This window comes from Vicia villosa, linkage group LG5, assembly GCF_029867415.1.
Source record: "Vicia villosa cultivar HV-30 ecotype Madison, WI linkage group LG5, Vvil1.0, whole genome shotgun sequence".
Taxonomy (NCBI): Eukaryota; Viridiplantae; Streptophyta; class Magnoliopsida; order Fabales; family Fabaceae; genus Vicia; species Vicia villosa.
The window spans coordinates 140457245-140529333 of NC_081184.1; the positions used below are offsets into that span (position 1 = coordinate 140457245).

Below are 72089 nucleotides of genomic sequence, written 5' to 3' on the forward strand. Positions count from 1 at the left end.
CACAGCCCAAATTAACTTGCTATTGAAGTAACAAATATATGATGAGAATTAGAAATTGTGTTGAACAACTCTCTCTTCTATTTTGTTGCATTTGTAATTCAATCCCCCCATAACAATAACGCTTCGAAGGAATCCTTGAAGAAGATAATAATTGAGCATAGAAGAACGCCTTAACACGAAATCCAATGAACTCAAATGAAACAACAATCTCAGACACCATGCATAAGTAGCTCTAATCTCTTGATGCACACGGAGATATAGACCTTAAGCCTTCGAACTTGGTACGTCTTGAGATATAGTACCCCTGTACCCTTTGAATGAATATGAGAGCCTCAAAGCGGTATAGGAACCCTAATTCTTCACAATCCTTAATCCCAATGCCCGATTTATTGATTAATGATGCATGAGTTATGTTAGATGACCTAATGAGAGGTATGTACATGAGATTATGAAATGCATAAGCCTAAGCCAGATAAAATTGAAAGGGTAGGACAAATTTGGGGTATGACAAGTTCATATGAAGGAAAACACACAACCGAAACACATACAGCAAGAAGAGAAAAAATCAAAAGAAACATGTTAGTCCCACATTCAAGGAATTGAAAACTATGCTATAATTCTGAGTCCCACATTCAAGAAATTGAAAAAACACCTTGCAAGCTATAATTCTGAGTCCCACATCTAAGAACTCATATTGATTGCCCAATCATTGCTGTATAAATAGTCAGCTCCACCCACTCAGAAAGCGACACCTAGAAAGCACGATCACATATCTTCGTCATTGTTTCGCTTGCAAACTTTGAGAGAAGAGGTGCTAAGCCTAAAGTTCAAACACGCCATTTCACCCCACAAATCATTCTTCACCATCTTCAAATTCATCTTCCTCCCTCTTCTTCTTCACCTTCAAACCACCATTCTTCACAATCTTCAACTCTCTGCAAACTCATCATCACGTTCATCCTCGAACCAGGCTTCAATCATCCAACCTGCAACTTCCACACGCATCCTCAACGCTTCTGCATCTTCATCATTTCCACTTGACAACACACACAAAAATTTCAGAAATCCGAAAAAGGCACAAAGCGGAAAGAAGAAGAAGAAGAGGTATACGCAAGATTGAAAGAAATCAACATTACCTGAAGTGAAGGCGTCCACGCGTTCATTCCCCCGAGTCGAAGCCGTCAAAGGAGCGCCGGACTGACTCCGGTAGGTAAACGCAAATTAACTTCTCCTTTTTCGTCTCTCGCTGCTTTCTTGATATTGTGACGTAGCATTAAGCTCCATGAACGATAACCCCATGGTTTTGATTTAGTATTTGTGATTATCGGTGTTTATCTGGTTTTCTCCTCGGTTAGGGTTCGTGATTAGAGAGAGATGTGGTGAGTTTCAGAGAGAAGTGAGGTCGAAAATGAGAAGAGGGATGTGAGAGTAGCGTTTTCCCTCTAGAAATTTAAGGTTTCGCCGCCCTCTGCCGCCTCCGGCACGGCGGGGGGCGATTCCCGGCGAAGGAGGGATGATAACGAGAGAAGCGAATCTGGGAGTGGGGAGTTGAAACGTCGCTCGATTGACCCTAAGTTCCTCTCTATTACTTTTATTCATTTTAGTTGTTTTTATTTTTTTATTGATGTTTACTGAACAAAAATGTGAATCAAACATAGGTTTTGGGCCCCTTTGCTTAACATACCCCCGTCAGGCCCAAGCTATCAACATCTTTTGATAAACAAAATTCTGCAAACACTACAAAAAACCACCCTCTCGGGCCAGCCTTGGGCCTGCGCCAGTTTACTGGCTACACCTTCATTTTCAACCTACACCCCCCCTGTTTCTATTTTTTTACCACTAGAATCTAGATCTTAATTAGTTTTTTTTTACTACTTTCTTTCAGACATTAAAATAGCTAATCTTCTACCATCATTTTAGTGCTTAATACACATATTTTGTCATATAAAAAAAAATGTTCATAAAAAATAGTAATTGTAGGCTATTTCTTTTAGTTTTTTTACTTGTTGCGATTCAATTTCTTTCACAAAAAATCATATAAAAAATGATAGTACTTTTAATTCACTTTTGTGCTATATTTTGACTTGTTCTTTTTCATGTCATTTTCAATATGCTACTTACCGCTTTATTTTTCATGCTTCTTTTAAATCCTAACCTTAGGTAGAAACCATGATAATAATAAGTAGAATTCCCCATTCATATTAGGCTAGTTTTCTTAGGCTAGTTCTTTTTCTTTTCAACTTTAATCCATTTAAAAATACTTGAATAAACTCCCATAAAAAATACCAAGAAAACTCATAAAAAAATGACTAATAAATACTTTGACTAATAAAAAGGGAATGGAAGCTTGTAACCTCCCTTGCTTAAGGGATGTTCGAGTGCTTGGAGCTCCCTTGCTTAAGGGTTCCATTCAGGCGTAAGTTCCCAACCTCTAAAAAACACAAACCAAAGAGTAACTCGAGTTTCCCTTGCTTAAGGGATTTCCTCGAAACACTCAAACTCTCTCTCTCTTCTCTCGCTTTCTTAAGGGCACCGTTATTTCCGCTCCATTGCATCCTAGGCTGTCCCCTTGTGCAAGAGCGCGAACGTTAACGCCGCCCAACTAAAAAACACAAAAACAAACAGAAACTATGGAGCCGAACTACGGCGCTCTGATTCCTGAAAAGGATACGTAGGCATCAAGTCGCGGGGCTTGAACGAGCACACTTGTAAATAATTCCTTCTTTTCCCCGTATTTCCTTTGCATTCATTCGCATGTAGACATAGACATTAGACACACCCTTTAGATAGAAACAAACATAGGTGGATACCATCGAGTACGATGGGCGTGAGGGGTGCTAATACCTTCCCCTTGCGTAACCGACTCCCGTACCTTGATTCTCTGGTCGCAAGACCCTGTTCCTTCCTTTGTTAGGTTTCCTGGTATTCCTTTCCCTTATGGGATAAATATATTGGTGGCGACTCTGTTCATTTTTCGCGAGCGTGCGACAATCAAATGTCGTGTTTGTCAAGAAAACCTCAAGGAAGTGAAATATGTGTGTTGATTACACCGATCTTAATCAGGCATTTCCTAAAGATTCATACCCGCTCCCCAACATAGATAAGGTAATGGATAGTTCAGTCAACTACAAACTATTACCGTTCATGGATTCATACTCCGACTACAACCATATACCTATGTACTAGGCATATAGAGATAATCCGTCCTTCGTGGCCGAATGAGCCAACTATAAATACAACATCATGCCTTTCAGCCTGAAGGATGTGGGGGAAACACATCAGAGAATGATGAATAAAATCTTGATGGAAGAAATAGGTAAAAAAATAGAAGTTTACATTGACGTCATGATCGTTAAGTCTGACAGCGAAGAATTACAGGACGAACATCTGATCGGTGTGTTCCATGGGATCTAACAATACAATGAGACTCAACCTAAAGAAGTGCACCTCCAGGATCAAAATTTATAAATTCATAGACTTCTACCTAACAAAGAGGCATAAATGCAAATTAGAATAAGTGTGAGATATTCATCAAGACAGGAACACCAACAACGAAAAAAGAAGTGATGAAACTGAGTAAAGATCCACTCCATTTCTTAAACTCCATTTCTTTTCCATTACTATAGTTTTGTGTGTATATTACACGTATTTCTAAGACATGTGACACATATTTACTATTTATTTAATTTTATGCACATAAAACTATAGTAATGGACCCTTCATTTCTTTTTAGAAAATGGAGTGGATCCTTACTCGATGAAACTACCTGGGATATTGATCGTCTTAAACATATTTATATCCAGTTTTCCCTACACACATTATTGTTTTACAAGTTACTAAAGAAAGAAGTTCACTTCAAGTGGACCGCAAAGTGCGTACCAAGTGTTCATGAGTAAGTAGTTTTGACAAACTATAATGACTAATTATTGTAGTTTTATAATCTTTCTTTCAAAAATATGTCACAACCTTTCTTCCCAAAAAGGAAGCGATACAACTTATAACACTTGAAGCACATTGTTGTCAAATGTTATTCTCAGTTAGTAGCCTAAATACATTCAATCTTACTTCACAGTACATGAAACATAAAAAATACAGAACAATAACCAAATCTAAAAAGAAAACAAAAGTAAAAAGAAAATTATGAAATTTTGATGTGTATGTAGAGCAAAGATATCCCTATTCCCAGGATTCGAAAACATAATCGTATGATAATCATCTAAGTTCCTCCTTGGTACAGGTTGTATTAAAAACAATTATAGCAAACAGAAAACTTTGAATTGTCAGGATCAGAAAATAAGTATATAGCAAACACTACGCCATCTAAACAATATCAAGTAGCAACTAAATGATTCATGAAGGCTGCCAAAAACAAAAGAAACTTGTTCATACAGGGATAGACACACATATAAGTGGCAGAGAATATGATTTCTACACTACAACTTAGAATCCAAAACATACTCCGAGATGGTCGCTAAAAAGATCATGTACCAAATGCTTGATGAATCAAACAGCTTGATGAATCTCATGGACCTCAGATGAAGAGGTCATGTACCACATGCTTGTCAAATCAAACAAATTCAGTAAAGTCGATCAAACTGATATTTACAGTCACTTATCTAACATCTTACAAAGGTTCGCAAAGAAGGCATTATAACCTATAGGCAATACGAGAACTCTTCACTGCCCATTATCTTGAAGTGGAGAGTCGGTGTTAAGTTGGTTCTTGTCCTTCTCATCTTTATTCATTGATTTATCTATCATCCTAGGGGCAGAAAAATTAACACTATCAATTGACATTGCAAAATCAATCATATGACAAAAGTTTATGACACGTATACATAAACATACAATAACTGAATAGGAAAGAATCAAAACTGACTTAAATATAGATGCCTATATCTTCATTCTTGAATGATTTCTACTTGATTAAATTGCACAGGGGTTCCTAATTATCTAATATGTCATCTCATTCTGAAATATCACAAATTGGAAATCTTCACGTGGAAACAACAAATGGCCTAAAAAATTAAGTAATAGAAACTCAAAGGGGATCTATCAAAATGTATGCAGGGATTGGGCTTTGGCCCTCCAGCTTACCAAAAAAAAAATGTATGCAAGGACTGTTACCTTTTTAGGAGACAGATGATGATTGGGAGGTGCAGCTGTGGCAGACTCAGCGACAGAAGAAGGAGCAGCATCAGAAGCAGGTGCAGCTGTGGCAGGCTCAGCGACAGAAGAAGGAGCAGCATCAGAAGCAGGTGCAGCGGAGGGGGAGGCAGGAATGGATTGCGAACGGTATTTGATAATCTTTGTACCCTTTAAAGAATCTGCAACCTGTTTAGTAACAACCGATCACAAACTCCTGTTATGGTTGTTTCATTTAAAATTGCCTAAGCTCAGATTCTTATAAAAATTACCACACTCAGCTCCCATATGTTTTTTAGATAACTACCTGCTTCAGATTAAAATAAGTCGAGAAATCTGTTGTGATTTTAACTTCTGTAGATGGCAAGTTTTGTCGCAAGAAGTCAACTATTTCATCAGGTATGGGATGTGATTTCAAACGTGCTTTAAATGCCCGTCTTAACTTGGCATCAGCTTTCTTTAACATGGCTTCTTTCACTAATTGTAGCAGTCCATCACGAAGAGGTATCAATTCTACTTCCAATGACTTCAACTTACACAGCGAAAAGAGCTTTACCACCAATAAATCGGGATCTAAGGAGAGAATCTGAGAATCGAAAGTGAATTAAAATCAGTTTTATGCAAGTCAATTAAATTTTAACAAAAAAAGCCTGAAACTTGAGGAAGGACCTGAAGAATAGGAGAAGTGACCGTCAATGATTCTACATTGGAAAGGAGCATCAGCCAGTTGAGTGGAGAGGAAACATCCCCCAATGAAGCTGGATCATCATTTGTATTAATATTTACTTTTTTAACAGAAGAAAGTCCACTCCCACTTATTTCCTGAATAAGGTTTCCGATAAAACTAAAGGTACAAAGTATTGGAGTAGAAAGCTCGATTTTGACACAGTCAAATGAATTATGCATAGTTAAATTGACAAGCATCTCACTTGATATTTTGAGTAATTTTGCATTTCTTATCTTACAGCTATGAAGGGCCAAACTATTCAACTTGGTAAAGGTGGAGAAGGGCTCAGCAGAAAAGGCAAAATTTGTAAGATCTAAGTTGGTCAATAAAGGCAAATTCAAAGAATCTGGAAATAATGTTGTTGTAAAATGACCAATACCAAGTGAAAGCTTAAGAGATGTAAGAGCTTTACAAGAAGAAACACAGCTGAGAATGCGAGGAATATTATGGGAGCAAGCATAGTTTGTAAGGAGTTGAGGCTCAATATCACCGTGAAGGTAAAGATCAAGAGCGTGAAGTGAAGACGAGGTATCACGAAGAGTCAAAATGTTAGAGACGAATGAGGCAAATTTTTTGACAGTGGTAAATCTTGAAGAATGCAAGATAAGAGTTGGAATACATTTCCAGAGATGTTTCCATCTCGTGGATAATACACAAGACTGAACAACATGTTTGGTATTCAAGAATGATAAAATATGAAGGATAACAGAGTCTGGTAAATTACTCAGCCTGTCTTTATTTTCATTCTCACTGTGGCTTCTTTTCTTCATCTTTTCTTGATCTGTGCTTTCTTTGAGCCTCGTTTTCTGTTCGTTAAGCCTAAAATGAAGGAAAAATGAAATTATACTCTAAACAAGAAGCCATAAAACAAGATTTGTTCGATTGCAAATGGAAACAATTGGGGTAAACCTAGAAAGTATATTGAAGAATGTAACAAAATACCTCCCCGCCGCCGTTGTTGAGTTGTGAGTTCTCCGATGGACTGGAACGCTGCAGCAAGGAATCACAAAAAATGGATTTAAATTTGAGCGAGGGAAAAGCTTGATGCCAACGGAACCTGATCCTCTAATGTTGAAGCTGGAAAGGGAAGGGTCTTTCACCAATTCTATGCCTTTAGATCAATCCGGCGTTTTAGAAAGAGCCACGCGGGTTTCAATCATTTTTTGATAAATAGAAATTAAATATGGATTTGGTTTTCTCTTATATTAAATTTAATCTTTCATTTTATTTATTTTTATTTAAATAACAGAGAAAGGGCCAAATTTAATCTTTCACCTTGTGGTTACATTTTTTTAAATTATTTTGAAATTTATAAATCCCTTACCTAACCTTATGTTACATGAAATGGTCTCTTTTTGTTAGTTTTCAAAAAAAAAGTTAAGTTTTGCTTTGTTGGACCTTTAGTATCTAACATAGAATTTATTTATCTAACGTGGGATGTTTGATCCTGATTATTGGAGGCATTTTAAATTTTTTGACAAGTTAAAAGAGTTAGCTTATCCAAATATAAATAAGCTTTAGTATTACGATGAAGTTATTGTTAATGACATTGTTATGTTGGAAGATGACCAAGGAAGTAAGAGGATGAAAACAATTCCAATGATGAATGTGGCATGTCATTTATATGTTGCTCATCCTCTTTCACAACCTTACATTATTGAGGAACTCATAATTTCACTAAAATACCTAATTCGGATCGTGTTTGAAGATGTTGTGGATGAAGGAGTCAACTTGAATGAGAATGTGGGTGATGAGAGGCCATTGTAATGGAAAAGAATATGGGTAATAAGGAAACCAATGTGATGGAAGAGAATATGGGTGACAAGGGGCCACTTTGTTTGAAATGAATGTGGATGATGAAGGGACCACTTGTCAACAATTCTTGACTTGATACTTTTTTCATTATTATTTCTCGTATATATAAAGGTTACAGGGCTATATCGGTAATTACACTAAATAATTACATTTAAACTAATTCCTATTCACATCCCCCCTCAAATTGATGCTGCTTGTCAACGAGCATCAATTTGCTAACAAGAAACTGATGACGTGGACGCGGAACAACCTTGGTAAGAATATATGCAATCTGCAACTGAGTACTGACATGAGGAAGTGATATTATTCTGTCATCATAAGCGTCACGGATTGAGTGACAATCAACTTCAATATGTTTAATGCGTTCATGAAAAACAGGATTCGCAACAATTTGGATGGCACTTGTATTGTCAGCATAAAGGGAAGTTGACTCTATTTGAGGAAATCCAAGTTCAGCCAAAAGACCACAAAGCCAAATTTTTTCAGAACAAGCAGCAGACATGGCACGATACTCAGATTCAGTAGAAGATTTAGAGACTCTCGCTTGTTTCTTACTTTTCCATGAGATCAATGAAGGAGTCAACTTGAATGAGAATGTGGGTGATGAGAGGCCATTGTAATGGAAAAGAATACGGGTAATAAGGAAACTAATGTGATGGAAGAGAATATGGGTGACAAGGGGCCACTTTGTTTGAAATGAATGTGGGTGATAAAGGGACCACTATGATGGAAGAGAGTGTGGGTAATGAGAGGACCCGTGTGATGGAAGAGAATATGGGTGATAAGGGGACCATTGTGATATAAGAGACTGTGGATGATGAGGGGACCACTGAGGGAATAAACTGTAACTAGAAAGAAGTTGAAGGAGTTAACAGTAACCTAATATATATGGAAGTGGAAGGACCACTGAGGGATTAAACTGTAACAAGGAAGAAGTTGAGGGACTTAACTTTAACCAAGGAGATATGGAAGTGGATGGGATCACTAAGGGGCTAAACTGTAACTAAGAAGACAGTGCTTTGAATGTCAAATTTGAAGACTCAAAAAATGATATAGGAATTGATGGAGAGATAACACTTGATGATGAGAAAGTAGCATGTGAAAACCAAGTGAAAAGAAAGGGAAAAGACAAGGTAAAATGAAAAGGGAAAGGAAAAGGAAAAGGCAAGGGGAAATCCAAATGTGAATGGAGTGGTTCTTGATGTGGTGTTTTCGCAAGTACATGGAGCGTATTAGACTATTAGAGTAATATAAAAGATTGTCGAACCCACAGAGACCTAATTGTCAATCTATCATTTTCTATTGTTACAGTGTTTATTTAAGGCAGTCGATAGAAGATTTGGAATAACCATGACAAAATAAAATAACAAACTTTAGATAAATCCAGGGATATAATACTAGAATACGGCTCTCATCGATCATCAATACTCTTATCATTTCTAATTAGGATTACTTACGAGGAAATATTTTTTATCTTGAAAAGAATTAATTAAACAGGAACTATCGCTTTCGCGTATTTAGAACCGGATTTTACTCTCTAAATTATATTCTCTGCTTTCACGTGCTAGACGTGATATGCATTAAAGTAGCAAAACTTATTTTAAGAAATAGTATTCTTTACTCAGTCGAAAAGTAGTTATGATTGAAATATTTTACTTAAAAGGGTTCCCAGCTTTCGCTCGGATAATCAGATCCTAAATCTATGAACGCGTCCGCTAATAATTTTAAAATCACTTTATGGAAACATTAAACTCTCCTAACTAAATAATAAAGTGATTTCGCAATATTTATTAACAAAACATAAACTCATTTTAGTCCTAAGTACCAGACATATTTCGATCTTACCCGCTATGTTCACGGTCTTATTTTTGTAGTAACCGATCAAATTAAGTACAAAAAGTTGTGTTAAAACCAAAAAATCTCTCAATTGTAATCCTAAAGAAACAACAATTAGAGTATCTTCTAATCGACGATCCTCACATTTCAGCACTAATAAATTAGCTGAACATACATACAGTATATGTAAAAGCGTTTAATCGAAATACGGAAGTAGACATATTAAGCGATTCAATAAAAATAAAGAACATTCAATGAAATTTAATTAAGTGCGGGAAAGTAAAGCAAGGAAATAAGCGTGCAAGATAAATAGACAAGGCGAAAAAACGTAAATAATAATGTAATAAAAGCCTACTCCAAACGGAGTCTTGAATTTGGTACAACGGAAATAAAATTTGAAGGAATGTAAATGACGGAAATAACTTCAAATGAATGTAAATGTGGCAAGATAAAAAACTTCAAAGTAAAGAACTTCAAACTCAATGACAACAACGATGCAATAGCTCTCTGATGCGAAGAACTAGAGTTTTTTGAATGTAACTTTATGCCTAAGTTGTACTAAGTTTGGATGGCTTGAAAAGTGAAATGTTACTCATATTTATAATGTTCTAAAAACCTAAAATGTCAAATGGTGGTTGCTGACTTTGTGTGAGAGAAGATAGGGAGGAGTGAAGGAAGTGGGAGACCAGGCCAAGCCTATTTTTCAACTATTTACAAAATACAAAGGATGGTGAATGCCATCCCCTTGTGGGGAATGACACCTTCTCAAAGTGGGAAAACTTGGTCTTTTTTATCGTTAGGACATGGGACACATCATTCGCCTCTTGGCTTCCTCCATAGTGAACGCCATGTTGAACACCGTGAGTACAAATTACTTCTTTTTCTCATTTTTCATCCAATTTGCTTCGTTTCTTCGTGTATGGCTCTCATATGGTCAAGTACTAGAAAAACTGGAGAAAAAAATAGCAACATAACAACACAAATAAAGATAAAATAACGATAAAACATGTGCAATTCGAATCAAATATTTGGTGCATTTTTGTGTTATTAGTTATCTTAATGATATGATTGAAGGTGAGGTCTTAACGGAAAAATTTATAAGATTAACTGACATTGAGGAGTATGATAGTGATGAGTTACCTAATGAGTATCACAGTGAAGATTATGAGATTATAAAGGATGGCTTTGTAACATTTAAGCTTCCTAAAGGAATGAAAGACTACAAGTGGGAAGTGGGTACTTGTTTTGTAACAAAGGATGAATTTAAAGAGGGAATAATAGCATATGCTATACATTCGGGAATGAACCTAATATTTAAGAAAAATGATTAAAAAAAAAAAGATGCGAGTGATATACAAGAAAGGTTGTCCATGGGAAGCATAGTGTGCAAATATTGAAAATGAAGAGACTTGGAAATTAAGGAAAATAGTGGACAAAAATACATGTAGTAGGGACTAAAAGGATAAGTTCCTTGTTTTCAAATGGTTAGAGGTTTTAACTCTGTATTTGTAACTGCAAGGGCTAAGCCAATTGTCACTAAGCTTGAAAAAATAAGAGTGTTTCTTATACAGATATGAGACTCAAATAGGCAGAATATTATCAAATATGAAGCTACAATTCTACTAAATATCAAAAAGAGGATGGCAAAAGAATCACAAGAGACAAACCATTGGGTTGTGAGGTAACATGATTATATTTTTTCTTTATGCATGCAATATCTCTCTTGTGGCTGGCTTATGAGTCAAGGTAACGAAAGAGTCATGAAAAGTAATGACTTAACACCTCGGTTTTTAAAACACCGAGGTAAAGGTTTATCATGATTCATGACATAGGTTCGAATCCCGGTTTCTGTACTTTTATTATTTAAAAAAACTTGCGCCTTTCTTATCTCGTTTCATCATAAAAGTCGAGGGGTAATTATACAATTTTTAAAAAATAATCTCGTTACACTGTTTTCCATAATATTACATTTTTTAAAATGAAACTCGTTATAGTGTTTACAATTAATATTACATTAATTATCCATAAAAATCATTGGATCTTCAATTCCTTGATATTCTAGACAAGATCAAATACTAGAAAACTCTTTCATGTAGGATCTTGCATGTATTTGTTTCTGGTAAAAAAAGGGTAAGATAATTAAAATCTATATTAAAAATATAATAGAACAAACCTTGAACCCATATGATTTTCTGCTATTGCAATCCATCGAAGAGAACTTTTTCAAGTTTCCTTAGGTTTCATATGTTTCATTTAAATTTCCAATATCGTAAGAGAACTTTTACAATGGACGTCCCTTAGATTTCAGACAGATCATTAATGGTGGATTCTTGAGCATTGATAACCTTTAAATGGACAAAAAAATATTTGTTTTAGACCGTTGAATAAAAATATGAAGAAAAAAATATTTAACTATCATCTTAGTTTTTAAAACAGCCGAGGGGTTAAAGTAAAATAATTTTTTTAAATGGTTATATTGTTTATCGAGAATATCAAAAATATATTGTATGAAAGAAATATTCGCATAATATCATATTGCTTACCCAGAATATTAAAATAACAGCATGAACAAATGTCTCATACAATATTCGTTGCATACAATTAATGTATTTTTTAATATTCTGGGTAAACAATGTAACCACTTTGTAAAAAAAATTATTTTACTCTAACCCCTCGATTTTTAAACAAAATCGAGGGGCTATAGTATTTTTTAAAATTGTTACATTATTTACCCAAAATATCAAAAATACATTGTATGCAACAAATTTTTGTAAAATATCAAGATTGTTTACCCATAATATAAAAAATGCAGCATGTCTAGGTCTTATACAAAGTGGTAGAGATCTGTCTTGAATGTCAGACATGCCTTCACCAAGATTGAATGTCGATGCTATGATTATCACTGCTTTCACTAGCGTATACAATTTGCATACTGGGAATGCATCCAACTTTTAATCAGGTGTTTGTTCTAAACATTGGAAAATCTTTTTTCAGCACTTGCAATCCATTAGTAAAGACTTTTAAGAATAAATCATAGTTTTTCAAAACCTTCAAAAACAATAACAAAAACAACATCAACACCATTGTTTGAGTTGGATTGCAAAAGCTGAAAAATATTTTATTCTAGGTAGATGAACATTTTTTCCAGTTTTGCAATCCATCCTAAAAATTGATGCATTCGACAGTAGAGCGGCTACATATAAGATAGTATTAGGGTAAAATTTGTTCAGCAAGTATTTATAGTAAAATCCGATTATTTTATCCCTCGGTTTATCAAAGAAATCAAAGGGTTAAATTATTTATTTTACAGTTATTATATGACTAATTATTGTTGTTTTATAAACTTTCTTTCAAAAATATCTTACAACCTCTCTTCCCAAAAAGGAAGCGATACAACTGATAACACTTGAAGCACATTGTTGTCGAATGTTATTCTCAGTTAGTAGCTTAAATACATTCAATCTTACTTCACAGTACATGAAACATAAAAAGTACAGAACAATAACCAAATCTAAAAAGAAAATTATGAAAATCTGATGTGTATGTAGAGCAAAGATACCCCTATTCCCAGGATTCGAAAACATAATCGTATGATAATCATCTAAGTTCCTCCTTGGTACAGGTTGTATTAAAAACAATTATAGCAAACAGAAAACTTTGAATTGTCAGGATCAGAAAATAAGTATCTAGCAAACACTACGCCATCTAAATAATATCAAGTAGCAACTAAATGATTCATGAAGGCTGCCAAAAACAAAAGAAACTTGTTCATACAGGGATAAACACACATATAAGTGGCAGAGAATATGATTTGTACACTACAACTTAGTATCCAAAACATACTCCGAGATGGTCGCTAAAAATGTATATTACAATATGGCGTCAAAACTGGAAACTAACAGCTTGATAAATCTCATGGACCTCAAATGAAGAGGTCATGTACCAAATGCTTGTCAAATCAAACAATACATTTCAGTAAAGTCGATCAAACTAATATTTTCAGTCACTTATCTAACATCTTACAACAAAGGTTCACAAAGAAGGCATTGTAACCTGTAGGCAATATGAGAACTCTTCACTGCCCATTATCTTGAAGTGGAGAGTCGGTGTTATGTTGGTTCTTCTCCTCCTCATCTTTATTGGATGATTTATCATCCTAGGGGCAGAAAAATTAACACTATCAATTGACATTGCAAAATCAATCATATGTCACGTATACATAAACATAAAATAACTGAATAGGAAAGAATCAAAACTGACTTAAATATAGATGCCTATGTCTTCATTCTTGAATGATTTCTACTTGATTAAATTGCATACTAGGGTTCCTAATTATCTAATATGTCATCTCATTTTGTAATATCACAAAGTGGAAATCTCCACGTGGAAACAACAAATGGCCTCAAAAATTTAGTATTAGAAACTCAAAGGGAACTGTTACATTTTTAGGGAGACAGATGAAGATTGGGAGGTGCAGCTGTGGCAGGCTCGGCGACGGAAGAAGGAGCAGCATCAGAAGCAGGTGTGGAAGAGGGGGAGGCAGGAGCCGAGAATTGCGAACTGTATTTGATAATCTTTGTACCCTTTATAGATTCTGCAACCTGTTTAGTAACAACCAATCACAAACTCTTGTTATGGTTGTTTCAGTTAAAATTGTCTAAGCTCAGATTCATAAAAAAATTACCACACTCAGCTCCCATATGCTTTTTAAATAACTACCTGCTTCAGATTAAAACAAGTCGGGAAATATGTTGTGATGGTAACTTCTGTAGACGGCAAGTTTTGTCGCAAGAAGTCAACTATTTCATCAGGTATGGGATGTGATTTCAAACGTGCTTTAAATTCCCTTCTTAAATTAGCAACTTCTTTAGGTGACTTAGCATCAGCTTTCTTTAACATGGCTTCTTTCATTAATTGTAGCGGTCCATCACAAAGAGGTATCAATTCCACTTCCAATGACTTCCACTTACACAGCGAAAAGAGCTTTACCTCCAAAAAATCAGGATCTAAGGAGAGAATCTAAGAATCGAAAGTGAATTAAAATCAGTTTTATGCAAGTCAATTAAATTTTAACAAAAAAAGCCTGAAACTTGAGGAAGGACCTGAAGAATAGGAGAAGTGACCGTCAATGATTCTACATTGGAAAGGAGCATCAGCCAGTTGAATGGAGAGAAAGCATCCCCCAATGAAGCTGGATAATCATTTGAATCAATATTTACTTTTTTAACAGAAGAAAGTCCACTCCCAAGTATTTCCTGAATAAGGTTTCCCATAAAACTAAAGGTACAAAGATTTGGAGTAGAAAGCTCGATTTTGACACAGTCAAATGAATTATAATGCATAGTTAAATTGACAAGCATCTCACTTGATATTCTGAGTAATTTTGCATCGCTTATCTTACAGCTATGAAGGGCCAAACTATTCAACTTGGTAAAGGTGGAGAAGGGCTCAGCAGAAAAGGCAAAATTTGTAAGATCTAAGTTGGTCAATAAAGGCAAATTCAAAGAATCTGGAAATAATGTTGTAAAATGACCAATACCTCTAGGATAAAGTGAAAGCTTAAGAGATGTACGAGCTTGACAATAAGAAACACAGCTGAGAATGCGAGGAATGTCACCGTTGACAGAGATTCCTAATCCCCAGAGATGGGTATTATGAGAGCAAACATGGTTTAAAATCTTTTGAAGGAGATGAGGCTCAATTTCACCGCGACGGTAAAGATCAAGAGCGTGAAGTGAATACGAGGTATCACGAAGAGTCAAAATGTTAGACACAAATGAGGCAAATTTTTTGACAGTGGTAAATCTTGAAGAATGCAAGATAAGAGTTGGAATACATTTCCAGAGATGTTTCCATCTGGTGGACAAAACGCAAGTTTGAACAACATGTTTGGGTATTCAAAAATGATAAAATGTAAAGGATAATAGAGTCTGGTAAATCACTCAGCCTGTCTTCATTTTCATTCTCACTATGGCTTATTTTCTTCATCTTTTCTTGAACCGTGCTTTCTTTGAGCCTCGTTTTCTGTTCGTCAAGCCTAAAAAGAAGGAAAAATGAAATTATACTCTAAAGAAGAAGCCATAAAGCAAAATTTGTTCAATTGCAAATGGAAACAATTGGTTGGAGAATGTAACAAAATACCTTGCCGCCGCCGCCGTCGTTGAGTGGTGAGTTCTCCGATGGACTTGAACGCTGCAGCAAGGAATCACAAAAAACGGATTGAAACTTGTAAACAAATTGAGCGAGGGAAAAATTTGGTGCGAACGGAACCTGATCCTCTGAAGATGAAGCGGGAAAGGCAAGTGTCTTTCACCAATTCTATGCCTTTAGATCAATCCAGCGGTTTAGAAAGAGCCACGCGGTTCTCAATCTTTTTTCGATAAATAGAAATTAAATATGGATTTGGTTTTCTCTAATAAGAAGATTTCTATTAAATTTAATCTTTCATTTAATTTTTTTATTTAAATAGGAGAGAAACGGTCAAATTAGAAGAATCACCTTGCGATTACATTTTCTTAGATGATGCATTGAGTCATAAGGTTAATGATTATACTTTTGTTTCATTAGTCAGATCACATTAGTGTTAATCTATTTTATGTAAATAAAAAATAGGTTTAATATTTTTTCTTTCTTAACTTAATTAAATATTTCGCTTTAGTCTTTTAACTATAAATATAGTAAGAAGCATTCTTTTAACTAACATTTTGTTATATGAAATAGTCTCTTCTGTTAGTTTTTGTAAATAAAAAAAATGATAAGTCTTGTCTTGTTGGACATTTAGTATCTGACATGGAATTTATTTATTTTATATTAATTTTAACTTTTGAAACGTATTAGGGCAAAATTTTAGTGAGATAAACATCATTTGCAGTCTAAAGACCAACGGAAGTGTAGCGAAATAAAGTTGAAAACAGAACGAAGTGTGACGAAATGAAAGTTGAAGCCCTAGCGCCGTTGTAGACGAAACTAAGACGATATGCAATCAAGTAACGCTTGAAGAAGAAACCCTACAGTACAAATACTCAACTGTAAGTTACTAAAAAAGATTTTTTAGCTTTAGTCATCTTCCTTTGTACTTCTTCTATCTTATGTAGTTTGAATAGGTCATGGAGAAGAGATTTAGATGTATTGTGCATCACTCTGGTGAGTTTTTTAAGGAGCTTGCTAATTTTACCAAGTAGGTATAAAGGGTTTGAGACAATTTGGGATGTTGATCCTAATTATTGGAGTTATTTTAAAATTTTGGGCAAGTTAAAAGAGTTAGCTTATTCAAATGTAGATAAGCTTTAGTATTACGATAAAATTATTGTTAATGACATTGTTATGTTGGAAGGTGACAAGGGAACTAAGAGGATGAAAACAATTTCTGTGATGAATGAGGCATGCCATTTATATGCTCATACTTTCAAGATGATATAGATGAAGGAGTAAAAAAAAACTTTTTTGTCTTAAGTATCATACGACTTTCGATCTTATTCAACATGTTTACGGTCATACTTTCATAGTAATCGATCAAATTAAGTGCAGAAAATTTGTGTTAAAACCAAAATAACTCCCAATTGTAATCATAAAGAAACAACAAACAAAGTACCGTCGAAACAATGATCCTCACATTCCAGCACTAAGAAGTTAGCTGGATATATTTACGGTAGATGTAAAAGCTTTTGATTGAAATATGGAAGAAGACATATTAAGCGATTCAATTAAAATAAAGAACATGCAATAAAATTAAATTAAGTGCGGGAAAGTAAAGCAAGGAAATAAGCGTGCAAGATAAATAGACAAAGCAAATAAAACATAAATAATGCTGAATATAATTAGAACTTGTTTCAAACGGAGACTTGAATCTGGTACAACGGAAATAGACGGAAATAAACTTCGACGAAATATAAATGGCGGAAATAACTTCAACTGAATGTAAATGTGGCAAGATAAAAATTCAAATTAAAATGCTCCAAACTCAATGATAAAAACGATGCAATAGCTCTCTGATGCAAAGAACTAGAGCTTTTTGAATGTAACTTTATGCTTAAGTTTTACTAAGTTTGGATGGCTTGAATAGTAAAATGTTATTCCTATTTATAATATTCTAAAAACCTAAAATGTTAAATGGTGGTTGCTGACTTCGTGTGAGAGAAGGTAGGGAGGAGTGGAGGAAGTGGGAGACCAAGCCAAGCCTATTTTTCAAATTTGCAAATAACAAGGATGGCGAACACCATCCCCTTGTGGCGAACGCCACCTTCTGAAATTGGGAAGATTTGGTATTTTTGACCGTTAGAACATGGGACACGTCATTCGCCTCTTGGCTTCCTCCATTGTGAACGCCATGCTGAACGTCGTGAGTACAAATTACTATTTTTTCTCCATTTTTCATCCAATTTGCTTCTTTTCTTCGTGTATGACTCTCATATGGTCAAGCACCTGAAAAATAGACAAAACACCAGCATAAAAATAGAAATAAAGATAAAACAACGATAAAACATATGCAAGTCGAGTCAAATATATGGTGCATTTTGGCTTTATTAGTTCTCTTAATAATATGAATGAAGGTGAGGTCTTGACGAAATTTTTTAGAGAATTAAGTAACATTGAGGAGTATGATAGTGATGAGTTATCTCATGAGTATCGTAGTGAAGATGATGAGATTGTAAAGGATGGTTTTGTAACCTTTAAGCTTCCTAAAATAATAGAATATTTCTCTTGTGGATGACTTATGAATATATTGTGATTTCTACATGTGTTACAGGCGTGCAGGTGAATATGACTACGAGGTTAGGAATATATCATTCAATAGGAAAAATAAGTTGTTAATATTTTCAAAAAAAATAATGCTCATATAGAATGTGGATGTTGGTAGGGCTACCATGTTATCATGTAATGTCATGCATGAAAGATCAACACTTAGAACTTGATGATTTTGTGTCTGACTGTTATAAAAAGAAAGATATGAAACTTGTTATGTATCAGTTCTTTATCCAGTTAATGGGGAAACTCTATGAACAAAAACTAATGATGTTGATTTGTAGCCACCATCCATAAAGAGACAACCTGGTAGGCCCAAGAAAAAAATTAACAAAGAGGCTGGAGAAATAGTGAGAGATGAGTCACATCTTAAACGAGCAAGACATGGAATCAAATGCAGATGTTTTCATAAGGATGATCACAACAAGGCCACATGTAAACTGCCACCACCGCAAGCACCACCAAGTCAGCCACCACAAGTAACTTCAAGTCAGCCACCACAAGCAACTCCAAGTCAGCCATTACAAGAAATTCCAAGTCAGCCTCCACAAACAACTTCAACTCAGCCACCACCAAAAAAGAAAAGAACACTTCAGAAGGGGGGAACCTATTTCAAGTCAACCATGATTTATGATTTCTATATGATACTTTTGTTATGTTGCTTTGGGATGTAACCATATTATCGGAATGCTATGTAATTGTGCATTTTGAATGATATGCCTTATAATTCCTTTTGAAACTGATATGTAATTCTGATACTTCTTATTGAAATGATATGGCTTATAATGCCATTTTTTATTTCTAATATCAAGATCAACTTATTGTAATTTTGTTTCCGCTTATTGTAATGTTACACCAGTATAATGATCATAAATTGGTAGAGTGTATTAATAACATATTATTTATCATAAAATTTTGCATTAAACCAACACAAGTGTTACATAGACAAACTTATGGCATATACAAAATTCAACCCAACTAAATTACATTGATAAACTCATGATAGATACAAAATTCAACCCAACCAAATTTCCAATCTATTTGAAATACATTGTTACAAATACAAGATTAAACCCTAAGCTCAAAATCGCAAACAAAATGGACATTTTCAACCATCCTCTAATGTGGAAAACCTTATTCTTTAATTTTGAAATTTTCTTCTTTTTCTGTTCAAGGGGAGATTATTAGATCCTACCAGGATCAACAAAGATGAGGCAGTTGTGATGTTGGTAGATTATCTGGAAGTTGATCCAGAGGATGTCATGATGGAGTTAGAAGCCATATGGGGGGATCATGCTAGATTTTGATACCTAGAGAAGATGTATAAACAGCAAGTGATTAATGCAGAACATGTTGGTGGTGATGCTAAGAAGGTTGTGCACCATAGAGTATGCTCTCTTAGAGCATACCCTGTTGTATTTGGTTGGCACATCCATCTTCGTGGACAAGAGTTCCACGCGTGTTGATGTGATATACACGTGATACTTCGATGACTTAGAGAAATTCAATTAGTATAATTGAGGGGCCGTTTGTTTGGTGTACGTATATTCCAAGTTAGGTAAAGGTTATATGTGGAAGATGAAATAGGTTACAGATTACAGATAGCATCACACTTTTGATAGTAATATTTATGCATCATCTAGTGTCATTTTCGTAATACTTAAAATATATGTCCATTTTTGCATGTTTGATTAATTATTTTAACTTACCATTTCTACGCTTGGATTCTCCAGCACTTTCCACACATATATGGATGATCATATGTGTCGACCTATATAAAGGATATGCCACGTGCTATGGAAATTTCCCCACTCCGAGGGAACCAGAAGACACGTCCATACATAATGTATTTTGACGGCATGGTAGCAGAGGATATACAAATCAACGCACATGTCTTTCACCACGAGACACGTCCCTTTGAAGACTTTATCGTCTACTATGGTTGGTTGGTTTGCAATTCACGTTTGACGTGTCCTCATATGCCTGAGTGTGTCATAAGGCAGTTCGACTACATGGAACTTGTTCCTAGAGACCTTCACAATCTGCTCTCCGACTATGATACGCCGACTATGATACGTCCAAGTGACGGGAGTGTTGTACACGACTACCTCCGATGGTACTTTAAGGTGTCACATACTTATATGGTACCCGATACCCATAACATCCACCTAGGCAAGCTCACCAAGAGACACTTAAGGAGGAGCAGACTATGGTTGATCATGATGTTGATGTGCTGCCTATGTATTGTTTTATCGTGAAGATTGGGCAGACGGATATAGACACCAGACTATTTCCAAGTGGCTCTACGGTGAGGGATGTTATAGATGCCATGATGTATGAGGCACTACAGTACAAAATGCAACGTAGGAATAGGGGGCACATTACGTCATGCGCAGTAGTTTATAGTTTTTGTATTAGAACCAATATATTCATGTATATTTTATTTTGACTTATTGTGTACTATGAATTTATTAACTTATATATGTCATTTTTATATTATTCAGGAAGTGTGTGGTTTAAATTATACCAATAAGTAACATGTCATCAAATTCATCAAAGCATCTCTAAAACAAATGCAGAAATTGCTATCTGGTGTGGTTGTTGAGATGCATATCCAAAATTTGTATGGAGTGATCACAGAGATGCATATTCAGATCTTATCTATTATAGTCATTACAAGGTGTTTTATTAGAGAAATGTATGTGGTGTACAATTATTACGGAGATGCATCATCGAAATAAATTTTGAACTAACATTTGAGACCGGTGCTACTTAATTTGACTGTGTTTGAGAAATACATATATGAAATCTGAGGGACATTTTTCAATTTTTGCGAGATTGCTTTTCCAACACTTAGGATGGATGAGATTAGCAATTCAAAAGAAAAAAAAAAAAAGCCTAAAAACTTACTTAACCCTAAGTTCCTTAAACTTTTTCTTATGTAGAAATGAAAAACATTCATACGCCTAAAGAGTTGAAAATAGAACGCTCGCTCGCCGGCTCGCCGGCTCTCTCCCTCGCTCAATAATTTTTACAGTAAAAAAATAAAAGACACAGCTTCTCATTCAACACACGTCCTCACTACTCCGTTCGTATTTCTCATTCCCCCGAGTGATTCTTTTTTTTCTCGTTGAAATTTAAAACAACTTTGCTAGGTGTAGAATTTTTCAGCTACTTCTTGTTTCGTTACATTGCACAATTTCATTTCATTTTTTATTCTTAGGTTTTTTCTGAATAAATTCTAAATCAGTTGATAAGAGGAGGAGAAGAAGGAATGATCTTGAAATGAGTGAAGACAAATTGAGTGACTTGTCCGATTCAATTCTCATTCACATTCTCTCTTTTTTGAACACCAAAGATTCTGTTCAAACTTGCATTTTATCTAAAAGATGGAACCATGTTTGGAAATATATTCCCATGCTTACATTGAATCACTCACATTTTTCTACTCGGAAGAGTTTCGATAAATTAGTGTCTAGATTTTTGTCTCTTCGCGATAACTCAATTGTACTGCATGCTATTGATTTTATTCGTAATGGTAGTATCGACTCTCGCCTACTTAGAAGGCTTGCACGCTATGTTTTATCCCATAATGTCAAGCTTCTTCGATTACGAATTGATGTCAAATGTGATATTGCTCACATCCTGCCTTGCATTTCTTCATGTCATACTTTAACATCTCTTAAGCTCTCGGTTTCACCTAATGGTCGTCATAATTACGGGAGAACGATGTTTCCTAAATCTCTGAATTTACCTGCGTTAACGTGTTTGCATCTAGGAAATTTTGCCTTTAGTGCTAGTGAGGATGGCCGAATTGATCCTTTTTCGGCCTTTAACAAGTTGAATGATTTGACCATTGATAATTGTAGTGTGAGGAATTCCGAAATCTTGTGCATATCAAGTGAGACGCTAGTCAGTTTAACTATGCGTAATCATTCTTTCAACTCTTATCAAATCAAGCTATCTGCTCCAAGTCTTTGTTCATTTGCTTTTACGGGTACTCCTTATCAGATGTTCCGTGGAAGCAGTCTTTCTTCTATCAAAGATGTAAACATTGATGCGGAAATGTTGGCAAATTACGGGGCGCCTCCTTTTATATTACGTAGCTGGTTGCTAAAACTCGCCAATGTCAAATCATTGACGGTCTCTGCAAGTACTCTTCAGGTATCTTAAGTCGACATTTCTTTGAGGCCTAATTTTTATTTGCTTTTCAAAATACTTTTTTGTTTCTAACTCATGTCAAAAATCAACTGAGTTTCATAATTGCATTAAACTAATTCTAATCCACAGTTATCCCTTACTGCATAGGTTCTCTCCTTAATTCCTAATTATCTTTTGAAGCTTAAGATATCTTCTCTGCATAGCTTGAAGTCGTTGAAAGTAAAGTTGAAACCACTTTCATATGGATTATCCATGGCATTGAAAATTGTTAAGTTAGAAAATGCATTAAAAGCAGGATTTGAACCATCTTCACCCATTCCCGATGGAATACTGAACTTTTTGCTCCAGAACTCACCGTCAGCAGCTGTTGACATCATAGACTGCTCAAGGTGAAACACGCATTCATATTTTTTAAAAGAGATTCTTAAAGTTGGTTTGGTTTTTGCTTCTTTTTCTATTTCCATTTCCATAGGTCTCTTTGCTTATAACTAATAATCAGCAGATAAATTACTAGTCACATTATTATATGAACAGGAGAAAATTAAGTCGATGTTTTGAGGCAATGATAGGATTGCTTGTACAAATCTACAAAATTTAATGGTGGTTTGATATAAAACTTTAGTTTGAGGTCAATGAAGGTTGATGAAAGAAAAGAAGAAATAACTAACTCTTGTAGGTTGAAGAAGTGCAAAATCTAGAATCTTGGTGGATAATGGAATTGATACTATTTGAAATTGCAGTTATTTGTGGTTTGAAAAAAAATTCTTTGTTTTGAGGCTGATGAGGTTAAAGGAAGCAAGCATTAATTCTAATTCTGTGATGTTGAAGAAGAAAGAAATAAGAATGAATTCTTAGGTGTTGAACTAAATGCGGTACCAGTTTCATTTAACTTCTAGCTCATACAACTGAGATATGTATTAGCTTTGAGCTTAAAAAGTTTGTATGTACACAATTCACTTAATCTGAATTCATTTTGTACCGGTTTAGTTAGTGTTAGTTCATAGGAGCTTTGCAGCTAAGATAATTATTTGCTTGATAGATAAGTTTCTATTGTGGTTTTGATATTTTCATATTCTTCCACTTTGTTTTCGATAGAAAATGGACAGAATTTTATAGTTTTGATATTAAAATTTGCTTTCTTTTAGTTGCAAAATAAGGAATTTGAATTGATGTTTTATTGCTTGGATAATCCTTTCAAGTTTTTAGTAGTTTTTCAGGTTGGTGGTACAGTGAGTAATGGTTGTCAACTGCCATACTCTATACTAATTAAGAAAATGTATTTATGTTCTATGCATCTAGGTGTGACGATTCCTTCGACCATCTACCTCCGTTCTCATCTTCGCTTTTTGCTCAATTCCTTCAGCCTTCTTCGCAGGAGGTATCCCCACATTGCTAAAATTCTGTTCAATTTTTATGGTTTATTAGTTTCTTCTGTGAATTTTCAATTCTATGATCTGTATAGGGGAATATATGTTTGAGTGTGTATTGTACATTATTGTATGTTTAATCTGTTATGTGTTACTTTATAATGGTTAAATTATTATTATTAAATAATTGAACAAAAGCTTATTGCATCTCCCAGAATGCTATGTATGATCTGTACCAACGGTTACAATATCTAGAGCAAGTGTTGCAGCAGACACAAAGGTATCTTCATCTAGCAGAGATTAAGGACAAGGAGGAGATATTGGCCCTCAAAGAGCATGTGATGATGATGTCAAAGACCATGGATGCCATAGCGGCAGAGGGTTGAGGCCATGAGGCTACTATAGTGTCGAGACCTATGAAGCACAAACAGCGCTAAGAGTAGGTGTGTCGTGACACGTGTTAGTGATGTTATCATGACAATTATAACGAGGACGAACACGATTTGATCCCTCCCATCATTCATAGTTTGTGTGTATATTTTTTTATGCTCACACACATTTTGATATGTACAATTCTTAAATTCTTTTGGTTCGTATGCATCCAATGATGGAAAATAAACTAATGCTTAGTGTAATATCATCTTATTTATGCATCATAAAACTAGCTTTATTTAGTAAGTAGTATATAGCTTTATTTAGTATTTAGTAAGTTATATTTTGGAAATTTCTTTATCCACCTCCCTATCTTTCTGGTGACTCTGCGAAATTTTGTAATTGTCTTTACTTTGGAAATGCATTTTTGAAATTGAAAAAAAAGATGATTTCGGAAATGCATTTTCGAAAACACATTTTTTTTACGTAAAAAAAAAAATCAGAAATACATTTTCGAAAACAACATTTCGAAAATGCATTTTCGAAATAATGCGCGTTTTTTATGTTTAAACAAAACAGCCTCCCCCCCCCCCCCCCCCCCCCCCCCCCAAATCATTCAAAAATCCCAAAATTCGTCTAAACCAGTTGCATAACCACCAAAGACAAATTCAAAGACCATCAAAGGCTACTCCAAAGGCTCTTAAACTACTTTTAAAGCACCTCCAACAACATCTCAAATATGTAAGTTTTATAATACTTCAATGTAGGATTGAAATTGATGTTAGGGGTGTTATAGTGTAGTTCATTTAAGTTATTACATGTCACTGGTGTTGTTTAGATAGGAAAATTGAGGTTTTGATGCACTTAGGGCAAGCTTTTGGGTTTTCTGCAAAAATGGTGTCGCAGGTATTTTCGGAAGTGCATTTCTAAAAACACCTCCCTGACCAGTTTCGGAAATGCACTTCCGAAGTAGACCCAGAAAGTTTTTTTATTTTTTATTTTCTTGATTGTTTCGCCTTCTAACCTGTTCGCTTATGGATTTCAATTGTTTCAGGAAAATGGCACGCAACCCAGCTAGAATTAGACAGGGGAGAGAGACACAGACAGCGTCGGCTAGACGCGAGCGAGCGGCGCAGTTGACATCGACGCGGGGACGGGGTGGAGTACGAGCATCCGTCCAGACAGATGAGCCTAGTTCCTCGTCTGGATCGAGGAGTCGGCTGGCTAGGGTATCTTCTTCCCGTCAGGAGGAGGTACAGGAGGAGGAGGTGAGATACCAGGAGGCAGAGGAGGAGATACTTGATGTTGATGCTCCACACGGGGAGGAGGAGGAGGGCTACTCGGGAGGGCCTAAGGACACGTCCGTGATGATTTTCTACCACGAGCACGTCGCTCGATGTGTCTGGGAGGGAGAAGTTTTTTTTTATAATTTATCCGACTTTATTATTTAACCATTTTTTATTTAGTTTTATATTCCATATTTTCTTAATGGTCTAATTAACAATGTTTTTTGTTTTTGTTGTAACAGGAAAGACCGACTTTAAAAATGGTGAACCGCGCGCGGAAGAATTTGGGTCTCTTTAAACCAGAGGCGCAGTGGTTTAATGATGCGGTGACTGCTCCCAGGCTAGGTGGATTGTGCATTACCGGGTATACCATCATCAGCCACGGCATGCAGGAGGCTTTTTGTGGAGCCGTGGCATAGGGAGACATATTCTTTCTACTTACCGGTTAAGAAGATGACAATCACCTTGCATGATGTGCATTGTCTTCTGCTTTTCTTTAAAAAAAATAGCTTTGTCCCATATTAGGCTGGGTTTGAAACAGGTTATTATATCTTTATTTTATATAAGTATCAAATAAATCCTTATAATTTTTATTTAAACTATTAAAATTTATAGGCTAATAACAATTTCTTTTATCATTTTTCATTGTTTATATCAGAAAGAATGTCTTACCAACTAAACGTGTTTTGTAGCGCTCAAATAACGCATGCAACAAAATTTAGAAAATAGCACTTAAATAATGCACGCAACAAAATTTAGAAAAATAAAAATATGTAGTTTTTAGGGATCGAACTCATGACCTTTTAAATTATAACCTCAATTTTTAAAACACTAAAGTGTTAAGTGCAAGCTTTTCATGTAGTCCTTTGTTACCTCGCCTGGGTAGCCGAGGTTAAACGCATTTTGCGACCGACGTTACAAGCGTTATTTGTAGTAGTGTGCACATGATGTTGGTCCCCCGTGCTAACCATCAAGAGTATAAGCAAATAGGGTCAAATGGAACTCTGTTCTGGTGAACACCGTATGACCTCCAATTTACATCATGTTGCGATCAATATACACACGGTACAACAAGATATGAGCATTCCCTCTACTAGGGACAAACCGACAAGCATATGACCTCTCATGAATATACGTCAGGTCACGTGCAAACTCGTGGATGCGATGATAATGAGCAAGGACTTATCCCTGAAAACCAATAAGAATAAAATTATGAGTAACAAGTGCAAAAGAAAAAAATAGTTTGTAACTTAATAGTGGGATTTAGAAATTACCATAAGCAGGTGCGTGAACTCGTCATCTACTTTATCCTCCATTTGCAAGCTTCGTTCAGGTTGTGGTACATATAAGCTTCGTTCATTTTGAAACCAGACATCCACAGGCTGATAAAGATGGTGAATATTTCTTGCATGATTCATACATTTCAGACAGTCACGCTCATGTTGAAAATAAAATATAACATGATCAGTAGGGTTGAAAAAATATAATATAGATGAAGTTCAAAAATTAAATAGAGGAAGTTCAAAAATATACCTCCCATTCCCATACATGCGAAACCATGTGCTCTACAAAGTAAATGAGCAAAGACGTGTTTGTGGGTCCTCGTGGAAACGGGTCTGCAAGGGGGAGGGGTAGCCCCAACATCTTGGACTAGGGGAGCAACTGGCTCATCCTCCCCCTGGGTCGCACGACTTTATGATCCATACCCTGTGAAAGTAGACTCCTAGAGGATGATGCTTGCATATCGTGAGGTAGATGTGGGACGACTGTAGCCTGCTTGTGCTGACGAGCCCTCTCGCGACAAGCAGAGAAAATTAGGGTGGGTCGCCTGAGTCTCATCCTTCCATGGTTGTCTTGGTTTTCAGCCATATCCTAAAAAAATATTTAAAAAATTATGACACAAGAATGATTTCGGATATGCATCTCTGAAAAAAGGAAACAACTCAGTTCATAAATGCATATCCGAAAAAAAAGCTTTGTCTGCTTCAATGGCAGTAGCTTATCCACAACTTCCCTAGCTCATTCAAACTCAACTGAATTCATCCAAACACAAACATTAACCTATTTGAGTTATGCAATGAATTAAAACTAACCTATTTGAGTTAATACATTCATCAAAAAACAAAATAAGCTAAATGAATTACTTACTCAAAATGTGTTAGTGAGGGATTAAAGCGCTCTAATGTTGACTGAAGTAGGTAGAAGGAGTTGTGAATGGTAAGAAACAAGTAAATGTTGCTTCAAAACTTGACCTTAAGTGGGAACTGAAAATGGGTAGAGTGAGGCAGAGAGAAATTTTTGATTTTCTGAAAATGAAGAATGAGAAGAGGGAAGGGTCTGGTGGGAGTTTTAAATATGCTCGTCTAGTTCCGAGATGCATCTCCGAACTTTTTTTTTTTAAAAAAAGAAAAAGATTTGTTAGTAGATACATCTCCGAACATACCCTTAAAATAATTTCAGTTGTGCATCTCTGAATTTTATTTAGGAAAAAATGGTTTTTGGTGCATCCGAAGATACATCTAAAAAAACGGAAGGCATTTTGAGAATTTCGCACAGGATCTCAGAGAATGTGTAAGGGTGGGATGGAAAATTGCCTAAATATAAGGGTCACTTCACATAGTAGTGCATCTAATTCATTATTCATATTCTTTCTCTCTTTCTACAAAATCGTGCTTTTAAAGCTTTTTCTAACTTAACAGTTTTGAATGCCAAGGATAACCCATATGAAAGTGGTTTTAAGCTTTACTTTCACCAACTTCATGCTATGCAGGGAAGATATCTTGAGCTTCAAAAAATTAAGAATTAAGGAGAGAACCTATGCAGTAAAAGGATAAGAGTGAATTAGAATTAGTTTAATGCAATTATGGAACTCAATTGATTTCGGACATAAGCTAGAAACAGAAAAGTATCTTGAAAAGCAAATAATATCTAGGCCTTAAAGCAACGCCGAGTTAAGGTACCTGAAGAGTACTTGCAGAGACTGTCAATGATTTGATATTAGCTAGTTCTAGCAGCCAGCTAAGTAAAATAACAGGAGGCTTCGAGTAATTTGCCAACATTTCCACATCAATGTTTACCTATTTAATATAAGACTGCTTCCACAGAGCATCTGAAAAGGAGAACCAGCAAAGCCAGTGAAACAAAGACTTGTAGCAGATAGTTTAATTCGGTAATAGTTGAAAGAATGACTATGCATAGTTAAATTGACTAGAGTCTCAATTGATATGCACAAGATTTCGGAATCCTTTACCGTACAATACAATCATCAATGATCAAACCACTAAACCTGTTAAAGTCTGAAAAAGGATCAATTTGGCCCTTGTCACTAGCACAAAAGGCAAAATTTCCTAGATGCAAACTCGTTAACGCAGGTAAATTCAAAGATTTAGGAAACATCGTTCTCCCGTAATTATGACGGCCTTTAGGTGAAACCAAGAGCTTAAGAGATGTTAAAGTATGACATGAAGAAATGCAAGGCAGGATGTGACGAATATCACCGTTGACATCAATTCCTAATTGAGGAAGATTGACATTATTGTGTAAAACATAGTGTGTGCAACGTTCGAAGTAGGCAAGACTCGACACTTCCATTACGAACAAAATCAACAGCATGCAATCCAGTTGAATGAGTTATCACGAAGAGACAAAATTCTAGACAAATATATCAAAACTCTTCAAAGTAGAAAAAATCTGAGTAATGCAATGTAAGCATGGGAATATATTTCCAAACATAGTACCATCTTTTAGATAAAATGCAAGTTTGGACTTTGGACCGTAGCTTTGGCGTTCAAAAATGATAAAATGTGAATGAGAATTGAATCAGACAAATCACTTAGTTTGTCTTCACTCTTTTCAAGATCATTCCTTCTCCTCTTGGTCGTGGGTTGCATCATTATCTTATCAACTGAATTAGAATTTATTCAGATAAAAACCTAAGGGAAAAAAGAAAACATTATAAAATAAAAAAACATAATAGTATGATAATCATATAAGTTCCTCCTTGGTACAAGTTACAGTTAAGAAAATTATAGCAAACAAAAAAACTTGAATTGTTAGGATCATACAATAAATTTATAGCAATAATTAACAGTCATTGATAAACAAGATCCAGTAGCATCTAAATGATTCATGAAGGCTGCCAAAAACAAAAGAAACTTGTTCATACAGGGATAGACACACGTATAAGTGGCAGAGAATGTGATTTGTACATTACAACTTAGTATCCAAAACATACTCCAAGATGGTCGCTGAAAAAGTATATTACAGTATGGCTTCAAAACTGGAGACTAACAGCTAGATGAATCTCATGGACCTCAAACGAAGAGGTCATGTACCAAATCAAACAACACATTCAGTAACCTGTTGGCAATATGAGAACTCTTCACTGCCCATTATCTTGAAGTGGAGAGTTGGTGTCATGTTGGTGCTTCTCCTCCTTATCTTTATTGGATGATTTATCATCCTAGGGGCAGAAAAAGTAACACTATCAATTGGCATTGCAAAATCAATCGTATGAAAAAAAGTTTACTATTTTACTTGAATGACTGAATAGGAAAGATTCAAAACTGATTTAGATATAGATGCCTCTGTCTTCATTCTTGAATGATTTCTACTTGAGTAAATTGCAGACAAGGGTTCCTAACTATCTAATATGCTATCTCATTCTGAAGTATCACAATATGGAAATCTCCAGGTGGAAACAACAAATGGCCTAAAAATTTAGTAATAGAAACACAGAGGGCAAAGGGGGCCTAACAAAATGCATGTAAGGACTGTTACCTTTTTAGAGAGACAGAGGAAGATTGGGAGTCGCAGGAGTGGCAGGCTCAACGACAGGAGAAGGAGCAGCATTAGAAGCAGGTGCGGCAAATGGGAAGAATGGCGAACGGGATTCGATAATCTTTGCACCCTTAATAGATTCTTCAACCTGTTTAGTAACAAACAATCACAAACTCTTCTTATGGTTGTTCCATTTAAAATTGCCAGCTCAGATTCTTAATAAAAATACCACACTGCACTCCCTTATGGTTTTTAAATAACTACCTGCTTCAGATTAAAAGAATTTGAGAAACGTGTGTTGATGTTAACTTCTGCAAATGGCGAGTTTTGTCGCAAGAAGTCAACTATTCCATCAGGTATGGCAGGTGGTTCCAAACGTGCTTTAAATGCCTTTTTTAACTTAGCAACTTCTTTACGTGACTTGGCAGCAGCTTTCTTTAACATGGCATCTTTCACTAATCGTAATAAACCTCCTTCATGAAGTGGTATCAGTTCTACTTCCAATGACTTCAAGTTACACAAAGAAGGGAGCTTAACATCGAATAAATCAGGAACTAAGGAGAGAATCTGAGAAATGAGGGTGAATTAAGATCAGTTTTATACAAGTCAACTAAAAAATATAAAATATCATCTTAAGAAAGTGGAAAAAAAATAAAGCCTAAAAACTGACAAGGGACCTGAAGAATAGTAGAAGTGACAGTTAATGATTCTACATTGGAAAGGTCTAGCAGCCAATTGAGTAGAACCAAAGCCTCCTTCGACCAAAATAAAATACTTTGTGAATCAATATTTACTTTTTTAACAGAAGAAAGTCCACTCCCACATATTTTCTGAATAATGGCACCGGTAAACTTAAAGGTACGAAGATTTGGAGTAGAAAGCTCGATTCTTACGAAGTCTTTTGAATTATCATGCAAAGCTAAATTGACAAGTATCTCACTTGATATGCTGAGGAAATCTGCATCCCTTGTCTTACAGCTATGAAGGGCCAAACTATTCAACTTGGTAAATGTCAAAAAGGGCTCAGCACAACGGTTTTCACCACCATAAAAGACAAAATTTGTTAGATCCAAGGTGGTCAATAAAGGCAAATTAAAAGATTTTGGAAATAACATTTCTGTATAACCACCTCTAGGGAATATTGAGAGTTGAAGAGATGTAAGAGCCCGGCATGAAGAAACACAGCTCAGAATGAGATCACTATCGGCACTGACCGAGATTCCTAATTCCCTGAGGTGAATATTACGGGAAAAAACATAGTTTAAAATCTTTTTAAGGAGTTGAGGCTCAATATCACCGTGACGGTAAAGATCAAGTGCATGTAGTGCAGTTGAGGTATCACGAAGAGTCAAAATCTTATTCACAAATATGGTGAAATTCTTCAAAGTGGTAAATCTAGAAGAATGCAATATAAGAGTAGGAATACGTTTCCAAAGATGTTTCCATCTGGTGGACAAAACACAAGTTCGAACGACATGTTTTGTGTTCAAATATGATAAAATGTGAAGGATAACACAGTCGGGTAAGTCACTTAGCCTGTCTTCATTTTCATAAATTTCTTCAATTTGATTCTCGCATAGCCTTCTTTTCTTCATCCTTTCTAGAATCTCACTTTCTTCGTGACGATCATACAAGCTCCTCATTTTGTGTTGGTAAAGCTTAAAAAGAAAGAAAAATGGAATTATATCATAAACAAGAAGCAGATGAGTAAGCATAAAGCGAAATTTGAAGCCAAAGCAAATTTGTGTTCGATTGGAAAGGGAAACAATTGGGGGAAACCTAGAAAATACATTGAAGTCTAATGGAGAATGCTAATAAAATACCTTGCCGTCGTCGTCGGAGATGTTACTTTTCCGATGGACTGGAAGGCTGCAGCAAGTACTCGCAAAAAATGGATTGAAACTTGAAAACTCATGTGTTTCTAGGGTTCCATATTTTAATTTTGAGGGAGGGAAAAATTGCTGCGAACTGCTGATGCAATTGGGCGACGGAACCTGATCCTCTGACGTTGAGGTGGGAAAGGGAGGTGTCTTTCACCAATTCTATGCTTTTAGATCAATCGAGCGTTTTAGAACGAGCCACGCGGATCTCAATACTTTTATGAACACATTTTAAACTAATAAAAAATTCGTGCTGATACTTGTGAAAAAATAATAATTGAATTTATAGAAAAATGTCTGGTACTCGTGAAAAAATAATGATTGAATGTATAGAAAAATGTCGGGTACCCGTGAAAAAATAATAATTAAATGTTTAGAAAAATTCAGATACCCGTGAAAAAATAATAATTGAATGTATAAGAAAAATATTGGTACCCGTGAAAAAATTATAATTAAATAATTAGAAAAATATCTGGTACCCGTGAAAAAATAATAATTGAATGTATAGAAAAATATCCGGTACCCATGAAAAAATAATAATTAAATAACTAGAAAAATATCTGGTACCCGTGAAAAAATAATAATTGAATGTATAGAAAAATGTATGGTACCCGTGAAAAAATAATAATTAAATAATTAGAAAAATAATTGAATGTATAGAAAAATGGCTGGTATCCGTGCAAAAATAATAATTAAATTATTACAAAAATATCTAATACTCGTAAAAAACAAATAATTGAATGTATAGAAAAATATCCAGTACCCGTGAAAAAATAATAATTGAATGTATAAAAAATGTCTAATACCCGTAAAAAATTTAGATCAATAAGATTTTTTAATACAAAATATAATTTTGTTAAAAAAATGTGAATAATAAAAGCTAAAAAAAATGTAATATTTTATCGATTAAAAAATTATTTAAAAAATTGGATTAAAAGTATTTTAAGTCAGAATTAATATTATATCAATTGCGCAAATAACACATTTTCTTAGTTACTTTTTTTGTTGCATTTACATAATTTTTTTTATTTTTTGCATGTTATTTTTAAAGTTTAATATAAATTAACATATTTGTGAACATCAATTTTTTATTATTTGTTATAAAAAGAAAATTAAAAAAAATAAAATTATAAATAATTTTAAATATAGAGAAAAGGAAACGTTATTATTTAAAATAATAAATTTATTGGTTACCTGATATGCATAAACAATAAATAGAAAGTAATTAATTATTAAAAAATAATAAGAAAGCATGCAAGTAATTAATTACCTTATATACATCACGTTCCTTTTTTTATATTATATTTGTCTTTGTCTTTTTAAGAAAGATTAAAATAAATTGGCAAAGCATGCAAGATTAAAAGAAATGATGATGACGAGTACCGAGTAAAAGAGCAACCAACAACAAGTACATGGAGAAGGTCTCCACATGGCTCAATATTGAAGTCATTGAAAGTAGAACTGATACCACTTCATGAAGCAAGTGTGATTCTTAGAATTTATCTTCGCCATCCTTTTTTGGACGTTTTTTTAATCAATCAAACCTTCTCTTTGTCCCATGTCGTACCTGTCCTATTATATCCGTTCCAAGACAACATTGTCTCCCAAATTTTGCTTGTATAGTCACAATCAAAGAAAAGGTGAAACAATGTTTCTCGTTGCGTACAAAAACAACAGGTCGTATCTTGAATCATACTGAATCTCTTAAGTCTATCCTTTGTAGAAAGTCTCCCAAGCAATGTCAGCCATAGAATGAACTTAGCCCTAGGACTCGCTCGATTCTGGAAGAAAATGTATTTCCAGGGTACCTCCACACTCTCTCCATAAATTTCTCTGTAGTTGGATGCAGTGTTGAAAGTATTTGTTTGCTCTGCTTTCTCCCAAGCCAAGTTATTTAGGGTGTACATCCTGCATTTCAGTATACTATTTAGCATCCAAGAACTTGTTTGAGTTACTTGTCATTGAAGAACAGGGGTTCCCTTCATAAAATAGGTATCCAACCATCTGATCCACAGCTTATCAGCTTTACTGTGTATATTCCAAAGCAGTTTCAGAATTAAGGCCTTGTTCCAATTGACTAGCTTTTTGAAATTCAAACCTCCTGCATTCCTTGGTTCACACACACTGTCCCAAGCAACCAATGCTTTCCTACCATCATCTTTTGCAGACCACAGAAAACTCCTACAAAGTGATTCAATTTTCCTTATAACTTTCTTTGGTAAGGGGAAGACATTCATCCAATACTCTGATATTGCCATCAGTGGCGGAGCCAGAAATTTTTTATAGCCTGGGCAAAAAATTTAACTGAACGTTACATGTGACAATATATAAATAATAATAAAGTGTGCTACATAAGAGAGATGAAACCTCACCTGCGAATAGTGTGCTAAATAAAATTAACAGGTAAATGCCCTCTCCGAGACTTCTTTGCGGTGAATGTTCGAATAATATCAACATCTTTAAGTGACTTGAATATCTCCCGCTCGGTGTAACATATCATCAAGTCATTGAACCACACGTCGTTGATCTTGTTGCGCAAATTAGACTTGATAATCTTCATTGCTGAAAAAGCTCTTTCAACGGATGCTGTCAACACCGGTAATATCAAAGCCAACTCAATGAGCTTTTAAACCAATGGAAATACCAAATATTTCTCAGTTTGAACCATCTTCATAGCCAAACTTTGAACATCTTCACAAGAAGTAAAAGAAGCGTGCCTTTTTACTTGATGTGCATAAGTCTCAAGTTGCTCCCTTATTGTTCCACGGTCATCATCAGAAAAGTCTGCAAGATAAATATTAGCAAGACGAGCAAGCTTATCAACATCAAACTTGGAAAAAGAGTTCTTGGGGTCAAGACATGAGAAGCAATCCATCACAACGTTACTTCCTTCACAAAACCGGTGATCCATCTCCACACACATTTTGTCAATAGCAACATAAAAAATCTCTGCACGGTAATGGTGAAGATTAGTGACAGTCCTCCCTTCTTTTCTTGAACGTCCCCGTACCGGTATTTCTTCATCCATATTTGGCACCGGAATACTTTGAGCAAAACAAAATTCTTGGACATCACTAAATAAATCATTCCAACCACTCTCTCTCAATATAGCCAATCGAGCTTTAACATCATCAACTAATTCCATAGCAAGCACAATATTAAGATCTTTTGTTTGCAAGATTTTTGAAAGTTCATTGGTGATACCAAACAACTTTAACATAAGCTTCAAAATGAAAGCAAATTTAAAGCTCTCCATTTTTTCTATCAAACCCGCCGCTTGAGATGGTCCACGCCCATCTTCATCAATAATACTAAGCACCTCTAACACGGAGGACCACATCTGGTACAAACGAATCAAGGTAGTATAATGTGAACCCCATCTAGTATCTCCGGGTCTAGCGAGACTAGATGATTGGTGCAAGCCCTTTCCTTGAGATATCTCACCACTCTCAAGTTTATTCAAAATATCTTGGTGTTGTGCCTCCTTCAAAGCATCCTTTCTCTTGCAAGATGCACTTATTGTGGTTACAATCAAGGAGATGTACTCAAAGAAATCATGAATAGATGAGCAACTACTAGCAACGGACACAACCACCAACTGCAAACGGTGAGCATAACAATGGACATAGAAAGCATAAGGGTTTTCATCTAGAATCTTTCTTTGTAAACCATTAAACTCACCTCTCATATTTGAAGCCCCATCATATCCTTGCCCCTGTATCCTTGAAATAGATAACGTATGACGATCGAGAATACCATAAAGAGCATCCTTTAGTGCCTCAGATGTAGTATATTTGACATGATGTAGAGCAATAAGTCGTTCCACAACTTTCCCTTTGTCGTTCAAGAACCTAGAAAAATAAGTAAAAATTTAAATGTATTCGTCTATGTTTGAATGAAATTTACAAGTTTAAGTTAATAATTGTAGTAGTTTCAATAACAAACTCATTGTACTAACCTCAACATCACCGCCATTTGTTCTTTGACAGATATATCACGTGACTCATCAATAAGCACAGAGAATTGTCTATCACCAAGCTCTTCCATAATCACCTTGGTAACTTCATGTGCACAACACGTTGCAAGCTCCTTTTGAATGTCACCGGAAGTCATAGTGCAATTTTTTGGACCACGATCAAAAGCATCTCTTACTTTTTCATCATTAGATTTTACCCAATCCACCATCTCTCTAAAATTTCCCTTGTTTAGAGAAGTAGAGCTTTCATCATGGCCACGAAAAGCAATGCCTTGTGCTAAGAGATATCTAGTACAATCTAAAGAACAAGTTAAACGGATCTTATACAATTCTTCTGATTCCCTAGTTGCTCTAGCAAAGATACTTGTCACACTTTGTCTTTGATTATTATAATCATCATAGTGCTTCACACATGAGTTGTGCTTACTATCATGACTACCAATATGATCTTTAAAGCCTTTAGATGCATGCGTTCAATCTTTAAATCCGTCTTTGTTGAAGACTTCATAACCAAAGTGTTCGGCCCTCCCGTGCGGCTTAAAAAGAAAGCAATAGAAACAATAAGTTGCATCCTTCGACTCACTGTATTCAATCCATGTATAATTCTTATACCATGCTTTACAAAATGCTCTTGAATACTTCCCAAACTGAGTACGAGGAAATCTTGCTAAATCAGGTTGCGTTGGACCATTCAATATATATGCCCTCCTCACTTGGTCTTGAATATCCGGAGCATACTCATGAATTTGTTTCCTACATCCTAGATCACGCACAATCTCATTTGGATTAAACTCGTTGGCCACATTAGGGGGTGTTTCTTCTACTTCGACTTCCGGTTGCTTAACATTCACTTTCTCAATACTTGTTCTAGGAACCAAAAACTTCCTCATCTCTGAAATTTAATGATTTAGTGAAACGAATTTTTAATTAAACAATTTATAACACGCAAATTGACAAGACCAAATAATTAAATAAAATAAATAATTCATAACCACAAAATTAAAAGAGAATTTTATTATTATGAATGACCTATTAAATTAACCAAAATCTTTGATATTATATTAGAACCCCAAAAAAATAGAGTAGAGTTTCTGTTAAAATAAAAACTACAATATAAATATTAGAAGAAAAATTGAACTATCATTCATTCTAAATTAAACTATGTAAAATTGACCTATATTGAACTATGTAAAATTGACCTATATTGAACTATTTTTTTTGTTTTGTTTGGAAAAGACAAAATTTTATTAAAAAGAATACTCTAAGCACAAGACAGTGGCAAGAGATTTCCAAAACCAACATAAAGATACAGACTACAGTAGCAACATGTAAATTGAATTGAAGTACTATTGTTAGTAACCCTTTCTACAGTAGCAACAATTTGTTACATTATATTATATACTAATATCTAATAAGAAGACAAATTAAGAGAAAGAGAAGCATACTTGCTAGTGCTAGCTGGAACGTGTAAGGGAGATAGGAATAGTCGAATAGGAACAGTCGAACAGACAGCAGCAGGTGCGGTTCAGAGATAAAAAAGGGTTTTTGCGGTACTTTTAGTTTTGTTTTTTATTTATTTATGTTTTAAGTCATAAATATTTAATTGGGTTGGGCCTGGTTGGACCATTGGGTATTCATCTATTTTAATTTTTACACTCTTACTTTTATTAATTTTGCCCCTAGTTTCGTTTAAAAATTGGCTATTAAATTTAGGGGAATACAAAGAAAATAGGGGTTGAGCCCGGGCGCGTGCCCGGGCTTGCTGGGCTATAGAACCGCCCCTGATTGCCATTAGTACACTTTGCACTAACTGCTGCCTTCCAGCATAACTGAGAAATTTTACTGACCAATGCTGAATCCTCACCATCATTTTATTAATTATTGGTTGGCACTGAATGACTGATAATTTCCTGCTAGTTAGAGGCACCCCCAGGTATCTTATAGGTAACTTACCCTCCACATAACCAGTGGCTCCTCTAATAACTTGCTGATCCTCCAAACAGGTACCTCCAAAAAACACCTTTCACTTTTATGGATTTGCTTTCAAACCCGTTTCATCAGAAAATCTATTGAAGACATTCATCATTACTTGGATTGAATTTACATCACCCTAGCAAACAACATCAAATCATCAGCAAAACAAATGTTTGTGATGTTCAGTTCCTTGATCTGCTTGAGTTCATTCAAACATCTATTTAGATACTCCATAATCAAAACAAACAACAAAGGAGATACTGGACCCCCCTGTCTCAGACCCCTTATAGCTTTCAGAATGTCACTCATCTGTCCATTTATAAGGTACCGGTAGGAGACTGTTCTGACAGCTATCATAATCCACTCAATAAACTGATTAGGGAAACTCATATCTTGCATAATTGCTTCCAGGGCATCCCAGCTCACAGTGTCATATGTCTTTTGTAAGTCAATTTGGATGGTACACCTTGGGGAGATATGCTTTCTATTGTATCCTCTTATCAATTCATGTGTCATAATTATGTTATCATGAATGTTCCTACCAACCATAAATGTTGTTTGACTGTTATGAACTATAGAGTGAATCACCTTGCTCTGCCTTGCAGTCAAAATTCATGATATGATTTTGTAAATTGTTGAACAACAAGCTATAGGTCTCATTTCCCTCATAGTAGAAGCATCTTTATTCTTTGGGATCAGTGTCACCAGAGCACAATTTGCTGCTTTGTATAATCTCTTGTTGATGAAAAAGTCTTGGACTGCTTCTATGACATCACCTTTCACTACATTCCATCCAGTTTTGAAATTTTTTGCATTGAAACCATCAGGTCCAGGTGCTTTATTGTCTCCCATTCCTTTAATTGCATTCCATATTTCTCCCTCAGTCACATTTTGGATCAATGACATCTGTTGAGCTCTATTTAATCGGGGGCCTTTCCTCAAAATATTGATATCCACATGTCTTATATTATGATTCTCTGTCCCAATCAGCTGCTTATAGAAATCCAAGACCTCCTTTTCCAGATCTTTATACCCAGTAATAGTCTCTCCCTGCTGATTTCTAAGACTAAGAGTTGTAACTTGCTTGTTTTTTGCTTGTAGGTTAGCAAAGAAATAGGCATTGTTACCATCTCCTAATTGTATCCAGTCAATTTTAGCCTTTTGTTTTAAGATTTTCTCTTCCAATTCAGTCTGCTTCACCAGTTCCTCAGTCCATTGCTTTACATTTCTGCAGTAATCAGGATTCATCATGTCAGTCTGTAGTAAACTTTGAGCCTGGCCAAGCTTTCCCCTGTATTCTTTGATTTTCCTAACTCCATCAGTTACATGTTTGTTGAGATCTTTCATCACAGATTGTAGCCTAATCAGTTTTCTCCATAGCCTAAACATAGGTTTACCTATCATATCTTGCTGCCAGCTAACCCTCAGCCTATCCATATATTCTGGATTTTTAGTCACAACATTCAGGAACTGGAACCTTCTTTTCTAGAATACCTCAGTTTTATTCATCTCCAGACTGAGCCTCAAAGGCGAGTGGTCAGAGATGTGTGGTTTAAGAACCTCAATGAAACTCTCAGGGAACTTAGTAAACCAGTTGCAATTGCATAGGGCCCTATCAATCCTAGAGTATATCAATCCAGCAGAGTGTTTGTTTGACCAGGTGAAATGTAGTCCTTTTGTGTCATGCTCAAACAGCCATGTACTCTCCATCATGCTTTTCAGATCCCTATATTCAAACTCATGGACATCATTCCCTCCAATTTTGTCATTACTCTTTAACACATTGTTAAAGTCACCAATAATAATCCATGGTTGATTTATAGTATTGCCAATGTCATGCAAATCAGTCCAAAGTCTCCTTCTATTGACTAATTGATTCTGTGCATAAATGATGGTCAATAAATGAGAGAATTCCCCCTAGTATTGGATACCTCACTATGGATGTATTGATCAGAAGCTCCAAGCAATTTGATACTCCAGATTCTATGATCCCATCCCAGCCATATTCTACCATTTAGATGCTGGTCATAGTTATCTAAGAATTGCCAGTCTAAACCAAGACATTTCCTACTACACTCTTTATTTTTTATTTTGACTCGAGTTTCAATAAGAGCAGCACAACTAACCTTATTTATTTTGAGGTGGGCTCTTACCTCCATGCATCTAGCATGCTTATTTAGCCCTCTGACATTCCAGCTAAGCATCATGGGACAGGGAAAGTTGTGGAACACTCTCCTTGATTCAGGATGTCAAAACCATTTGTACCGTCCACCACTGTTGTTTCAATTGGCTCTTTTCCCCTGTTTCTGCTTGCAGTTCTAGCTGGGATCCAAGGATCCTCCCTCTCAGTAACACTCTTATTCTCATGGCTGTTTGCTTGATTAGTCACACTAATCACTTCCTGACTAGGGGCTGTTTGTTTCTTGACATATATCTGCTTCTGCTTCTCAATTTTCTGCTTGCACACATGGCCAACTTTATTGCACTGAGTACAGAAAGGCGGTTTCCACTCATAGTCTACTTGTTGAATCAGCTTCTCCCCTGCAGGGTCTCTTATGGTAATCTGATTCTTGAGCTCCTTGGTAACATCTACCTCAATTAGCACTTTGGCATAAGATACCCTAAGTTTCTCCGCGGTACATTCATCAGTCATTAGAGGTTTTCCAATAGCGCTTGCGATCTTACCTATGCTTTTTTCTCCCCAGTATACAAGAGGCAGTTGGGGAAACATCACCCAGATTGGCAAAACCCTGAGAATATCATCGTGCAAGGTGAATTTGGGGTTCCAATCATGTAGTAAAATTGGTTTCTTATAGATTGTGTAAGGTCCTCTCATGAGCACTTCTGTCTTGTCCTCACTACTCTTGAATCGAATAATAAAATATCCTTATTCGTTGTAGTAAAGATCCGGCATAGTCACAAAATTCCAAGTGGTGTTCATAAATTTTTTGACTGCATTCATTGATAACTCCTCTCCTATAGCATACATAATGAGGGCATTTCTCCAAAAATGTTTCTCAGATGCTACATCCTGCTCCTCAATGTGTACCTCCATCTCTCCATTAACTAGCATTGGTGCAGTGTATTCAATCGCACTTCCGTTCGATGCCAGTCTGTTTCCTTTTATAATATCAACCCACGGTTTTGGCGATTCAGCCTCCCCTTTGTCTGATATCCCTTCCACTATTGCTTCCAGTATGGGTCCTGTATTTCCTTTCTTCGAGTTATCACTTGTATTGCTTGTATCCTTATTAGAGTTTGGTGTTGACGAGAAAACCCTAACACTCGACGAAGGAGTCATCGCCACCTTCTTCTTTAGTCGGCCACGCCCCATCCCCAAAACTCCCGTTAGCAGGCAAAAACCTAAATACCCACTGTAGTGGTCCATAACCCTAAGGCTAGGAGTTTAAACCAACTACAATGAGTCTCAGGATCCACCCCAACCCAGTAAATCGCTTTTGTTCGTCGAAAAGCTTGTCTCTTGCCGGAAATCGCAAAACCTAACAGAGCTCCAAGGAATTTTTTTTGAATTAATTTTTTTAATATTCACATTTATCACATTTATAATCTAACTGTTTTCCTTTAAATTCTTTTTATTAATTAAAATTTTTAACTTTTTAAAAACATAATTAAAAATTTTATTTTAATAAATAACATCTTATTAAAAATATGATTTTTTAAAAATCCATTTCAAAATTTTTTTTTTCCAAAATTTTTTTTTCTATAAATAAAAATTAAAGATATTTTATTTTTTAAAAAAGTTGATTTTTTATGAAGACGAAAAAACTCATTTTTTCCCAAAATACATACAATTTTTAGAAAATAAAAATCCAGGAAATTTTATTTTCTGAAAACAGAAATTTAAATTTTTTAAAAATAAATTGTTGGTGATAATTTTTTTCCTTATAAACAAATAAAATCTTGAAAAAATAATTTTTTATAAAAATAAATTGGTTTTTTAAAAGACATCAAATATATAATCGAATTTATAATGCAAACTAATTATAAATCGATTTATAAATAGAAATTGGTTCAAAATCAATTTTAAACTGAATTAAAGTAACGAGCGGTTACTCGTTTTCTTGGTAATCTTTAATTTATTAATTGTTTCTTGTAAATTATTTAAAGAAAAACCGTATTTTTGGATTTTTAGAATTCGCTTAGATATCCAACATCATTCCTTAAATCTTAGATACTTCTTAGAAATTCAATTCGTGAAAATATTGTCAAGAACTTTAACACTTAAGAACCATCTCTGAAGATCTTCATTTTCATTTGGTATCTTTAACTCTTGGTCTAATATGTTCATCATTTCTTTTTTTAATCTCAATAGAACTTTCATAGATCATTTCAAGGGTGTTTCAGACTTCTTTGATCGTGCTATAGTTAGAAATATAATTGCATTATATAATACGTAACACATTTGTCTTCAAGTACTTATCTTTAAAACCTTTTTGCACCTTTTCTTTTTCTTATGTCGTCCATAATTCTCTCAGTTTGTTCACTACTTAATTATTTATGAAATGAATAGGAAAGAAAGGACCATCTAAAACATAAATCCAAAAATCAAAATCTACAGTTTCAAAAACCATTTTCATTCTAACTTTTCATATGGTATACCCTTCATCATTAAGCGGTGGGGTTTGTTCAAAGAATGAATCTTATCAAAAGACATGTGTTGAAGTGTGTCTTAAAACCTTTGTTGATGAAGAGAAAAAATATATATTTCGTGATTACCAAAAATCAGAAAGCTGGAAAGCAGCAAGAATGTCCGATTTGGGTGGTTTACAGATTCGTTATTTAATGTTATCATATTGAATATATATATATATATATATATATATATATATATATATATATAAATTTAGAAATAGTCTAAATTAATGTTATTGTAAGATTCATGGTTTTATGGTTGGCATACATTTTAATAAAATATGGTGCTTATCTGGCATAAATGTTGTAACATCTTGACCTACTGTCATGACAGGTTCTACTGTCACGTGTTTTTGACAAATGTTGTGACAAACTATACCAGAACATCATGACAGTACCGTTGATTTAAATCCTTGAAGATTTGATTAAAAAATATGAGATTCTGGAGGATTCTAATGCTCATACAGGCGTAACCAATAAACGATATTTTAAGGACAATGCATATTTTATTTGGTTTCATAAAAGGATCTTTGAGACTTTTTAGGAAACTTGGATTTGATTTGATTTGATTTGTTCCTATTTTGTGTGAAGATGGCGCAGCTGATTGAAAATGAGAAGATTGGACTTGATTCAAGAGTCCAAGCCCATACTATAAGAGTTTATAAATAAGGACTTGTAGACCTGGAAGAGAAAGCATTCGCGACAAGAAGTAGTGGGTTCAAAATAAGGGTTTAGGTTCTGGAAAAATAGGTGTCTATTGGGACGATGAAAAGAAGGTACGCATTCATAAACGTGACTTCATTCCATCCACTGCTCATTCAACCTCTATTGATGCCCATCTGAACCATTTGAACCAGCCCTTAAATCTTAAATCATCACAAACTATATGATATTTGATCAGATTTTATCCATGCAAGCCTATATGCCTACAAGGTTTGTTTCCACTGACAACCAGTTGGAAGGTCTCTCATATAGACTGAAGTTGCTTGAGTTTGGTGAAGATGATGAATAATAGTCTATTTATGTTGATTCTTTAAGTTTCTTTTGCATTTATTTTAAGATAGTAAGTATTTTAATTTGTATGTGTTAAGTACTTTGTTTCATTGTATGTTTTTACTTGTTAGTTTTGGTTTATTTTATGGTAATGCATGATTTAATTTATCATTTGTATAAGTGTGCATGACTGTTAACATCTGCAGGTATTTGTCCCTTTGTGTATAGCCATTTTTTCCTTCTTTTTGATAATGTCAAAAGGGGTGAAAGGTGGTTATGTATTGTGATTTGTGGTTAATATGAAAATACAGGTTCTCAAGATTGCAAGAATTGTAATAGATATCAACTAAGGGGGAGTCATACAACTAAGGTGGACAATTTCAAACCTTGGACAAAACACATGTTCAAAAAGTATTTGTTATCATAAAAAGGGAGGGATTATGAAGAAGATCTTCTCAATATAGCTTGGTTTTGAAGAAGACAAATAGATATCAAAGAAGAAAAAGAGGTTTGATGACAAATGGATATTAAAGAGGACGTTGTTAACAAGATTATCAGTGGAAATCAAGATTTTTTTTGAAATGATTAGCAAGTTTTAAGGTACTTGTTACAAATCTCTCTATATTACCTTAAAGTGATCAGAAAAATTTCTCATACTTCATTTACAAGCTTCTGAAATCAAAACGCATGAAAACCATTGAAGCCTAAATGAAAAATTGATGACTTTCCGAACAAATAGCAGTGGTAAACGATTATCCCTATCCTAGTAATCAGTTACCAATTTTCAAATTTTAAATTTTTAGAAGTTGGGCCTGTGGTAATCAATTACCATCCTATGGTAATTGATTACCACGTGAAATGAGGTAATTTTTCATCAACCAAGGCCATTGTTTTGAATGACAAAGCTTCATAGAACCGTTTCAAACTTATGCATCCACTCATAGAGGCATCTAAAGGTGTACATAAGGCTTCATACACCAGAAAACAAATTAACCTCTTTTAAATTTCAATTTTCACATTATTCAATTTTTCTTTCAAAAGTGTTTATACTTCAATTTGTTTTGAAACTTTGCATCTTTCACATATCTTAAAAGTTTCATTAAATTTTTTTAGCACTAAGGTACATATAGTTTAAACTGTAATTCAAGAAAGAGAAGTCTAATATTACAAGAGTTAATTTGGAAATAGAAGCCAACAATAAAACTTATTCAAATTCATTAACAAAGTTGTGTATGTTACTTAATCATCAAGGTTGTAGTGATAAGTGGTTGTAAAAGAGAAAGTAGGTTTCTTTCACAGTGTCTATGTGTTAGAAAGTTGTAAAATGTCTTGGTGAAAATTTGTACAAGCATCTAAATATAATGGAAAAATCCTCTAAGAGAATAGAGGGACTATACGGAGCCTTAAGTTGACAAGGGAAACTAGTATAAATCATTGTGTCATTTATTTTTTGCACTTTAAAATTCTATATATTCTTAATAAGCACCTTAAGCATTATCACTTCCAAAAATATTAAGAAGTTAAGAAACTTAGAAAAAATGACAAAAGTTCAGCAAATCTAACTCACTCCTGTTACGTTGCATCTCATAGTTACATTTTTACACATTTTTAATAATTTGTTGGGGTTTGAAACTTCTCCAAACTTAACCTCCCTAGTTTAAAAGTAAGATATCGGCGGTTCCTCACAATCCTCACAAATAAATAGTTGGAATTGTATCTGCGAAGATTTTTAAAACTCTAGAAATAAGTTTGCACGAGTCGAAAATTGGTTGTTAAAATATCGTAAGCATACATTTTTACATTTTTAGACATTGAGTTAGTTCTTAAATTGGCAAACATACATTTTTACATAATAATATAAATTAAAATATTTAAATGTATATTGTGCGGGTATTAAGATATATGAGGGTGGATAGTAGGGATGGGAATAGACTATCCCAACTAACAGGTGCCTATGGCCCAGTCTAGACAGGCCTAAGTCAAACCAGATTTATTTAAATAGAAAAGACCTAAGATTTTTTACAGGCCTATTTAGCTAAAAAGCTAAGCCTCATGGCATAAAAAAACATTTTAAACCTATCATGTCCACATATTTAAATAAACATGAATAGTTTTTTTATTATTAATAGTATTTCGTAATTTGAATTAAAATACAAAAGTAAAACTTTGTTACCTTAAAAAAAAACTTATGAAAATAGGTAAAACTCCTTATGAACAATCCATAAGTTGTTTTCATAAATTTTCCTAAACAAATAATCTCACAAAACTTATGCTAAACTCAAATAAGTTAATGTAAACAAACTTTTGTATCATTTATATTTTAGTTTTTTAGTCTTTGTAAATATTATCTCAATTGCTTATTTACATATGTTTAAAAGAAATAGGTTTTTTTAAGTAGACTAACAAGTCAATCAGGCGTTTAAAAAAGTGAGGCTCGGGTATAAAAATAAGTCTATGATAGGCTATAGGTCAAACATAGGCTTTGATATTTCCAGCGAACTAGATAGAGATGACAATTTGGCTCATCCCTAGTGGGTACCTATAAAATAATATTTGCCACTGGTAGGGTGAAACCCCGCAAAACGGGTACAATGTGATTGGGTAACTATCCATTAAAATAAGCGGGTATGAGCGTGGATGGATACAAGCACCTTAATATCCACCCATTCTCATACCTGCACAATATATATTTATATGTTTTAATTTATAGTATTATATTAAAATGTATGTCTATCAATTTAAAAATTACATCAATGTTAAGCTATTATGTATTTTAATATAAGTGTTAGTTTATTTTATAATTCAACAATACAATAGTCGAAAAGTGTTCTAATGTTGTTAAAAATTTAAAATGATATGCTATTTTATAATTGATTAAATTATTTTATTAGAAATGCAGATAACGAGTGCTAGTATGAGTATTTACATACCTATAGGTTAAGGGTACAAGTCCTAACGTTGGTGCCCAAACGAGTATGAAGATTTTTTAAAAGCGTGAATATGGGGATATGTACTATAATACCATGCCCAAATCCTCCCCATTGTCATCCCTAGAGCCAAAATTATGCTTGACAAAGTCTAATTCGCCCCAACATATTCTCTATTTTAGTAGGTAGTGAGATACCCATACACGCAGTTATATCTATTTATTTTAGTGGCTAATTCTCCGTAGTCATACACACATGTCCATTTTGCAAGTGTTTTTCACTATCAATTATGAATATTTTTATGAGTACTGATTAGATACGAATTACATATTTGTTCATGACATGACAGTGTACAATTATTTTATACATGTATCCGATCAAATTATATGAAGTGTCATTTTTATATTATTAATACTTGAAATATTTAGAAGATGTGATTTTTTTATACACATATAAAAAATATTTTATATCATCAGCATATAATTATTAATTTTTTATTATATTTATTTATTTAGTAAAATATATTATATGTTTTATGTTTTACTATTCATTTATGATATCTATAATATTTATAACAAATATTAATTTTTGTAAAAAGTTAATAAACACAAATATTAATACATGTGTCTGATTTTGGGGATACTAGTATTTACAATTTTTTTTTAATTCAAAATATTTTTTTTGAAGAATTAAATATACAATAGAGCTAGAGAAAAAATGTGAATTTTTTATGTAGATTGTTATTTAGCGATAGTGATATATAGATATTTTTTTTATGTGATTGCAAAATATTAAATTAATAAAAATATTTATATTGTAGAATTTCTTCATTGCAATAATATTATTTCTGAATATTTTAATAAAAAATATTATTTTTGAGTTTGTAACAAAGTAAACGTGAGTTTTTTTTAAAGGCAAATAAATATATAAAATAAAATAAAAGTCAAGTTATAATTACAACTCAAATGTAACACCCCATACATAACTGACTAGTATATTATGCATGAAACGTTAAAAATTGGTATTTGAGTACATACAAAAGCTATAGTTATAGAAAGATCCATATAAAATACAACATGAAATTCTACTAGGAAACATAATACATGAGTCTTCAATGGATCTTGCACAGCGGAATGTCAAAACCAACGAGGTCTTCGAGTCAACACCACTTCCAAGTCTTCAGTCCAAACCTGTTACTGACCAAACGCTACTAAACCACACCTGAAAAAAATATAAGTTGATTGGGGTGAGATTACTAAATCTCAGTGAGTCCCCCTATCTTACGGGTTCACACGGTCCTACAAGGTACATGCAATCAACGGATCCGCCGCGGATCCGGGGTTTACCTCACGGCCAGGTACAAATACACAACAAGGACAATATCACCATTAGAAGTCCCGTGACTAACCAATGAGATATCATTAACACACAAACAACACACAAGTATGATGTTGCTAGTACAATCACGTCGCCATGATTGTACCAACCCACCGGAGAGGACCTACTGATATTGCCTATGTGGCATCACTAGGGGTGAATAAGCAAGTGATCATACCGATATGGTATCACTATCTCACCGTACCAACATCCGATGTTTTCCTGCCAGAGGAAATGCCTTTTTCAGTACATGGTGAGTATACACCAGATCATTCCCACCAAGCACTAGCATTTCTTTAGGTAACACGATGAGTATACACCAGATCATTCCCATTGAGTACCCACATATATCATACCGATCAATGAGTATACACCAGATCATTCCCATTGAGAGCGGTGAATATGCCCAGCTATCCCTTCCCACCAATGAGTATACACCAGATCATTCCCATTGGCGGCCATCCACGGAGTATACACCAGATCATTCCCACGTGGAGGGGGACATAAAGATGACGACATACGCAATGAGTATACACCAGATCATTCCCATTGCGTACTCGTTAATGCACAAAATCACAACATACATGATGAGTATACACCAGATCATTCCCATCAAGTATGCATATAATCATATCCGAAAGTTGACCAAAACAAACATAAATCAAGTGGTCATTGTCACACAAATCATCAAGCCATAATAGCATTTATCATCATAAAGCATTCAAATATAATGCATTAATTAATGATCCGCATACGGAGAATCAACACATCCATGATCATTAACAGCATTAACATGATCAAATATAATTTAAACAAGTCTCACACGACTAAGGAGGCATTCGATTCTCTATTCGGAACAGAACTGCTCTCGGGGGAATTAGTAATGTAGGATCTCGCCCGAAGAGGTTCACTAAGTAGGGTTCCAATATTATTAAATCACACATTCTGATTTGGGGACCAATTCTATTGGAAAATACATGTCGCTAGCTTTCCAACGATATAAAATTTGCGCAATTCCGATGCCCGAGCTGAAAGTTATGAATTTCCGAAGTTTGCTGATTTTTCCCCTTTAAACCCAGCGTAACGGGTTACGCCAAAACCGTAACCGGTTACGGGCACGAAAAATGGCCCAGAACTGCATTTTCAGCAGCGTAACCGGTTACACCAACACCCGTAACCGGTTACACTGTACCAGAAATGAATTTTCTGCATTTTGAGGGTTCCAAACCAGTCCCAATTGCTCTAAATTGGTTCCCTGCATCACTAACCTAATCCCAACGAATTTATAACAGGTACATACTCAGAACCACCAACATGCAAAGGCTTATAGCAAAGGAACACATTATGCACTAATTAATCAAGCATGCAACAACAAACATCCAAACACTGACACATTCAGGCATGTCTCACTAACCCATTCAACATGTAATCAATCCCCATTCCTACCCAAGTCCTATCTAATGGGACTCACCTTGGGTTAATAGAGATTTAGGTGGTGTTAATGCAGCCTTTGAACTCCCTTCTTGCCCAAAGGTTCACCTTCTTCATCATCAAATTCGCAGCTGCAGTCACACACAAACTCAGCATGGATCACTCTACTTCAAACCTGCTTATTTCCCTCAAAACAGAACCCATGAATGCGAATCAGTACATCAAATCGAAGGGAATTTCGTTAGCTTTCCAATGGGACCGGAATCGTTACGATCGGAGTTATGAGTTGAGAGATATACCTGATTTAGTGGGGCTGTATCAATAGTTGCGAAAATAGAACTTGCTTCATGAGTTCTTCTTCCTTCTCTTTGCTTCAATGGCTATTCCTTTCTTCTTTCTCCCAAAAATCTGATTTATGAAGCACTATCAATCCAAACAAGCCTTAAGTTCACATGCATAAGGTTAATTGTCTCAATTGCCCTCCAACTAAATCATATTTACACCATTGCCACTTGGTTAGTTCCTAACCAATTTCCTTCTACTCCAACTAATCTTTCTAAATGCAAATTAATCCATAATATTTTCTTAATATTTCATAATCATGCTTGATCATAATATGGGATATTACATTCTCCCCCCCTTATATTGAATTCGTCCTCGAATTCCTTTCAATCATCGTGAAAAACTAACTCTTCAAATCTATCCAACCGAGGGAAAGAATGTTACTCACATTTCTCTTCAGATAATCTCACTACTCTGTCTGAGGGTCATTCCATACGAAGAAACATAATCTGCCAAAATGCATGGATCCCACTATACATGATCAGAAACTTTAATCCTCACGCAACCCATCTCTGTAGGTTCTTCGTTCAAACTCTGTTGTGTTCACCCTTGTCCAACACACTTACTGATCCACTCAGCTCCTTGAATCACTTCCCGTTTGAGAATTTCTGCCACCACGTCACTTCTGCGATAACACTTCAAATTATTCTCCATTCGAGTCCATACAATGTCATTAGGTGATCTCCAAATTCCTCGGTCTTAACCTCTGGTTCCTAAAGTCTTAGGATGATAGTTCCAAATTTATCTTTACTTATACAACTGTTACCATAAACCGCGAAGGTGCAATCGTCTTGCGACTATCGCCTTGACATTCGACAACTTCGAACAAGATTCTACTGATAAGACACGAAATTCAACAACTGACCTGTAACCATTGTACCAGTCTTCCTGTACAATCATAGTACACAAAGCATAACCACAAAGAACTTGCGCCAACTGAATGTCCTCTCTAGCCTTCAGCATTTCGACGGTCTGATACTCAGTCCAACCCTTGTGACTTGCAAGCTAAACTGATGACCCACGAACGTCGGACCGCATGCCATCCACAAAATGTATTCCCAAGCTGGTCCATTGTCAACACCTCTCGAGTTATGGTGATCCTTGAGAAACTAGAACGAACAAAATGCTGCTTCGACAATTTCCCTTAGCAAGATACTTTCATCCCAACATAAAATCTTACAAAAGTCCGTTCGTTCCTACCTCCGACTTATCTGATTCTTCCTTGATCCGTTGCGCTACTCTGATTCCAACAAGCCACACACCTTGAAATCCTCTGAGTCACGTTATATCCATAATTCACTTAGTTTCCATTAATACGCAATAATTCCTTATCCACAGTTGTCCAATTACAACACGTGCCAGAACTCTATATACATCCATCGTCGACTACTACTATTCGAAGTTCCGTACTCTCCAGAATCAAGCTTCTACTTACTCTGCCATTCCATATAGTTCATCTACCACAATTTAGGTACACGTTTCATCCTCAGGACATTGAACCCAAATACTTACTGACTTAGAGGTTCGTCCTTGTCACTGATTTCCACAGCGTACATTTACTATGTTATGACTAACTCTCCAGAAACGTACTGCAGCTCATGATAACTCTAGCAGTTTTACACAACTTCTACCCAACCGTACACTTTCATTCTCTTAGCGTAGTATCACCTCTGATAACTCGTGCGACTTACTGATATACAATTCTCCCATAGCCACACTCCATTCACACAGTCATCTAATGTCTGTTCCACCTCTGACCTAAACTGACTTCCTCGGCGGCTGCATCCTTCATTGTGGTGCTTCTAACAGTCAGAGTGTAGCCACAGTGCAAGAAATTGCACTTTGCACTTCGAACATCTCTCTTATAAACTCCTTAGCAGTTCTCAGACCAAAATGTCCATGATTTACCAAGATTAACACTTCTCCACTTAAAGTATCTAGCAATACCCTACCAGACACATCACACATCGAACTAGTACAAGATACAACTCGCATATTTCATCACCGGTCGCCAATGGCACATGATATCCACTTACTATGCTGACCAGGATCTCACGAACGCACATGAGTCTTACTCTAGGCACTTATGCAAGATTTCCAACTTAACACTTCACGAAACAAGAACGTCCCCAAGGTACAATCTGATACTAACTCACGCGATCACGATCACTCAGGGTCTCCATAAGTATAGTATTGGATCTTGATCCATTTCACCATCGGCTGTCTAGTTATTCCTCTACTATCGAGCACGACATATGGATCCTCATCCCACATACCTTATGAGAGTTTGGATTTGTGTCTCACGAGTGCCAAATCAGAATTCTACCTTGAGCTTCATATCACCTTTGTCACACATACGTCAGAAAAAGGATGACTAACGCATCTTGTGCCCGATAGCGATACTGTGGCATCATACCCATCTGGTAGTACCAACATGGTGGACCAAATCCGAGGCCATGTATCCAGGTAATCTACCTCTGTGGCGTATAACGATCCCCACACGTATCCTAAAGTCACATCCGACAAGTGTCTGAACAGGCTTCCAATAGGCTCGTCGTTCCTCAAATCCTTCGAATCATACTACTCAGGATGCTAAAACCTGAGAGTGCTACAATTCAAGGTTTACTTACTTGGAAAGCCAAAACGGAAAGCACGAAGATTTGAAGTTCAACTTCGGATCACCATGCAGTGCGCGTACCCACTCGTCCCACGCATGCATGAGATTCCAAGGATAATTCAGTTCAGATAGGAATACTATGGTTCCTAACAACCAACTCAACTGCGATTATCCTACTGACGTTCCAGATAGATCTTAGTTCTTACTCGCCTGAACGCCCAACGCCAAGCGTAGTTCTATGGCTTCACTCGGGGTCAGACAAACAACAACTAACAAGAACTTAGGTCACTGCATCTCACGCTTCTACATCATTTCATATTCCATCTAGCGTAGTTCTAGAACTTAAATACAAAATGATAAGGACGGAAATGCATGCCCTCTTCCACCGACAAGGTATTCAAGCTTCGCCAATCTTAAGTTACCAAACTCATACATTCCACCAACATCTACTAGGTAACTACTCTCACTTAAGGTACTTCAAGTTGGATCAGGATCTAATACTTCATCCATCCATTTACTGTCCGTACTAGCACAAACAGAAAGGTCTGACTCCTCTATCCGCATTTCCAAAGGTTATTTTGTCCTATCAGCTCACCCAACACACTTAACACCGGCAACATCATCAGTACTGAATCCTACTAATTCACAGCTCAACACCTTCGGAGAATCTCCCTTACAAGGCTCCTACTCAATCTCATTTGGATTTCCCTTCTATTACCAAGACTTAGAGAATTTCACTTCGTCCAATCAAAATCCTGGGGGTTCTAGCTGTCTCAATCCACACTTTGACAGTTCGGGTATTACTCCTTTGCGTCAAACGCTCTCCTTAAGCTTGACGACTCCAATATCATCCACTTAAAACATCCAAACAATCCATTACTCATCCCACTCCAACTACTTGGGTTCACAACCTTGCAGGTTTTACGAGTCCTCGTGGCGGCTCTGCCGTAATCCTACTGTCTCACACTCAGTCGATGAGTTGATCAAGTTCAACAACTGAATGAGATATCAGTAAAATCAGGCTAGCAACACACACTTGAGAGGAGGAAAAGGAATTGCTAGTGATGTCTCATGGCTCGGCCGAGAATCGACCTGCTCTGATACCAACTGTAACACCCCATACATAACTGACTAGTATATTATGCATGAAACGTTAAAAATTGGTATTTGAGTACATACAAAAGCTATAGTTATAGAAAGATCCATATAAAATACAACATGAAATTCTACTAGGAAACATAATACATGAGTCTTCAATGGATCTTGCACAGCGGAATGTCAAAACCAACGAGGTCTTCGAGTCAACACCACTTCCAAGTCTTCAGTCCAAACCTGTTACTGACCAAACGCTACTAAACCACACCTGAAAAAAATATAAGTTGATTGGGGTGAGATTACTAAATCTCAGTGAGTCCCCCTATCTTACGGGTTCACACGGTCCTACAAGGTACATGCAATCAACGGATCCGCCGCGGATCCGGGGTTTACCTCACGGCCAGGTACAAATACACAACAAGGACAATATCACCATTAGAAGTCCCGTGACTAACCAATGAGATATCATTAACACACAAACAACACACAAGTATGATGTTGCTAGTACAATCACGTCGCCATGATTGTACCAACCCACCGGAGAGGACCTACTGATATTGCCTATGTGGCATCACTAGGGGTGAATAAGCAAGTGATCATACCGATATGGTATCACTATCTCACCGTACCAACATCCGATGTTTTCCTGCCAGAGGAAATGCCTTTTTCAGTACATGGTGAGTATACACCAGATCATTCCCACCAAGCACTAGCATTTCTTTAGGTAACACGATGAGTATACACCAGATCATTCCCATTGAGTACCCACATATATCATACCGATCAATGAGTATACACCAGATCATTCCCATTGAGAGCGGTGAATATGCCCAACTATCCCTTCCCACCAATGAGTATACACCAGATCATTCCCATTGGCGGCCATCCACGGAGTATACACCAGATCATTCCCACGTGGAGGGGGACATAAAGATGACGACATACGCAATGAGTATACACCAGATCATTCCCATTGCGTACTCGTTAATGCACAAAATCACAACATACATGATGAGTATACACCAGATCATTCCCATCAAGTATGCATATAATCATATCCGAAAGTTGACCAAAACAAACATAAATCAAGTGGTCATTGTCACACAAATCATCAAGCCATAATAGCATTTATCATCATAAAGCATTCAAATATAATGCATTAATTAATGATCCGCATACGGAGAATCAACACATCCATGATCATTAACAGCATTAACATGATCAAATATAATTTAAACAAGTCTCACACGACTAAGGAGGCATTCGATTCTCTATTCGGAACAGAACTGCTCTCGGGGGAATTAGTAATGTAGGATCTCGCCCGAAGAGGTTCACTAAGTAGGGTTCCAATATTATTAAATCACACATTCTGATTTGGGGACCAATTCTATTGGAAAATACATGTCGCTAGCTTTCCAACGATATAAAATTTGCGCAATTCCGATGCCCGAGCTGAAAGTTATGAATTTCCGAAGTTTGCTGATTTTTCCCCTTTAAACCCAGCGTAACGGGTTACGCCAAAACCGTAACCGGTTACGGGCACGAAAAATGGCCCAGAACTGCATTTTCAGCAGCGTAACCGGTTACACCAACACCCGTAACCGGTTACACTGTACCAGAAATGAATTTTCTGCATTTTGAGGGTTCCAAACCAGTCCCAATTGCTCTAAATTGGTTCCCTGCATCACTAACCTAATCCCAACGAATTTATAACAGGTACATACTCAGAACCACCAACATGCAAAGGCTTATAGCAAAGGAACACATTATGCACTAATTAATCAAGCATGCAACAACAAACATCCAAACACTGACACATTCAGGCATGTCTCACTAACCCATTCAACATGTAATCAATCCCCATTCCTACCCAAGTCCTATCTAATGGGACTCACCTTGGGTTAATAGAGATTTAGGTGGTGTTAATGCAGCCTTTGAACTCCCTTCTTGCCCAAAGGTTCACCTTCTTCATCATCAAATTCGCAGCTGCAGTCACACACAAACTCAGCATGGATCACTCTACTTCAAACCTGCTTATTTCCCTCAAAACAGAACCCATGAATGCGAATCAGTACATCAAATCGAAGGGAATTTCGTTAGCTTTCCAATGGGACCGGAATCGTTACGATCGGAGTTATGAGTTGAGAGATATACCTGATTTAGTGGGGCTGTATCAATAGTTGCGAAAATAGAACTTGCTTCATGAGTTCTTCTTCCTTCTCTTTGCTTCAATGGCTATTCCTTTCTTCTTTCTCCCAAAAATCTGATTTATGAAGCACTATCAATCCAAACAAGCCTTAAGTTCACATGCATAAGGTTAATTGTCTCAATTGCCCTCCAACTAAATCATATTTACACCATTGCCACTTGGTTAGTTCCTAACCAATTTCCTTCTACTCCAACTAATCTTTCTAAATGCAAATTAATCCATAATATTTTCTTAATATTTCATAATCATGCTTGATCATAATATGGGATATTACATCAAAACACAAGAAATGCCCAAAAAAAAAAAAAGCAAGATACATAAGAAAAACATAAAATCACAACGAAAACAAAACTTGTTTATATTTTATTCTAAAAGAAATACAATCTAATACCAATATAAACATTGGTTTTTCGATATAATAGATATTGTAATTATTTTAATATAAAACATTTTATATGTTGAAATTGTTTTATTTATCATTCTCGTCTAAACATAACTATTCATGAAAACATTGACACGAACCATCAACACAGAATGGGACCATGTTGGTTGGGCAAGGAAAATGTTTCATTAAACAATCGGTATCAATGGAACATGCTTGATTTGTATTCTCATTCACTCCTCTTGCTTGTGATTCTGTAGCCATATCTACATACACAAATAATTCATGAAAACAAGAACATTATTGTATGTGAAAAATAATTTATCAAATATCTATCAAGTCACTAATTAGTTTTATACCTGATGCAATGATAAAAAAAGCCAACAAAAATGCCACTGTTATAGAATATTTTCTTGCCACCTCCATCGTTTTATTGTAATGTTTTCTTTTAGGGGTTTTGGTTTTTAAGTTACCATGTTGTTTAAGAGTGTGCTTATATAGGCCATAGGCTCACCTTAAACAATAACTTTTTTATTTATGCAATAATGTCCAGCATGTTAAGTAATATTATTTTATTACTTTATAAATAAAATAAAGTAAAAATGAGAGATATATTTATTTCAAGAGTAACTCTTTTGTTTATTTATTTTAATTTAATCTAGGTTAAATATGTTCTGATATCTATAAATTATCAAATTTTATTTTTACTTCTTATAAAAAAATGTCATCTTTGATCCTACAAATTTATTATGCATATAGTTTTAATCTCTAATGTTATACTAATATGTATTTTTGAATGATTATTTTGCAAATATGTTTAAAATATTCTAAAATATTTCTTGAAAAATAATTAAAATTTTGATTTCTAAATCGAGATTTTCATCACTTTTAACATTATCTTTTGATATTTAAAAATTTATATTTAATTCTTTTCAATTTAAAAAATTATAAAATTCTAACCATATATGATAAAAATTATTCAAAAATTTAAAAGTTAAAGAGTAATTAAACAACTTTTAAAATTTTATAAAATAAAAAGGACTAAATCTGCCTACATAAAAATTTTGTAAAGCTTAAAATATGTCATTTTTTAATAGAGATTAAAAATAAATTTTAATATATTTATAAGGATAAAAAATATATTTAACCATTTAATCATACATTCTAGATTAAATATTTATTTAAAATTATTATTATTTTTATTATTTTATTTTGTTAAATTCTATTCCTAAAATAGACGGTAGAAAATATATCAATTATTTTTATTATATGTATTATATATCAATTATTTTCATTATATTATTTTTTATTATTTTATTTGGTTAGATTCTATTTCTAAAATAGACGGTAAACATTGTTTTCTCTAAATTATTTTAATCATATGTAATATAATTTTAATTTAAATTATAATGAATTTCAATTCTTAACTTAAAAAATCACTCATTCAACCTCTTTAACGAAAGGTTTTAGGTTATAAAAATAAAAAGAAAATTTCTAAGTATAAAATAATGTACGAAATTATTTTTAGAAATCTAAAATAAAAAAGAGAAAAAGGATATGCATCGACAGCGTAAAATATTTTTATATTGTCAACTAATTACAACCATGTATCAATTAAAAGTTTAAAACACAATTTATAATATAAAAAAATTTGTTGTTCTGAAAAATCACAAAAATACTATTTTATTATCTTAGTCTAAATTAATAATTTGGGGGCAAAATATATCTTTTGTTGATTTTTTGAAACTCATTTTTCACTTTTCAAATCACTTTTCACTTTTCACTTTCCAACTCACTTTTTACTTTTTCACTTTTCACTTTTCACTTTTTCACTTTTTATTATTTGATTATGAATAAACCCGTGCATAAACACAGATTCGGTTCGGTTACGTGCATTTGGATACAACTATTATTTTAAATGAAATGTTAACAAAGAAAAACAAATATTTAGATAAATAATTGATTATTTCGTATATAAAAATATTTAGACAAATAATAATTTTTTCTCGTATTCCATTTTTGGATAAAAAAATATTTGATCATAAATATCATTTCTCATATATAAAAATGTTTATATCAATAACAAGTTTTTATTCGTATACAAACTTCATTTTTGTTTAGGTATCTTTTACAAAAATATTTGGATCAATAGTAAATTTCGTATATTAAAATATAAAGATCAATAATAGATTTTTTCCCATATACTATTTTTGAATAAAAAATATTTTGGTCATAAATACCATTTTACGTAAATAATATATTTGTTTTCCATATACAAATATTATTTTTGTTTAGGTATCATTTACAAAATTATTTGAATCAATATTAAATTTTCGTATATAAAAATATTTTTATTATTGACCTAAATATTTTTATAAAATATGAGTGTTGTATTATTTTAATAATAAAATTAAGAACTTTAGTGTATAATGATCAAATAACCACAATTTTAAAGTGGTGACAAAAAATCAAATAAAGATATTTTTTATTTTTACACAATCATTAATTTTCTTATATTATAGATTCTAATAAATTATTAATCAAATTATTTCAATAAATTTTTTTTAACAAAAAGATTATTATGATCATTTTAAATAATTATTAATTTATATTTAAAATAATATTTAATTTTTAAAAATTAACTTTAGTAATTCAATATTTTTAAAGAAGAAATATAATTTGAAATGATTTTTATTTTAAGATACAATATTTTTTAAGAAAATAATAATAATTTTAGTTATAAAAAAATTATCTCAATTAAAATAAATTTAAAAATATAGTTGAAAATGTGTGCTATTGGATAAAATACAAAAATGTGTGTTACTTATCATTAACTTTTCTTTATATGATTCAAAATATTATTAATTAATATATGTTATTATGAAGTTTATACAATTAAAATAATATTTGTACAATTAAATATAAAAAATTATTTGTTATTGATGTCATTTCACAAATATATGTTATCAATATAAATAGGAGAAATATATATATATATATATATATATATATATATATATATATATATATATATATATATATATATACACACACACACACACACGGGGAAAAGTGTATTACTTCAATTGTAACATACTACTACTATTATTTATAGTAAAATTCTATTAGTATCAAATTCTATTGATTCAGATATTTTTGTAATTAATACCTAACCAATAATAATATTTGTATACGGGAAAAAAATTATTATTAATCTAAATTTTTTTATATACGAAAAATAGTATTTATGATCCGAAAAAAATTTATTCAAAAAAGATATACGGAAAAAAACTATTATTGATCTACATATTTTTATGTAAACGATACGTAAAAATAAATAATATTTGTATATGGGAAAAATCTATTAATTATATATGAAAAATGATATTTATGATCCCAAAAAAAATTTATTCAAAAAAGGTAGTATACGGGAAAAAAATTATTAATGATCTAAATATTTTTATATACGAAGATTTACAATTGATTCAGATATTTTTGTAAATTATACCTAAACATAAATAATATTTGCATATGAGAAAAATTTATTAATGATCTAAATATTTTTATATATGAAAAAAAGGTGTTTGTGATTCAAAAAATTTTGATTTAAAAATGGTATACGGGGAAAAGTCTATTATTAATTTAAATATTTTTATATACGAAAATTTACTATTGATCTAGATATTTTTCCAATTGATACATAATTATAAATAATACTTGTATACGAAAAAAATCTATTATTTATCTAAATATTTTATATACAAAAATGATAATTATGATCTAAAAATTTTGATTCAAATTTTAATTTAAATTTAAAATTAATATATTATATAAATAAATGCACGTCCCAAATCATAACACGTGCGTATGCACGGGTTTGTTACTAGTTTTAATTAAAAAAAATTAATATGACATCATGGATTATGAAATACATGTTAAAGCTTAGATCGGAGGTAAACAATGTTCAAAATTGGCATATGATCATGAATCAACAGTAGTATAATACAGGAAAGCTGTATAGGTTGATTAGGGAATTGGGGCATGATATGCCTTGAAAAAAAATATGTTTGGGAATGCTGCAAGGCCTAGATCAATTCAGGTGTTGTGGATGGCTTGCCATGTGAGGCTATCCATGAAAACGAGGTTGCATAGGCTGGGAATGTTAGCTAACACTAAGTGTGTCTTTTGCAGGAATGTGGAAACTCAAGATCACCAATTGTTTAGGTGTGCTGAGATGAAACAAATCTGGGAAAGTAATGGATAAATGCAATACAACTTAATATCATCACCAATACTTATCAAATTTTCTCTCCATCTCACAACCATTTACTTGATCAAATCATCTTGAAAATATATCTTGATCATCTTTAACTTTTCTTAATGACTTGAAAACACATTTATGAAATCATATCTTATCTCAATCTTTTTCCCCCAAAATTTACCAAAATCTTTTTTTAATGGGTCAGCCCGAAGCCCGCTTGGTCCGGCCCGACCCAGCCCATAAAAAACATGGGCCGATGGGCTGGCCCAAAAAGACAGGGTCGTGTTTTTTTAAGGTATTTTGCGGTCCGGCCCGAGCTAAATTGTTGAGCTTGTGGGCCGGCCCGATGGGCCGAGCCCATTTTGACAGCCCTACTTGGGTGTAATAGTTTTTGAATCTATTATTAAAGTGGTTTTTTATTAAAAAAATTAATATGACACGACAAGTGTAAGAATTTTGATTGATTGTATGTGTAAAGTTAGTTTACACTGTCAGTGCACTATCTTTAAACTCAATAAAAAATAAGTAAAAAATAAAAAATTCATTATAGAATTCGGAAAATCAAAACTTTGTCCCATTTAATTTAAGTTTTGTTATATTTTCTATCAATTTAAAATAAAACAGTATTTTATAAATTATAAAGAAACGTTTCTATCAACTTAAAATATAATTTATCAACTTAAAATATATATTATATTTTTTGTATACAAATTTTAATTTTCAATTATATTTATATTCGTTAACAATAAATTGTAATTAAATGGAACAAAAAATTTTACTCTACAACTTTTTTGAAATTTTTTTTAATTTTAGTTTCAACCATTACTTTTATTATTTTTTATTTTAAAACATAACTTTGTTTTTTCTCCTATACCCATGATTTTTTATTTTATTTTAATAACCTAGAAGTTATGGTTAAAGAGGTTGTTGAACTTATGGTTAGTTTAAAGAGTGATTTTTAGTATAACTTAAATTAAAATTTGTATTAAACATATAGAAAAATATTCAGAAAAACAATTTTTTAATAAAGGTAATAATAAAAACAATTGAAATGTTTTTCATTTATTTTAAGAAGAGAATGTGAAAGAATTAAATTAGAAAAAAATATCAATTTTGACCATTAGATTAAACTAAAATTAATGAAGAAGTAACTCTTTTGAGTTACTCTTGGAATGAATATATATATATATATATATATATATATATATATATATATATATATATATATATATATATATATATATATATATATATATATATATATATATATATATATATATATATATATATATATATATATATATATATATATATATATATATATATATATATATATATATATATATATATATAAATATAAAATTAAATAATATATAAATATGGTTACCACCTTGAACATCAAATATATTTTTATTGATGCAGCACATATTTAGGTCGTCTTAGATATAATAGATACCCTATTGGAATTAAAAATTGGCCTTAATAAAGAGAAATATGAAGAAATAAAAAAATCATATTTTATTAAAATTGTAGATAATATTAAAAGACAGAAAAAAAATTCTGTATGAATATTTCAAATAAAATTTAATTTAGGTAAATATAATTTTTCTATCTTTTCTTTATGTAAAGTTTCTCTGATATAGCATGAATTAATTTCAATTGATAAAATAAAAGTAGTTCATTGAATAATTATTATTATACGAGAAATTACCATCATTTTATAAGAAAAATTACTATCATTTTATAAGAAATATTACCATCATTAAAGGAATACTAAACAATTAAAGCAATGTTAATAATGAAGTGTTTTAATTAATAAATAAAAGTATAAAAAATTAAAATTGTAAAATATGTTAATACCAATAAGACCTTTGTTTTCGGTCGGATTTCACAACCACTAGATTAGTTGTATTATGTATTGATTCATTTAAAAAATTATATCAATTCTAATAAATATTAAAACTTTTAATATAATGTATCAAAATTTTAAGGAAAATGTTAACTAGTGCATGCTTTTGGGGCACTCTTTAAGTGATTAAAGTGGTAAGATTTTATTAAAATACGTATATTTAATGCATTAAAAGTGTATTGAAAATTAAAATATTAATTTTTGTAAAGAATAATTTTTTTTATTTAGTATCTTTAAAGAGTGCTATGAGGGCACTGGTTAGCAAGATCTAAATTTTAAAGTTTTATAATTTTAAAAGATTTTAAATTCTTATAATTTTGAAAATATTTTTAGAATATAAATTTTTAAAATTATAAGACTTTAAAATTCTGATACATTGTATTAAAAGTTTTAATAACTAATAGAATTGATAGAGTAACATGAAAGAAGTTGAATTAGTTAAAAATTTATAAATAATATGTCATGTTAGACTAATTCGATGTAGTTTGTTCACAAATAATTTAAATATATTAATTAAATTTATTAATATACTATCTATTTAATCATATTTACTTAATTATAAATAATAGTAAACTTGTTAATTTTTTAATACATTATTGTAAAACAGATTTAACAATATATATTTCTATAAATTAAAAAAAATTAATATCATATTTATTAGTATAATACTTTTTATCAGAAAAGATAGTTGGCCAATATACCCTTAATATAATGCTTTGGTAAATTTTGTAAAATAATACATCATACTAAATTATAATTTAAAAGTTCTTCAACAAAAATTTCCGGCCAAAATGTCTAAAAATAATAATTATAGTAATTAACTAATTAATCAAATTTCTCACAAAATAATAATAATAATAATAATAATAATAATAATACTCTATGTTCTACAATAATAATAATATTATACTAATATAGTTTAAATGCAGTTTTGATTCCCCAAATTACTCAATTGTTTGATTTTTCTCTCTTAAATTTAAATTGCTTGATTTTGATCCCTCAAGTTTTTTAATTGCTTGATTTTGGCCTCCTAAATTTCAATTATTTGATTTCGACTCCTTAAGTTTGTCCCTTTTTAAACCTAGTTTCTGCATCATTAAGCATTCGACTGAGGTAATATATGGCTCTTTCGATGCCATTTTCATCCTCTTGAGCGAGCATACTTCCTATGGTTACATCCGATACAGATATGTATAATCTCAAACACTTATTTCTACAAGGGGAGACAATATCGGAGGTTGGGCAAGGTATTCCTTGATCTTGTCAAATGCTTCTTGATGCTCTTACCTCCATTCGAATCCTCCTTGTTTCAACGGGAGAAGGAAAGAGAATGCTTGAGTGCGTCCACTTAGGTTAAAAATGAATCTTCGTAAAAAGTTTATTTTTCCAAGTAAAGACTGCAACTCTTTCTTTGTCGAAGGTGCCTTTGCTTTCATGACGACCTTCATTTTGTTTTGATTGATCTCTATTCCTTTTTTGTGGACTACAAAGCCGAGAAAATCACCTGCCTGCACAAAGAAAACACACTTAAGAGGATTCATCTTCAAACCATGTTTCCTCATTCTCGCGAATGATTGGCGAAGATGTTCCAAATGGCTTCTATCTAAGATAGATTTAACTACTATGTCATCAATATACATTTGCATAAATGTTTCAATATAATAATGGAAAATAGAGTTCATTGCTCGTTGGTAAGTTTCTCCAACATTTTTTAATCCGAAAGGCACTACTATCCATTTGTATGTGCCTAATGCCCCAGGGCATCGAAAGGCTGTTTTGGGAACACCTTCTTCAATAATGAAAATTTGATTATATCCTGAATATCCATCTATCATACTAAGATATTCAAATCCTGCGACTGAATCGATCAACATTTCTGCCACAGACATTGGATATTCATGCTTAGGGATTGTAGAGTGTACATCGCGAAAGTCTATACAAACCCATATGGATCCACTCTTTTTAATAACAGGTACTGTATTTGCTATCCATTTGACATATCTTATAGTTTGGATGAACTTACACCTCAATAGTCTCTCGAATTCTTCTTTGATCTTTGAGAGGATTTCTGACGCAAATCTCCTTGGAGTCTGCTTGATGGGCTTCTTGCCATCCTTGATAGGCAGCTTCACTTCGACTAGTTCTCTACTTAACCCTGACATCTCGTCATAATCCCAAGTGAAGCAATTTTTATATTCTTTCAGCAGTTGGATTACTTCCTTTTTCATCTTCGGGCTAAGCTTTGCATTGATATAGGTAGGAATCTTAATTGGTCCCTCACCCAAGTTGATTTCTTCAAGCAGGTCCTGCGCCAGCGTTTTGGAACTTGGCGTTGTTGGGTATTTTTCGAATCCCAAAGGATCTTCATCATAGATTGCATCTAGCCTATAGCTTCCTTCGAAAGGTGTAGGTTCGTCTGGGGGTTCCGGTTTAAAGTCGACCCCTGGTCCTTTCGTGTGACTCCTTTCCTTGTTGGCTTTTATAGCCATAAAATTTACTTTGGCCTTGAGGACTATCTTCATTTTATTTTCGGCCAAGTAAGCCAAAATATTTTCGAACAATGCGGACTCAAACATGGTTCTCATCTTCATCTCCCCTTCCAGTTGGCCGTTTCTCCTAACTTCCTTCTTCGTCATTGTCGTCACCCATTATTTCACGATCCCATTGGAAACCATTAGGGAAATGTTTAAGGAACTACAACATTCTTTGAAGGTGAATAAATGTCCCCTACAGGATTGCAATGAGCTATGTTAGCAAGGTTTCTCTCGAAACTTCTTCTATCTACATGGTTCACCTCTATCATGTAGTAACTTTGATCTGCTTCGATGTTCTCTATAATTCCATCCTCTCTCCAAATAAAAATTCTCTAATGTAATGAAGATGGAACTTCCTCTACACCACGGATCCATTTGTGGCCTAGAAGCTGATTGTAGTTTGCTTTTTCTTGTATCACTATGAACATTGTGGGTCTCGCTATTGATCCTATGGTTAGATTAACCTGTATGACCCCCAAAGTGTGACCCACTTTTCCTTCATAGTTCCAGAGAACCATATTGCGTGGTTTGATATCAGTATCAATAATTCCTATTCGCCTTATCATGAATTGTGGAATTAGGTTTACCGCTACTCCTGTCATCCAGGATTTTGTTGACTCCCGTATTCTCCACTTCCCCCTTATGTATAAGGGCTTTAAGTGGGTTTTCATTGCCAAATCATGGCGTTCGAAGAACGCATTTTGTCCCTCAACAGCCCCATTGTTCATTACATAATAGCACACATGCTTATGCTTTGTCATCTTTATTTCGTCTGTCTCCTCATTTTCTTAGATCTCTGTCACCTGGTCGTATTCATATGGCAAGACAGACACAACATTGCAATTGATATTAAGGGAAACTCACCTTCAAATTCAAAGTCATCGGTTAACATGTCTTCATCGTCAAATGCTTTCTCCACCTTTTCATTTATTTTTTCCTTCTTTGGAGAAAAAAATTTCTCCCTACAGGAAACTTGTCATCCCTCTTAGTGGATGGAGGATTCTGATTTCTACTTAATTCTCCAATCTCCTTTCCCAACATCTCACACTGGGATTTCTTGATCCTTTGATGCCTCCTCCATTGAGACCTAGTCATGGGGGTTTTTTGCCAGTGTTTTAAAAACCGGACCGGTCATCGAATCGGTGAGGGTACTGGGTCACTGGTTTATCGGTCGAACCACTGGGTCACTGGTCGAACCACACGACCAAACCGGATTAAACCGGATAACTCGGTTGAATAGACCTGTCATTATATAGGTATAAAACCGGTCGAACCAGATGATTCAGTCTCTAAAAAAATATAACTAGCTTTTAAATTTTTTAAAAATATCATATCATAAATTCACAATTTCATAACTTAAATTCAAATTTTAAACAAAGGTATCACACATAACAAAATAGTAAAAAATTACAAAGTCTAATTGCAAACAAAGTCTAGTTACAACATAATCTAAACAAAGTCTAATTACAATGTAATCTAATTGAATAGTTTATAACAAAATAACTTCAATGTGTATCAAATTTAATTCAAAATAGGATCCTCCTAAAAAGAAAATCAAATAAAATTCAATATGTTTATGCTATTTAAGAAAATTTATTAGCAAAGATAACAAATAGACAATAAAGTTTTTAATTTGTCACTAACGAAAAAAAATTTAAAAAAAAAAGTTAAAAACAAAGTTAAAAACAAAAAAAAAAAGCAATTAAACCGCCGGTTTTCCGGTTTTCCCGGTTTCCACCGGTTTGATGGCATACCCGATCCGACTATTGAACCAGACCGGTTACCTGGCCGTTTTCCGGTTCGACCGGTCCGACCGGCCGGTCCGGTCCGGTTTTTAAAACACTGGTTTTTGCCCTTGTAATTCCCCGATCTGTAAGCTTGCTGCTTTGACACCTCGAACTCCTTCCTGTAAGCTATGGAAGATCCTCTCCTGACTTCAAAACTTCTCCACTTCTCTTTCCCTCGACCTCTAATTTTGTTTGGATTTGTCCATCTACCATTTGGGGCGTTAGATGGAGGTTTAAAGGTTACCCTTTAATTCTCCTTTGGATAAAGGCTATCAGGACTTCGAGGAACTCCTATTTTGTCGAACACAAAGGTGCTCCTTGCATCTCTCCAGTGACCATTGATTCGAGCAAACTGGACCCTCTCGAAATCTTTCGATGCTTTCCGATCATGGACGGTGCTGCATTGTGTAACACCCTTCTAAACCCTGTGACAAATTAAATAAATTCATTCAGAGTACATGAAAACAAGGGTTCCACAATTCAATAATTTATTAAACATCGTTCAGTTATGTCATGCATTCACTGAGGCAGTCATCATCAATTAAAAATATTTCATGTTAACACAACGGAAATTAAATCATACGGATTAAGTTTAACATCTTTAAAAATCATCCTTCAAAACATCAAAAACATAACCAAAGTTACAAAACATAAACTCTAAAACATCGCGTCCCCAGTGTTAGAAATATCAGAGCATGACACCTGGCGCTAACTAACAACTGACTCATGAGCTAATCCTCACCGAGTCGAACAACCGCTATCCTCAATATGAAAATGACAACATATAAGGGTGAGTATCATCATAAATTAACAAATGTTATAAGGTTATAAAGCAATAACACATCATAGTTGCAATTATTCACCCAATCGTTTCATAAACAGACATTCAGACAAGTCTCATCATCATAAACAACCAACACATCATCAATATTTATAACACTGGAAGAACATCTAATCATGTTATAAGAATATGCATATGTATGAACTGACATTCTGCATGTGGTACCAACCATCAAATGGGAATAACCCATAACCGATCCAACATCATCAAGATACGGCCCTGCCAGCACAGATTCCACACAATGGGAATCATGCCCTTTACTGATCTAACACATCATCATGGATACAACATCAAAAATAAATATGAATGAATGCAAACATACATGAACATACTTATACCATCGTCAAGTCTATGAGTAACATCATTAAAATACTCATTTCGTCATAATCATCATCATCATCAATCATGTTTATATATATATATATATATATATATATATATATATATATATATATATATATATATATATATATATATATATATATATATATATATATATATATGCATTATTCAATCACAATGACATCATTAATCATCACATATATTATTTCACAAGGTTCGTTTAGCTCGAAACGGCACACGAAACGAACCAACGGTTCGAAAGTTATGAGTTTTCCAAAATGATTCATTTTTCAAAAACCTTCAGTGTAACGGGTTATAGAAAAAGCGTAACAGGTTACGAAGAACAAATTTTCAAAAACAGTTTCAGCCGTAACCGCTTACAAGGAAACTGTAACCGCCTACGCTTGACGTAACTCTATTCGCTATTATTTTTGCTTGATCGTAACCGGTTACGAACAACACCGTAACCGGTTACGAACTCGTAACCAGCCCAGAAAACCCATTTTTCACAACCGTAATCGGTTACAAGCCCGATCGTAACCGGTTACATCACCTGTAACAGCCAAAAAAGCACTTTTGACAGCAACTTATTTCCATCCAACACAACCCAAATCGAATCATTTCGACCATACACGAAAAACAGAATCAATTCACAATTATTCCATGTTATTTCATGCCTCAACAACACATTCAAACATAATCAAACATCACAAACAAGCATTTACACATAATTTATCAATTTGAACCATAACAACACAAACATCGTGGATTCTAGCCAAATGACCAATCATCATCCAAATTGACTCAAATCCCTAACTCTATCATATGACTCAATCAATATGAATTCTACATCTATTCTATGCTATCAACCCCTAACCCAATAATAGATGTTAACCAGATAAGTCCCCCCTTACCTTAGCCAAATTCTTGAATTGGGTCTTCTTCCTCTTTGGTTCTCTTTCACGTTCTTCAGCTCCTCTTCTCACAGCTTCCTTTTCACGTTCTAATTTTCTTTCTCCTCTTTTCCTTATTTTATGAAAACACAAAATAGCTTAGTAATGGGCTCCTTCACATTACACCCCCCACACTGCTAACTTCACGAATGGCCCAACACTATATTTTATTATTTCTTTCCACATAATTCCAATAAAATGCTAATTTAAATTAATTAATTTAAAACTTAATTAAATTAAGTAAATAAGAAATTTTGGGATGTTACACATTGAGGGCACATAAGGGCTTTGTAACGCCCCGAATTTATTTATTTATTTAATTAACTTGTTAAGGATTTATTTATTGGAATTTTCGAAGTTGGGAATTTATCAGAATTAATCAAAGGGACGTAAATGGATTATTATATCGTTTGAGCGGCTGAATGGAAAGTCGGATTAAATTAGTTGGTTTAATCAGAAAATAAATTTTAGAAGTAATATTATTATCATTGGACATTATTTAATTAATGTAGTTGGGAGTTGGGTTTGTCAGTAGTGGGTGAAATAGCAATAAGAAGGTATGAGTATTAGGCCCAATGAGTTAATATTATTATTATTATTATTATTATTATGATTATTAGTTAAGTGGAATAAAAGAAAAAGAAATAGGTTTTGTTGTTGTACGTAGAGAAACAATACAAGGGTTTGGAAGCTCGGTGGTTGGAAAAGGGATACGACAACTGTGTCAGGAAGGAGAAACCGGAAGGATTACGCGAAGCTGAAAATTAGAATTCGACCGGAAGTTGTAGAGCGGACTCCGAATACAAGGTAAGGGTGGGGTTCTTGCTCTATAAACGGGGATATGATGGACCGTATGTGGGGTTTAGGGTAATAATGTTATCTCTATGTTTTGGTATGATTTTCGATGTTTCTAGTGTTGCTGTGTTGAATTTTATGGAAATCTTATGTGAAAATTTGTTGTTATGTGATTTCTGATTAGTCGTGCTGTCCGTGATTTCTGGATGAATTGGGAATGTTGATCGTTGAATTTTCTGTGTTGTGGTGATGCAAATAATTCTGAGAATAAATGTTATTAAATCCTGAAACCAGAATGATACCGAGCTTGAGTAAGGGAATGGAAGAGATACAACCCTCGGAGAAGAAGAAAAATTAAAATGGGACGGGGGCCACGTTCTAGGGGTGGGCGCCCCTTTGTTGTTTTAAGAGTCCCTTATGGGACGGGTGGCTTAGGAGTGGGACGGGTGTCCCTTGCCACTTTATGTATTTCTTTTCACTTTAGCTTTACCTAATTTTTGTTGTATTGCTATAGAAGTATATAGTTGAATTGAGAATAACAATGTTATCTACACTGTAGCGATGATGTCAAATTGATGACTATGACTAAGTTACTTCTACTGTAGCGGAACACATGAGTGATATTAGAATCACGTTTCAATTACTAATAGATAACATTATTAATATAATTAATGATAATGTTTTATAGTAATAATAGTAATAATGACTTAATATGATTAGTATAATAATAATAATAATATAATAACAATAAATTCTTCTCGTGGTAGTGAACAAGAAATTCAAAGAGACTTTATCATGCTTTGGGGTAGATAGATTTCATTTGGTCTTCCCTTTTCTCAATATTTGGGTTCATATTGACCGTGTTAACCTCAAGGTTAAGACTTTCATCAATCTTAAATTCCTGAAACTTGACTCAATGTCAATGGTCCTCAGTAGCCTTCACCATCTCTAAACCTACAACATAATTGTTAGTGGTTTCAATATTGTTGTTGAGGCCTTCAGTAGCTTCCTTTGCATCGATAACCACAAAGTCCTTATCAACTTTATCTTTGACTATTTCCACTATGTTGATGTCCACTGGTTCACCGTAGCTCATGTCAGCGATGGGCATGGGATCATCGTCTACCTTCATTTGAGCCTTGCTCATGTCGCTGAACTCAAGGCCCATCCTTTATTGCATTTTGAATTTAAATCATATATTAGGTAAAGAATATAAATTAATCACCGCTTTGCACAACATCAACGTAATCAACACCAATAACATCATCAATGAATAGTCATAATATCAACATATAAACATATTCAACCAGTCATCATTATTTATTTAATGAAAATTGTAGAAACAAAAGAAAAGCAAATCACATAACACACACAGGAACATCACATGGCACATAATGAAAACAAAATGAAACAACCATAAGATGTCGGGCGTCACTCAAGCACATGCCGGCCATCACTCATGTTGCGATGTGCTCCGAAGGCACGTGTTGCTCTAAGCAACACTGTGCATATATTTAATTTCCAGAAATCATTGTTAATGAACAGCAACATCAACATTAGAGAACCAATTGCAATTTCAAAATAGTGACAGAAAATATTTTAACACAATACAATGACTAATTTATACCCTAACCCACATACAATCCATCATATTCTCATTTAGGTAGAAATAATCCCCCTTACCTTGGATTGAGTGCAACTCTAAGAAATTTCAATGGAAATTATGAAAAAAATGATACTTGAGAGCAACACTTTGGGTCTCCTTCTTTTTCTCTTCACAACCCTAACCCCCTTTCTCCATTTCTTCTTTTTCTTTTCTCGTTTCCTCTTCCCTCCACTTCTAAAATTATAAAAAAAGTGATACCACCACCACTTACACATTATTCATAATGGGCCTAATAAAAATACATCCTTAATACTTAAAGATACCATAATATAAGCCCAATATTATTTCTACACTCAATGTAAAAATAATACTTCCACTTTTATTCCATTAAAATAAAATCTGATTATTTTAATATACCGACTTATTAATCAATGCCTCATATTTCCGGTCTAATCTTAATAACTCCAAAAATTCCCAAAACGCTAAATATTAACTCATTAATATTTCTAATACTAAAAATATTAAAATTGGTAATTAAGCAAAATGTGAAAATTTCTATAAACATCACAAATGTCTAAATTAAGCAAATAATTATTTTTCTGGGCGTTACATTAGACATTGAGTTAGTTCTTAAATTGGTAAACATACATTTTTACATAATAATATAAATTAAAATATTTAAATGTATATTGTGCGGGTATTAAGATATATGAGGGTGGATAGTAAGGATGGGAATAGACTATCCCAACTAACAGGTGCATATGGCCCAGTCTAAAAAGGCTTAAGTTAAACCAGATTTATTTAAATAGAAAAGACCTAAGATTTTTTACAGGCCTATTTAGCTAAAAAGCTAGGCCTCATGACATAAAAAACATTTTAAACCTATCATGTCCACATATTTAAATAAACATGAATAGTTTTTTTATTATTAATAGTATTTCGTAATTTGAATTAAAATACAAAAATAAAACTTTG

The 72089-nt window shown here is 33.9% G+C and overlaps 3 protein-coding genes, 3 long non-coding RNA genes and 3 pseudogenes across 6 annotated transcripts; 1 reads left to right on the plus strand and 8 right to left on the minus strand.

Annotated features, from left to right (window-relative positions):
• Positions 1-5379: 5379 nt before the first annotated feature.
• LOC131602787 (F-box/FBD/LRR-repeat protein At5g53840-like) lies at positions 5380-6930 on the minus strand. The gene is made up of 3 exons (XM_058874976.1): positions 6815-6930; positions 5815-6691; positions 5380-5731 (listed from the first exon to the last, which is right to left on the minus strand). Exons 2-3 carry the CDS (start codon positions 6640-6642, stop codon positions 5441-5443), a joined length of 1119 nt encoding a protein of 372 aa, XP_058730959.1. The 5' UTR covers positions 6643-6691; positions 6815-6930; the 3' UTR covers positions 5380-5440.
• A 6299-nt stretch (positions 6931-13229) lies between these two features.
• Positions 13230-17851, minus strand: LOC131605609 (F-box/FBD/LRR-repeat protein At5g53840-like; annotated as a pseudogene).
• A 2273-nt stretch (positions 17852-20124) lies between these two features.
• On the plus strand, positions 20125-24453 carry LOC131605610 (F-box protein At4g22280-like). Its single transcript, XM_058877946.1, has 6 exons — positions 20125-20409; positions 20526-20628; positions 21516-22429; positions 22574-22815; positions 23726-23804; positions 24009-24453. Exons 1-6 carry the CDS (start codon positions 20125-20127, stop codon positions 24177-24179), a joined length of 1794 nt encoding a protein of 597 aa, XP_058733929.1. The 3' UTR covers positions 24180-24453.
• Positions 24454-27332: 2879 nt separating this feature from the next.
• Positions 27333-29368, minus strand: LOC131605611 (F-box/FBD/LRR-repeat protein At1g16930-like; annotated as a pseudogene).
• Positions 29369-29429: 61 nt separating this feature from the next.
• Positions 29430-32234, minus strand: LOC131602786 (F-box/LRR-repeat protein At4g14103-like; annotated as a pseudogene).
• A 2502-nt stretch (positions 32235-34736) lies between these two features.
• On the minus strand, positions 34737-36976 carry LOC131605612 (uncharacterized). The gene is made up of 4 exons (XM_058877947.1): positions 36670-36976; positions 36069-36543; positions 35381-35961; positions 34737-35245 (listed from the first exon to the last, which is right to left on the minus strand). Exons 1-4 carry the CDS (start codon positions 36974-36976, stop codon positions 34737-34739), a joined length of 1872 nt encoding a protein of 623 aa, XP_058733930.1.
• Positions 36977-47740: 10764 nt separating this feature from the next.
• On the minus strand, positions 47741-50325 carry LOC131607558 (uncharacterized). The gene is made up of 3 exons (XR_009285336.1): positions 49741-50325; positions 49482-49616; positions 47741-47854 (listed from the first exon to the last, which is right to left on the minus strand). It is a non-coding gene; the product is annotated as an uncharacterized LOC131607558 (long non-coding RNA).
• Positions 50326-50392: 67 nt separating this feature from the next.
• On the minus strand, positions 50393-55841 carry LOC131607559 (uncharacterized). Its single transcript, XR_009285337.1, has 3 exons — positions 55650-55841; positions 55391-55525; positions 50393-53763 (listed from the first exon to the last, which is right to left on the minus strand). It is a non-coding gene; the product is annotated as an uncharacterized LOC131607559 (long non-coding RNA).
• A 269-nt stretch (positions 55842-56110) lies between these two features.
• On the minus strand, positions 56111-56563 carry LOC131607560 (uncharacterized). Its single transcript, XR_009285338.1, has 2 exons — positions 56446-56563; positions 56111-56352 (listed from the first exon to the last, which is right to left on the minus strand). It is a non-coding gene; the product is annotated as an uncharacterized LOC131607560 (long non-coding RNA).
• Between the last annotated feature and the right edge of the window lie 15526 nt (positions 56564-72089).

Coding starts and splice junctions, on each gene's coding strand:
- LOC131602787 (XM_058874976.1), bottom strand. CDS start 6,642: ATGAAGAAAAGAAGCCACAGTGAGAATGAAAATAAAGACAGGCTGAGT. Junction 5,732..5,814: donor TCACTTCTCCTATTCTTCAG/GTCCTTCCTCAA, acceptor TTCGATTCTCAG/ATTCTCTCCTTAGATCCCGA.
- LOC131605610 (XM_058877946.1), top strand. CDS start 20,125: ATGGTAGCAGAGGATATACAAATCAACGCACATGTCTTTCACCACGAG. Junction 20,410..20,525: donor AGGTGTCACATACTTATATG/GTACCCGATACC, acceptor TTTATCGTGAAG/ATTGGGCAGACGGATATAGA. Junction 20,629..21,515: donor ACTACAGTACAAAATGCAAC/GTAGGAATAGGG, acceptor ATTCTAAATCAG/TTGATAAGAGGAGGAGAAGA.
- LOC131605612 (XM_058877947.1), bottom strand. CDS start 36,976: ATGAGGAAGTTTTTGGTTCCTAGAACAAGTATTGAGAAAGTGAATGTT. Junction 35,962..36,068: donor CAAATGGCGGTGATGTTGAG/GTTAGTACAATG, acceptor TTATTTTTCTAG/GTTCTTGAACGACAAAGGGA. Junction 35,246..35,380: donor TGGACCATCTCAAGCGGCGG/GTTTGATAGAAA, acceptor CTATGGAATTAG/TTGATGATGTTAAAGCTCGA.